Source organism: Aegilops tauschii, chromosome 5 (assembly GCF_002575655.3).
Source record: "Aegilops tauschii subsp. strangulata cultivar AL8/78 chromosome 5, Aet v6.0, whole genome shotgun sequence".
In the NCBI taxonomy this organism is placed as follows: domain Eukaryota; kingdom Viridiplantae; phylum Streptophyta; class Magnoliopsida; order Poales; family Poaceae; genus Aegilops; species Aegilops tauschii.
In genome coordinates this window covers 456,494,670-456,566,758 of record NC_053039.3, presented here as the reverse complement: position 1 = coordinate 456,566,758, position 72,089 = coordinate 456,494,670, and the positions used below count along the sequence as shown (strand labels likewise).

The 72,089-nt window shown below is 46.0% G+C and overlaps 2 protein-coding genes across 2 annotated transcripts; one reads left to right on the top strand and one right to left on the bottom strand.

Moving 5' to 3' along the window:
* The first annotated feature begins 18,630 nt into the window (after window positions 1-18,630).
* On the top strand, window positions 18,631-43,384 carry LOC109774607 (uncharacterized). The gene is made up of 2 exons (XM_073499309.1): window positions 18,631-18,800; window positions 42,480-43,384. The coding sequence occupies exons 1-2, from the start codon at window positions 18,631-18,633 to the stop codon at window positions 43,282-43,284; spliced, it is 975 nt and encodes a 324-aa protein (XP_073355410.1). The 3' UTR covers window positions 43,285-43,384.
* Window positions 43,385-60,588: 17,204 nt separating this feature from the next.
* Window positions 60,589-61,323, bottom strand: LOC109774604 (anaphase-promoting complex subunit 10-like). Its single transcript, XM_045228704.2, has 3 exons — window positions 61,198-61,323; window positions 61,022-61,082; window positions 60,589-60,918 (listed from the first exon to the last, which is right to left on the bottom strand). Exons 1-3 carry the CDS (start codon window positions 61,314-61,316, stop codon window positions 60,724-60,726), a joined length of 375 nt encoding a protein of 124 aa, XP_045084639.2. The 5' UTR covers window positions 61,317-61,323; the 3' UTR covers window positions 60,589-60,723.
* Between the last annotated feature and the right edge of the window lie 10,766 nt (window positions 61,324-72,089).

The following is a 72,089-nucleotide window of genomic DNA, read 5'->3' as shown; positions in this document are numbered from 1 at the left end:
AGGAGCGAGAGAGTGGGATTGTATCGGAATAAACAAGGGGTTTTTGCTTGCCTGGCACTTCTGCAGATATTATAGCTCTCCATCGGTGTCATCGAACTCATCGTCGGAAGAACGTCTACAGAGAGGGAACAAATACCGGCAACAGAGAAGGAAAACACAATCAATGCAATGCACAATATGATGCATGATCATGACATGTCAATATGCTATGTTTTGAGCTAATGCAACTAAAACCAGAAGGGTTTGGGTATTTTTGAACCAAAGGTTCAACCCCAAATTCAAATTACGATTTTAGCTAGTTCCTTATCATGTTTTGCACTAAACAGCAAGGTTAAGTTGATTAAACATGCATGAAACCAGTACAGATGGAAATATTGGATTTTTCTGATCATTTTTCATATATAACTTATTTCATTTTGAGCTACGGTTGAATTTCTATGATTTTTAGAAGTTTAAGACATTGTCTAAAATAAATAAATCATTTTTGATTTATTTAAAATCCCAGAAAATGTTTACTGCGTCAGCACTACGTCTTGCTGACCTCAGCAGGTTAACAGGAGCGGTCCAGGTCAAACCTGACCAGTGGGGTCCACTGGTCAGTGACCCAGTGCTGTTTAGTGTCACTGACAGGTGGGGTCGGGTCAACGTGTGACGTGCCCGGGTCAAACTGACCTGTGGGGCCACCGGGGTTAGTTTAATCTAAACAGAAATAAAACCTAGGTTAATATAGGGCGTGGGCCCCACATGTCAGTGAGCTAGGGGGTTAGTTAGGGCATCATTAGCGCTAATCACGCGGCCACGTCTGTGTCGCTGGACTTCAGCCGGCGTCTACCTCGAACCACGGTGGGGTCCGCTCGGAACTTTCCAGAGGCCACGGTTCGACGCGCCACAGGCACCAGAAGGAAGCCCATGCCCGCGCGCATCTGGGGAGACCAACGGAAGGGCGCGGGGTGGCCAGAGTTCGCCGGAAGCGAGCTCCTGGCGGCGGCCGGAGCTACGGGCGTGCTCGGGTTGGAGCTAGGGGGCATGTGGGGACTAGCTGGTGGTGGCTACGGGCTCCTGGAGCTACGTTGAACACGCTGGCGTGCTCGCCTACGAGCTTCAGCGGCTTTTGCCACGGTGGCGGCACGGCCGGCGGAGCTGAGCTCGCGGCTCCGGTGGAAACGGCGGCTACGAGGCACAATAATGCAGGGAGGAGAGGGGTTAGCGGCAGGAGCTCACGGGGGGGGGGGGGGGGTCGGTCGGTGCAGACAGCGGGGCCGGGGAGGTGTCGGAGCGAGCGGGGCACCGGAGGCGATCTCGGCGATCCGAGGAAGAAGAAGGCGTCGGGGGCGGCGCTTCGAGGCGTCCGGCGTCGCGTGAGTCGATAGAGAGGACGAGGCAGATGAGGCAGAGCTTCTGGACTCGGGCAGAGGGCGAGGATGTGGCTCTAGCCGCGGCAACAGCAAGCGGCGGCGACGGTGGCGTTGCGGGAAGAGAGGAGAGGAGGGGCAGGGGGTCCCGGGAGAGAGGGGAGAGGTGCAGGGGTCGAGGGGGAGTGCGTGGCACTCGGGGAGGTTTCCAGACCCTCGACGGCAAGCAGGAGCTGGCGAGGCGCATGCTCGCGAGCGGCAGCCACGCGCGCTGCATTCTTCTGGCACGAGGTTAGTGGTGACTGGCAGGCGCCAGTGGGCTGGGCCGGCTAGCTATAGTGCTGGGCCGGTTGGTGGTGCCAGGTAAGTTCTCTCTCCCTCTCTAATGTTTCTCTTCTTCTATTTTCTGTAACTTGTTTCTGATTTAGTAAAAATACTAAATCACTTTATAAAATCCTGAAAACTTTTGTGGCCACTATCTGATTTAAACCAGAGGCCCTCACCAAGTTTCGGAATATTTGGAGCTACCAAATATTTTATAGGAATTTATAGCTCCACTTCAAATACAATATGATTTAATTCAAAGACCATAAATGCCTTGGAAAAATGTGCATGACCTGTGGTAAAGGTTTTAACCTCTTTCCATAAATAATGAACATTTTTGAAGGGCATTTTGGATTCATTGAAAATATCTTTATTTTGATCCTAATTGCATTCCATTTGGTGCTAGGGTTTGTCATCCCCATTTCAAGTTCATTTGAGAATTTAAACATGATGCAAACACCATTAGCTAGTCTAGAGCATACCAGACTAGGGATGTGACAACTCACCCCCACTAAACAAGAATCTCGTCCCGAGATTCAAGACGTGAGGTAAGAAGACAGAGGGGACACAAAGCTAACACAATCTTCATGATCCAGGTTGCACTTCATAAGAACATTCATTCAATCATCCTCTTTGTCTCGACGTCTTGCTCTGAGAACTCCATCCAACATGACAATGAGAAGAAAGGAAAAACTCTAGAAGAATCGATCTTTTCGAATACCGAACAACTTAGGATCAACTCATGGAGGGAGACATTGAAACATCTCTCAAGCTGAGACATGACACACACATCCAGAGGGATGGAGTGTAACAGATGATGAAGGTTCACTAGGTAGACAACAATTTCACGCTTAAGAAGGTGGTGAACGATTGTCAACGTAGCGAGGAGTTGAGTTGTAATGATACCATAACGAGACATCTTAAGGAAGATGACTCGCAGAAATATTCCCTTAAGTGGAAAAAAGAATTACTTTCGATTCAGAGATCATTGAAACTCTTTATACCAGCCTAAGGCAAATCACAACAATCGTTTGGCGGAGTACGAAGGGATGGCATACCCGGACTAGAATGGATGATGTGGACTACCTTGTTGAAGACAACGCAAAGGATGATTTTTGCTTATCATCAGAAGTGGATGGGACCCATGGTAGGACCACTTCTGAAGATGATCCTGAACAAGAATTACTAAGAAGGTAACCCATAGTAAAATGCCACAAAGATGGGTGCAAGCTGGGAACAAAATGCAAATGTTGGGAATGTTCCAACCATCATATCTGCCTGAGATTCAGATCTGGTTGGTAACGGGATATTCCAGACAGCATATCTGGAAAAAGAAAGGTAGCAACACAAATCGACGAGATGGCGTTGCGAGATTCTCGGGTATGAACTACGATAGCAAGCTCCAAAACATGAGCTAGTTCTGCTACATACATGTGAACAAACTGTCCCAGACAAGCATGACCACATAGTAGTCTTACAATGAAACACTACCGAGTCCTAGTTGGGAACCATCATCAAGGATATCGAAGTCCTTGCATAAGTCATATGATTAGCTCTTATGAAGAAACTTCTTCTCCCTGAACAAATCAGCCAGTGGCTTGGTGTGCTAGGGAATACATATGGAATGGAGGTAATTGATCTACCAAACCACAGAATACTTCGCACATGCATGACTGACTTGGGACGATTCCAGGGGAAGCAAAACTAACTTTCTCAAATTCACGACGGCAACTTGCATCGAATGCACATGAATGAGAGGGAGTCACTTCTTTCATCCAACATATGCTTCACGAACGGGACATGAAGATAATGCTTATAAAAGTTTCCAACACTAGCTTAATGTTCAACATGATTCATGGACGAGACAAAATGCTGCTCATGGACTCAATAGCAACTCATCGGAATTTCCATATCACTGGACTCCCACCATTATGTGAACACGGTGATAGCATTGGCCGGACCAAAAGATGTAATGGTGTATGCTCGAGGGATCAACCACGAGTAAGACAACATTACGAACATCGTTGGTTCTTATTTGACTGGACGATAGCCCATACTCAAGTCAAAGTTTTGACAAGACAATAGATCCAACAACTTATCACGAGGACCAATCGATGGAGATATCATCTTTCTTCATCACACACACATACACACAAAAAGATATCCCTTAACATGAACTAAGTCAGACAAGCTTTTATCTTCCAACTCTCCAAGTTGTTGTTTTGGCTTAACCAACTACCTCAGGGGTATCCAACACAGATTCTTGGAGAAAGAGTGGTTTATTGGAAAACCAACTTGATCACAAACTCAACATATTGGTCAGGGACGACCTGGTGATACTTCCGTGAAGATATCCGGAAAATCACGAACCATCGATATGTCTCTAATCTCGAGAACAATCTTTCTTTTCAAGGCAAGACGACATGATCAGAAGAGCAAGGGATTCAATCCAAACTCAAAGATCGAAGAGTGCACCAAAAATAAGTACAAGGTAGCACGATCAATCTTAGAATAGGATTCGATAACCAACACGCTAAGAATGATATTAATGTCCATTAACCACCAAGCAACACGGTTGCTAGGAGTATTGATTTCACACATCATGGTTCACTTGTCGGCATTCCGGTTGCGATAACACGGAACCGAGGAATGAAAAATTATGGCAAGAAGTATCACTGCACCAAGAATTCATAAGATGGTGTGCACTTCCTATGACATTCTTGCCATAAAAAGGGTAATACTCCAGGGTAGAACAGAACAAAAGCTGGATTGGCATTTGATCTGCGGAATACAACTGCTTTGACCAAATCCTAGAAATGGATAAGTACTAGAGTTTGTTTCTCCTAGTCATTCCAGAATAGAATGGCTCGACGGACCATGAGAATAATAGGCATCGATGACACGAATGCACAACTAGTCCTGACTATCAATTGATAGACAAATGTTGGAATACAACTAAAGGGAGACAACTCAAAGGAACATAACACTTTCTGAGTTGTGGATGCATAGATTAGTATGTCGAGCAAAGCTCAACATTTCTTCCGGATAACCCATGCAGAACGGTAGAACTGGCAGATTCACAATGTAGAATGGAGTACTCATTAAGAGCACTCTGGTTGTGATCTTTTGGTTCAAAGAACTTCTGCCATAGGCAGTTCATGGTATTTGGAAGAAGGAAATACCACGGACCTCGAGGACTATCACAAAGGTTACTAATATCCTAAAGGAACAAGCAAACACTATCAACAGGAGGTGAGTGGAGTGAATCTCGGGTTCAAAACCCAGGAATAGAATACCTACTAACTAAATGGCATCACGGGATGCTTTCGAGAATGGCGGCCAGAATCATCAGACTGGGAACAAAAAGCATTGCTAGATTACCGGGTGATTATGTCGAGGCAGTAGAGTACCTCAACAGACTGTTTAGTGTGCATAATCTGGCCCAAAAGGGCATCAGGAACGGGAGGAAGGGATTTGCAAATGCATCAGACTGTTTAGAAACCTGGGATGACTCAGACAGCATAACGGCTGTAAATGCTCAAAATATTTGAGACATCCTGCAAAATAGTGGCATGACCACTCAACATCACAATATCAAGGTTCTGAGGCCAGCTATGAACATACGGAAGTAGTAGAAACTGAACTGAGACTTGAAACTATCAATTCTATAAGTCTATGGATTAGTAACACGTCATCCTGATAGATAGATGAGAAGGCCTAGTTCTTAATCCCCGTAGAAAAGAAAAGGTTGACTCAGATCAGAAGGGCATAAGGTATAGGAGTAAAAAGAGCCTTACGTTCCCTTCCACAATCAATTCCCCTATATAAGTAAAGCATTTCTAGACTCAACTTCGACCAGTTTGGCTTGGTAATCCTACAGGCAGTCAGGCTCTAATACCAAAGCTGTCAGGACGCCGATCCTAAGTCACACCGATCTAGCATGTAACACATCATATCACTTTGCGGCCTCACGCACGGTATTCCCACGGGTGCCACCTTACCTGGCCCGGGACCCTTTTGGCTCACGTATATGATAGTGTCGCTAGCATCCATATGACAGAGAACCCGGGCCAACATGACTAGTCGTGAACCCAAAGTGGCACTAACTTACAGGGACAAGCATACATGACCCAGCAACGAACGTGTCGGTCATCAGCGAGTGAATTCGGGCTGTAGCAACTGGGCTAGCAAGACTCCAGGAATCCGGGCCGTAGGAGGCTAACAGGACTCCGAAAGACACCGCGTGACATTTCCCCGAAGGGACAGACACAGGATCGAAGAAGGACACATGCCGGCCAGTCTAAGTGTTCCGAAGCAGTAGCAACTAGGCTAACAGGACTCCGGTAAATCGGGCTGTAGCAGACTACCATGGCTCAGTGGAAGCACTAGACTACATTTCCCCATAAGAGAGGCTACCAAGGATAGACAACTAGGTTGTCGGATCCCACACATACCAAGCATTTCAATCATACACACAATATGCCCGATATGTTTAAATACAACATGGCATCACAACAAAACTCTATGATAACCCACAAGTATAGGGGATCTATCGTACCTTTCGATAAGTAAGAGTGTTGAACCCAACAAGGAGCGAAAGGAAATGATAAGCGGTTTTCAGCAAGGTATTCTCTACAAGCACTGAAATTATCGGTAACAGATAGTTTTGTGATAAGGTAATTTGTAGCGGGTAACAAGTAACAAGTGTAAATAAAGTGCAGCAAGATGGCCCAATCCTTTTTGTAGCAAAGGACAAGCCTGGACAAACTCTTATATAGAGAAAAGCGCTCCCGAGGACACATGGGAATTATCGTCAAGCTAGTTTTCATCACGTTCATATGATTCGCGTCGGTACTTTGATAATTTGATATGTGGGTGGACCGGTGCTTGGGTGCTGTCCTTACTTGGACAAGCATCCCACTTATGATTAACTCCTATTGCAAGCATCCGCAACTACAAAAGAAGTATTAAGGTAAACCTAACCATAGCATGCAGCATATGGATCCAAATCAGCCCCTTACGAAGCAATGCATAAACTAGGGTTTAAGCTTCTGTCACTCTAGCAACCCATCATCTACTTATTACTTCCCAATGCCTTCGTCTAGGCCCAAATAATGGTGAAGTGTCATGTAGTCGACGTTCACATAACACCACTAGAGGAGAGACAACATACATCTCATCAAAATATCGAACGAATACCAAATTCACATGACTACTAATAGCAAGACTTCTCCCATGTCCTCAGGAACAAACATAACTACTCACAAAGCATATTCATGTTCATAATCAGAGGAGTATTAATATGCATATAGGATCTGAACATATGATCTTCCACCAAATAAACCAACTAGCATCAACTACAAGGAGTAATCAACACTACTAGCAACCCACAGGTACCAATCTGAGGCTTTGGGACAAAGATTGGATACAAGAGATGAACTAGGGTTTGAGAGGAAATGGTGCTGGTGAAGATGTTGATGGAGATTGGCCCCCTCCCGATGAGAGGAGCGTTGGTGATGATGATGGCAATGATTTCCCCCTCCTGGAGGGAAGTTTCCCCGGCAGAACAGTTCTGCCGGAGCCCTAGATTGGTTCCGCCAAGGTTCCGCCTCGTGGTGGCGGAGTTTCTTCCCGAAAGCTTGCTTATTATTTTTCCTCAGACGAAAGACTTCATATAGCAGAAGATGGGCACCGGAGGGCCACCAGGGGGCCCATGAGGCAGGGGGGGCGCCCAGGGGGTAGGGCGCACCTCCCACACCCTCGTGGCCAGGGTGTGGCCCCCCTCTAGTATTTTCTTCGTCCAGTATTTTTTATTAATTCCGAAAATGACTTCCGTGAAGTTTCAGGACTTTTGGAGCTGTGCAGAATAGGTCTCTAATATTGGCTCCTTTTCCAGCCCAGAATTCCAGCTGCCGACATTCTCCCTCTTCATGTAAACCTTGTAAAATAAGAGAGAATAGGCATAAGTATTGTGATATAATGTGTAATAACAGCCCATAATGCAATAAATATCAATATAAAAGCATGATGCAAAATGGACGTATCAACTCCCCCAAGCTTAGACGTCGCTTGTCCTCAAGCGGAAGCCGATAACGATAAATATGTCCACATGTTTAGAGGTAGAGGTGCCGATAAAATAAAATACGGACATGAGGGCATCATGATCAATCTTATAACAGCAACATATATATATATTTTCATATGATTTCTTATGCTCAAGTAATAATCTATTCACAATGTAAAATATGAATCAGAAACTTCATTGAGAACCAACAAACTATAATCTCAGTCATTGAAGCAATTGCAATTTATCATAACATCAGAAAGAGTCTATATAAGAGCTTTTCAGCAAGTCCACATACTCAACTATCATTTAGTCTTTCACAATTGCTAACACTCACGCGATACTTGTGGTTACGGAGTTTTAATCGGACACGAAGAAAGATAGGGGCTTATAGTTTCGCCTCCCAACCTTTTACCTCAAGGGTAATGTCAACAATAATAGTTCATGCTAACTTACATCCAATTAGATATATGTATCAGGATCTTTCCAACACGAGGTGCTTGCCAAAAGGATAAAATGTAAAAGGGAAAGGTGAAGATCACCACGACTCTTGCATAAGGGTAAGAGATAGAAGTAAAATATAGGCCCTTCGCAGAGGGAAGCAGAGGTTGTCATGTGCTTTCATGGTTGGATGCACGAAATCTTAATGCAAAAGAACGTCACTTTATATTGCCACTTGTGATATGGACCTTTATTATGCAGTCCGTCGCTTTTATTTCTTCCACATCACAAGATCGTATAAAGCTTATTTTCTCCACACTAATATATCATACATATTTCGAGAGCAATTTTTATTGCTTGCACCGATGACAACTTACTTGAAGGATCTTACTCAATCCATAGGTAGATATGGTGGACTCTTATGGCAAAACTGGGTTTAAGGGTATTGGAAGCACAAGTAGTATCTACTTGGTGCAAACAATTTGGCTAGCATGAGGGAGAAAGGCAAGCTCAACATGTTGGATGATCCATGACAATATACTTTATTTCAGATATAAGAAAACATAGCCCATTACGTTGTCTTCCTTGTCCAACATCAACTCTTTAGCATGTCATATTTTAATGAGTACTCACAATCATAAAAGATGTCTAAGATAGTATATTTATATGTGAAACCTCTCTTTCTTTATTACTTCCTAATAATTGCAATGATGACCAAAACTATGTTTGTCAACTCTCAACAACTTTTAATCATCATACTCTTTCTATGTGAAGTCATTACTCTCCATAAGATCAATATGATTTCTTTATTTCTTTTTATTCTTTCTCCTTTCTTTATTCCCTCAAGATCATCAAGCCCTTGACTCAACACTAATATTTATTATATAGCTCACGGACTCGATTACATAAAGGGATCATAAGGCAAAACTCAAAACTAGATCATACTAAAACTTTATTCTACTAGATCAAGATATTACTAAAAGGATCGAACTAAGAAAAACGGTAAAGATAGGAGTGTGATGGTGATACGATACCGGGGCACCTCTGCCAAGCTTGGCAGTTGCCAAGGGGAGTGCCCATACCAGATACTTAGTTTTCCTTTTTCGGAGGAGGTGATGATGGAGTTGTTGATGATGATAGTTGTGTCTTTAGCTTCTTCATACTGTAATTGAGAAGAGCAATTTCCTCTTTTAAATCATCGACCTCTGATTCCATCTTCAAGATCTTGTCACATAAATCTCCTTTGCTTTTCTGCCAAAAACGAGAAGGAATAGATCGGTTGTTAGATAGTTTAGCCCTCTTAGGGAGACTAAATTTCCTGAACTTCATGTGCATATCCCCAGGTTGAGGTAGAGGGACATCCTCCTCCTCCGAACTTGAATCATCGATCCTCATCAAATGAGCATCCTCCTCCTCATCCGTAGTTCGACCACAAGGAGATAGATCCCCATAGGTCTTTGGGTCAGCAATGAGGTGTGAGACATAGCTCTCTCCGTCGGAATCCTGAGATGACATCTTGCTCCAAATCTGCTATAGAAATAGCTCGAAACAAAAACAGAGGATATTTGCGTGATACGGTGGTCAAAACCTTCAAGAGATTATATAATGAATTTTTACCGACCAAAAGAAGTATGGTGCAAGAAAACGGAGTCCGGAGAGCACACGAGGTGCCCACGAGGCAGGGGGCGCGCCCAGGGGGGTAGGGCGCACCTCCCACCCTTGTGTCCTTCCCGGACTGCTTCTTATTTTCCTATTTTCTTAAATATTCCAAAACGGAGAAAAATTGCCATTAGAACTATTTTGGAGTCGGTTTACTTACCGTACCACATACCTATTCCTTTTCGGAGTCTGGAATGTTCTGGAAGGTGTCCCTTATGTATTCCTTCAGGGTTATGGTTGCAATAACATTAGTTTCAACATTTATAGGATTACCTGAGATATAATGTTTGATTCTTTGACCGTTCAGCACCTTCGGATTTGTGCCCTCGAAGTTGTTGATTTTTATGGCATCGGAACGTAGACCTCCTCGATAACGTAAGGACCTTCCCATTTAGAGAGAAGTTTTCCTGCAAAAAATCTTAAACGAGAGTTGTATAGCAACACATAATCACCTACATTAAACTCACGCTTTTGTATCCTTTTGTCATGCCATCTTTTGACTTTTTCTTTAAACAGTTTGGCATTCTCATAAGCCTGGGTTCTCCATTCATCAAGTGAGCTAATGTAAAATAGCCTCTTCTCACCGGTAAGTTTGAAATCATAGCTGAGCTCTTTAATGGCCCAATATGCTTTATGTTCTAATTCAAGAGGTAAGTGACATGCTTTTCCATAAACCATTTTATATGGAGACATACCCATAGGATTTTTATATGCGGTTCTATAGGCCCATAATGCATCATCGAGTTTCTTGGACCAATTCTTTCTAGATCTATTAACAGTATTTTGCAAAATTAATTTGAGCTCTCTGTTACTCAATTCTACTTGACCACTAGACTGTGGGTGATAAGGAGATGCAATTCTATAATTAACATCATACTTAGCAAGCATTTTACGAAAAGCACCATGAATAAAATGTGAACCACCATCAGTCATTAAATATCTAGGGACTCCAAACCTCAGAAAAATAACTTCTTTAAGCATCTTAATAGAGGTGTTATGATCAACACTACTAGTTGGAATAGCTTCTACCCACTTAGTAACGTCATCAACAGCAACTAAAATATGTGTATACCCATTAGAGGAAGGAAAATGTCCCATATAATCAAAGCCCCAAACATCAAATGGTTCAATAACGAGTGAATAATTCATAGGCATTTCCTGACGTCTACTAATATTACCAATCCTTTGGCATTCATCATAGGATAAGACAAACTTACGAGCATCCTTGAAGAGAGTAGGCCAATAAAAACCCGATTGCAATACCTTATGCACAGTTCTATCTCCAGCGTGGTGTCCTCCATAAGCTTCGGAGTGACACTTGCGTAGGATCTGTTCCTGTTCATGCTCAGGTACACAACGTCTAATAAGACCACCTACTCCTTCTTTATAAAGATGTGGGTCATCCCAAAAGTAATGTCTCAAATCATAGAAAAACTTTTTCTTTTGCTGGTATGTGAAACTAGGTGGTATAAATTTAGCAACAATGTAATTAGCATAATCAGCATACCATGGAGCAGTACAAGAAGCATTTATGACATTTAATTGTTCATCAGGAAAGCTATCATCAATAGGTAGTGGGTCATCAAGAACATTCTCTAACCTAGACAAGTTGTCTGCAACGGGGTTTTCAGCTCCCTTTCTATCAATAATATGCAAATCAAATTCTTGTAACAAGAGAACCCATCTAATAAGTCTAGGTTTAGCATATTTCTTTTCCATAAGATATTTAATATCAGCATGATCAGTGTGAATAATTACTTTAGAATCAACAATATAAGGTCTAAACTTATCACAAGCAAATAACTGCTAAAAATTCTTTTTCAGTAGTAGCATAATTTCTCTAGGCATTGTCTAGAGTTTTACTAGCATATTGAATAACATTTAATTTCTTATCAACTCTTTGTCCTAGAATAGCACCTACAGCATAATCACTAGCATCACACATAATTTCAAAGGGTAAATTCCAATCAGGTGGCTGAACGATAGGTGCGGAAATCAATGCTTTCTTAAGTATTTCAAATGCTTCTACACAATCATCATCAAAGACAAAAGGAATATCTTTTTGTAATAGATTAGTCAGAGGCCGAGAAATTTTTGAGAAGTCCTTAATGAACCTCCTATAAAAACTGGCATGACCAAGGAAACTTCTTATACCTTTGATGTCCTTGGGACACGACATCTTTTCAATAGCATCAACTTTAGCTTTATCCACTTCAATGCCTCTTTCAGAAATTTTATGCCCCAAGACAATACCTTCATTAACCATAAAGTGGCATTTCTCCAATTCAAGACAAGGTTAGTTTCTTCACATCTCTGCAAAACTCGATCAAGGTTGCTCAAGCAATCATCAAAAGAGGATCCATAAACGGAGAAATTGTCCATGAAAACCTCACAAATCTTTTCACAAAAATCAGAGAATATAGCCATCATGCATCTTTGAAAGGTAGCAGGTGCATTACATAAACCAAAAGGCATACGTCTATAAGCAAAAGTACCGAAAGGGCAAGTAAAAGTGGTCTTTGCTTGATCATCGGCTGACACAAGTATTTGAGAGAAACCAGAATAACCATCTAGAGAGCAAAAATGTGTGTGTTTGGATAATCTTTCTAGCATTTGATCAATGAATGGCAAGGGGTAATGATCTTTTTTAGTAGCTTTATTTAATTTACGGAAATCAATTACCATCCTATAACATGTAATAATTCTTTGCGGAATCAATTCATCTTTATCATTAGGAACGACGGTAATACCTCCTTTCTTAGGGACACAATGGACATGACTCACCCACTGACTATCAGCAACGGGATAAATTATACCTGCCTCAAGGAGCTTTAGTATTTCCTTTCTTACCACTTCTTTCATCTTAGGATTCAGCCATCGTTGGTGATCAATAACTGGTTTGGCGTCTTTCTCCAAATTTATTTTGTGTTGACATAAAGTGGGACTAACTCCCTTAAGATCATCAAGAGTATATCCAATAGCAGCACGGTGCTTCTTCAGAGTTTTCAATAATTTCTCTTCTTCATGCTCTGAAAGGTTAGCACTAATAATAACAGGATATATCTTCTTTTCATCAAGATAAGCATATTTAAGAGTATCAAGCAATGGTTTAAGCTCAAACACGGGATCACCCTTGGGTGGAGGAGGATCCCCTAGGATTTCAACAGGCAAGTTGTGTTTCAGAATAGGTCCATGTTTAAAGAATACTTCATCTATTTCCCTTCTTTCATTCATAAACATATCATTTTCATGGTCTAGCAAATATTGTTCTAAAGGATCATTAGGAGGCACAGCAATAGAAGCAAGACCAATAATTTCATCCTTACTAGGCAATTCCTCATCACGGGGTTGTCTACGGAATTTAGAAAAATTAAACTCATGAGACATATCATCCAAACCAATAGTAACAACATCCTTTTCGCAGTCTATCTTAGCATTAACAGTGTTCAAGAAGGGTCTACCAAATATAATGGGACAAAAACTATCTTGTGGGGAACCAAGAACAAGAAAATCAGCAGGATATTTAGCTTTCCCACACAAGACTTCAACATCTCTAACAATCTCAGTTGGTGAAATAGTATCTCTATTGGGAAGCTTAATGGTAACATCAATATCTTCTAACTCAGCAGGTGCAATATCATGCATAATTTCTTTATATAAAGAAATAGGTATTGCACTAGCACTAGCACCCATATCACATAAGCCATGATAACAATGATCTCCTATTTTAACAGAAATAATAGGCATGCCTACAATAGGTCTATGTTTATCTTTAGCACCAGGTTTAGCAATTCTAGCAGTTTCCTCACAGAAATAAATAACATGCCCATCAATATTATCAGCCAAGAGATCTTTAACAATAGCAATATTAGGTTCAACTTTAACTTTCTCATGGGGTGTATAAGTTCTAATATTACTTTTACAAACCACAGTTGAAGTTTTAGCATGATCCTTTATTCTAACAGGGAAAGGTGGTTTCTCAACATAAGCAGTAGGGACAATAGGATCATTATAAGTGATAGTCTTTTCTTCAACTTTAATAGGTTCAACTGCTTTTACTTCTATGGGAGGATGATATTTAAACCACTTCTCCTTAGGGAGATCAACATGAGCAGCAAAAGATTCACAAAAAGAAGCTACTATCTCAGAGTCAAGTCCATATTTAGTGCTAAATTTACGGAAAACATCGGTATCCGTAAATATTTAACACAATCAAACTTAGGTTGTATACCTGACTCCTTAACTTCGTCAAGATCCCAATCTTCAGAGTTGCGTTTAATTCTTTCCAATAAATCCCATCTAAATTCAATAGTCTTCATCATAAAGGAACCGGTACAAGAAGTATCGAGCATGGAGCGATTGTTGTCAGAAAGCCGAGCATAAAATTTTTGAATAATCATTTCTCTTGAGAGCTCATGATTGGGGCATGAATATAACATTGACTTAAGCCTCCCCCAAGCTTGAGCGATGCTTTCTCCTTCGCGAGGCCAAAAAATTTATATATAATTACGATCACGATGAATAAGATGCATAGGATAAAACTTCTGATGAAATTCCAATTTCAACCGCTTGTAGTCCCATGATCCCATATCATCACATAGCCTATACCATGTCAATGCATCTCCCTTCAAAGATAAAGGGAAGACCTTCTTCTTGATAACATCATCGGGCATACCTGCAAGCTTAGATAATCCACAAACTTCATCCACATAGATTAAGTGTAAATCGGGATACAAGGTTCCATCTCCTGCAAACGGATTAGCTAGCAGTTTCTCTATCATACCCGAAGGAATTTCAAAGTAAACATTTTCAATAGGTTCATTAGGTTGAGGAGCAACTATTTGCTCTATCGGTTGGGGTGAAGATACCCCGAACAAGCCCCTCAAAGGATTACTTTCCCTAGTAACAAGTGACAGTAAATTTCAGCACACTATATAAATTTTTCCTTACCAAATTCCACCTACCAAAGGCGCTTCACTCCCCGGCAACGGCGCCAGAAAAGAGTCTTGATGACCCACAAGTATAGGGGATCTATCTTAGTCCTTTTGATAAGTAAGAGTGTCGAACCCAACGAGGAGCAGAACAAAATGATAAGCGGTTTTCAGCAAGGTATTCTCTGCAAGCACTGAAATTATCGGTAACAGATAGTTTTGTGACAAGGTAATTTGTAGCAGGTAACAAGTAACAAGTGTAACTAAAGTGCAGCAAGATGGCCCAATCCTTTTTGTAGCAAAGGACAAGCCTGGACAAACTCTTATATAGAGAAAAGCGCTCTCGAGGACACATGGGAATTATCGTCAAGCTAGTTTTCATCACGTTCATATGATTCGCGTTCGGTAATTTGATAATTTGATATGTGGGTGGACCGGTGCTTGGGTGCTGTCCTTACTTGGACAAGCATCCCACTTATGATTAACTCCTATTGCAAGCATCCGCAACTACAAAAGAAGTATTAAGGTAAACCTAACCATAGCATGAAACATATGGATCCAAATCAGCCCCTTACGAAGCAACGCATAAACTAAGGTTTAAGCTTTTATCACTCTAGCAACCCATCATCTACTTATTACTTCCCAATGCCTTCCTCTAGGCCCAAATAATGGTGAAGTGTCATGTAGTCGACATTCACATAACACCACTAGAGGAGAGACAACATACATCTCATCAAAATATCGAACGAATACCAAACTCACATGACTACTAATAGCAAGACTTCTCCCATGTCCTCAGGAACAAACGTAACTACTCATAAAGCATATTCATGTTCATAATCAGAGGAGTATTAATATGCATATAGGATCTGAACATATGATCTTCCACCAAATAAACCAACTAGCATCAACTACAAGGAGTAATCAACACTACTAGCAACCCACAGGTACCAATCTGAGGCTTTGGGACAAAGATTGGATACAAGAGATGAACTAGGGTTTGAGAGGAGATGGTGTTGGTGAAGATGGTGATGGAGATTGGCCCCCTCCCGATGAGAGGAGCGTTGGTGATGACGATGGCGATGATTTCCCCCTCCCGGAGGGAAGTTTCCCCGGCAGAACAGCTCTGCCGGAGCCCTTGGTTGGTTCCGCCAAGGTTCCGCCTCGTGGCGGCGGAGTTTCTTCCCGAAAGCTTGCTTATTATTTTTCCTTGGACGAAAGACTTCATATAGCAGAAGATGGGCACCGGAGGGCCACCAGGGGGCCCATGAGGCAGGGGGCGCGCCCAGGGGGGTAGGGCCCGCCTCCCACCCTCGTGGCCAGGGTGTGGCCCCCTCTGGTATTTTCTTCATCCAGTATTTTTTATTAATTCCAAAAATGACTTCCGTGAAGTTTCAGGACTTTTGGAGCTATGGAGAATAGGTCTCTAATATTTGCCCCTTTTTCAGCCCAGAATTCCAGCTGCGGGCATTCTCCCTCTTCATGTAAACATTGTAAAATAAGAGAGAATAGGCATAAATGTTGTGACATAATGTGTAATAACAGCCCATAATGCAATAAATATCAATATAAAGCATGATGCAAAATGGACGTATCACTCTACGACTCAAGTATTTATTCATAAGACTCCGAAGAGTCAGATATGACAAACATGGGTCTCATGACCCAGCATTCAAGTCATACAAGCAATAGCACATGCGGAAGCTTATCTTGTCTGAGTACAGACCTACAAATGAAAAAGGCTGAGAAGCCTGACTAACTACCAGACCCTGCCGAGGGCACAAGATCGTAGCTGAGGTAACAAGCTAACGTCGAAGTCCACGCGGAACTACTAGCGAGACTAAAGTTTATCTGCAAAAACATAAATTAGGCAAACGTGAGTACAAATGTACCCAGCAAGACTTACATCAGAACTATCTACATATGCATCAGTATCAACAAAGGGGGATGTGGAGTTTAACTGCAGCAAGCCAGCTTTGACTCAGTGACTGTCCTATACTACGACTGCAAGTAACTCTTTGAGGTGGCGCACACGAGTCCACATATTCACCATATCAATACACCACTATGGATCTGCTCCCATCTCACTATGAGAATGCCATCCATAGCACTCACGCTTATCATGCGCATTTTAGAGTATCCACTTTCAGTTGTCTATGAACTGTATAGGCAACCCAGAAGTCCTTTACCACGGACACGGCTATTCGAATAGATCATTTATAACCCTGCAGGGGTGTACTTCTTCACACACGCTCTCGCCACTTACCACCATGTACACGTCGTGTATCTCGGCAACCTTCAACCGGAAGCCTGGCGAGGGAGTCGGCCACGACCTGACTAACCACACAAGTCTCTAGTCCAGGTTTATCGCCTATTCGGGTTCCATCCGCGAGGAGATCCGGACGGGGTTTCGCTCACAGCCCCAAACGATGTGTGCAGGGTTCCTGAGACACCAAACGGGCGCCCGGCACACCGGGCCACGGTGTATCTACCGCATCATAGCCCACCCCTAGGGTCAGCACTACGCACGGCCTCCAACACATATCCTACAAACACCAGAAACTAGTTGCAACTCCTGGACAGAGATCAAGGCGATTAATAAGTCGAGAGGGTCCATTGGTTTCGGGCCCAACGCATGGTAGTAGCTGTTCATGGATCATAAACACAGAACTCAGTTCCTGAGGACGGTTTCAATGAGACAACCCACCATGTACTCCTACATGGCCTCTCACCGCTACCTTTACCAAATCGTGTTCACACACTTAGCTCTCAACAGTAGAACATGTTCACATACCTCCAAGTCATCCCCGATGAATCAGACCTGACTCAACTCTAAGCAGTAGCAGGCATGGCAAGAAGCATGAATGAGTAGGCACATCAGGGCTCAAACAACTCCTACTCATGCTAGTGGGTTTCATCTATTTACTATGGCAATGACAGGTCATGCAGAGGAAAGGGGTTGAACTACCGCAGCATGTAACAGTTGAATCATTGTTGTCCTAATGCAGTAAAAGAGAGTAGGAGCGAGAGAGTGGGGTTGTATCGGAATGAACAAGGGGTTTTTTCTTGCCTGGCACTTCTGAAGATATTATAGCTCTTCATCGGTGTCATCGAACTCATCGTCGAAAGCACGTCTATCGAGAGGGAACAAATACCGGCAACAAAGAAGGAAAACACAGTCAATGCAATGCACAATATGATGCATGATCATGACATGTCAATATGCTGTGTTTTGAGCTAATGCAACTAAAACCAGAAGGGTTTGGGTCATTTTGAACCAAAGGTTCAACCCCAAATTCAAATTATGATTTTAGCTAGTGCCTTATCATGTTTTGCACTAAACAGCAAGGTTAAGTTTATAAAACATGCATGAAACCAGTACAGATGGAAATATTGAATTTTTCTGATCATTTTTCATATGTAACTTATTCCATTCTGAGCTACGGTTGGATTTCTATGATTTTTAGAAGTTTAAGACATTTTCTGAAATAAATAAATCATTTCTAATTTATTTAAAATCCCAGAAAATGTTTACTGCGTCAGCACTATGTCATGCTGACCTTAGCAGGTCAACAGGAGCGGTCCAGGTCAAACCTGACCAGTGGGGTCCACTGGACAGTGACCCAGTGTTGTTTAGTGTCACTGACAGGTGGGGTCGGGTCAACGTGTGACGTGCCCAGGTCAAACTGACCTGTGGGGCCAGTAGGGTTAGTTTAATCTAAACAGAAATAAAACCCAAGTTAATTAGGGCATGGGCCCCAGGTGTCAGTGAGCTAGGGGGGTTTGTTAGGGTGTCATTAGCGCTAATCACGCGGCCACGTCTGCGTCGCCGGAGTTCAGCCGGCGGCGACCTCGAACCATGGTGAGGTCCGCTCGGAACTCGCCAGAGGCCACGGTTCGACGTGCCAGGGGCACCAGAAGGAAGCCCGTGCCCGTGCGCATCTGGGGAGACCAACGGAAGGGCGCGGGGTGGCCGGAGTTCGCCGAAAGCGAGCTCCTGGCGGCGGCCGGAGCTATGGGCGTGCTCAGGTTGGAGCTAGGGCGCTTGTGGGGACGAGCTGGTGGTGGCTACGGGCTCCTGGAGCTGCGTTGAACACGCTGGCGTGCTCGCCTGCGAGCTTCAGCGGCTGTTGCCATGGTGGCGGCACGGCCGGCGGATCTGAGCTCGCGGCTCTGGTGGAAACGGCGGCTACGAGGCGCAATAATGCGGGGAGGAGAGGGGTTAGCGGCAGGAGCTCACGGGGGGGGGGGGGGGGTCGGTCGATGCAGACGGCGGGGCCGGGGAGGTGTCGGAGCGAGCGGGGCGGCGGAGGCAATCTCGGCGACCCGAGGAAGAAGAAGGCGTCGGGGGCGGCGCTTCGAGGCGTCCGGCGTCGCGTGAGTCGAAAGAGAGGACGAGGCGGAGCTTCTGGACTCGGGCAGAGGGCGAGGAGGTGGCTCTGGCCGCGGCAATAGCGAGCGGCGGCGACGGTGGCGTTGCGGGAAGAGAGCAGAGGAGGGGCAGGGGGTCCCGGGAGAGAGGGGAGAGGTGCAGGGGTCGAGGAGGAGTGTGTGGCACTCCGGGAGGCATCCAGACCCTCGGCGGCAAGCAGGAGCTGGCGAGGCGCGTGCTCGCGAGCGGCGGCCACGCGCGCTGCATCCTTTTGGCGCGAGGTTAGTGGTGCCTGACAGGCGCCAGTGGGCTGGGCCGGCTAGCTACAGTGCTGGGCCGGTTGGTGGCACCAGGTAAGTTCTCTCTCCCTCTCTAATATTTATCTTCTTCTATTTTTTGTAACATGTTTCTGATTTAGTAAAAATACTAAATCACTTTATAAAATCCTGAAAACTTTTTTGGCCACTATCTGATTTAAACCAGAGTCCCTCACCAAGTTTCAGAATATTTGGAGCTACAAAATATTTTATAGGAATTTATAGCTCCACTTCAAATACAATATGATTTAAAATGCCTTGGAAAAATGTGCATGACCTGTGGTAAAGGTTTTAACCTCTTTCCATAAATAATGAACATTTTTAAGGGCATTTTGGATTCATTGAAAATATTTTTATTTTGATCCTAATTGCATTCCATTTGGTGCTAGGGTTTGTCATCCCCATTTCAAGTTCATTTGAGAATTTAAACATGATGCAAACACCATTAGCTAGTCTAGAGCATACCAGACTAGGGATGTGACACACTGAAATAGGCAAAAAAACAGCAATTTGCACTGGGCCTTCGGTTAGTAGGTTAGTCCCAAAAATAATATAAAAGTGTATAATAAAGCCCATTAAACATCCAAAACAGATAATATAATAGCATGGAACAATCAAAAATTATAGATACGTTGGAGACGTATCAAGGACCTAGTGGAAAAGATGAACCAAATGAGGGAACCTGATGCCAAGCATTGGGTATTTTCTCTGCTGGATTCATTGCGACATCCAGACATTGTCTAGCTGCTCGTGACACTATGGGCTATATTTCATGCTAGGAGGAAGGCAGTATATGAAAACGAATTTCAAAGCCCCAACATCACACATTAGTTTGTTGAATGATTTCTTGGGGAGATTAATGCATGCAAGATTATGTGTGCCCAACAACCACGAGCACTAGATAGAGTGCAGTCTCTCGATGGATCCCTCCTCCTACGGGCAATGCAAAACTAATGGTAGATGGAGTTGTATCCAGATCGTCGAATGTGGGGTCGATTGATAACCCACAAGTATAGGGGATCAGTTGTAGCCTCTTTCGATAAGTAAGAGTGTCGAACCCAACGAGGAGCTAAAGGTAGAACAAATATTCCCTCAAGTTCTATCGACCACCGATGCAACTCTATGCATGCTTAACGTTCATTTTACCTAGAACAAGTATGAAACTAGAAGTACTTTGTAGGTGTTATAGCCTAGGTTTGCAAGATAATAAAGAGCACGTAAATAAAATCTAGGGGCTATTTAGATAAAGACACAACTAAGTTAGTTTTAGTAGAGAGCCTTTTGTCACAAGAAAGTTATTTTTCCCTAGGCAATCGATAAATAGACCAGTAATCATTATTGCAATTTTATATGAGGGAGAGGCATAAGCTAACATACTTTCTCTTCTTGGATCATATGCACTTATGATTGGAACTCTACCAAGCATCCGCAACTACTAAAGATCATTAAGGTAAAACCCAACCATAGCATTAAAGCATCAAGTATCTTTATTCCCATACGCCATAACCCACTTATCTATGTTTGTGTTTCTATCACTCACTCACGCAACGCCGAAAATAAGCAAACCATGAACATATTGCAAACCCTACAGCGGGGATCCCTCACGCTTGCACGTCAAGGAGAGCATCATAGGACAGCACCAATAATAAAACATGCAACTCAAACCAATCACGATCATCAATCAACCCATAGGACAAAACGGATCTACTCAAACATCATAGGATAGCCATACATCATTGGGAAATAATATATAACGTTGAGCACCATGTTCAAGTAGAGATTACAGTGGGGAGAAGAGGTGTTACACGTTGCATAGAGGGGGAGAGAGTTGGTGATGACGACGGTGAAGTTGTTGGTGTAGATCGTTGGCACAATGATGGCCCTGACGGCGTTCCGGCGCCACCAGGAGAGAGGGGGAGAGAGCCCCCTTCTCCTTCTTCTTCCTTGACCTTCCCCCTAGATGGGAGAAGGGTTTCCTGTCTGGTCCTTGGCTTCCATGGCGGCGGAGGGGCGGGAGCCCCTCCGAGATTGGATCTCTCTCTCTCTCTCTCTCTGTTTCCTTCTTCTTCTGTGTTCCCAAATTCTGCTCTTTCACCGTTTCTTAAATTCCCGGAGATCCGTAACTCCGATTGGGCTGAAATTTTAACACAATTTTTATCCGGATATTAGGTTTCTTGCGCCAGAAGAAGGGCACCAACCGCCTTACGGAGTGGCCACAAGGACCAGGGGCGCGCCCTACCCCTTGGGGCGCGCCTCCCGTCCTTGTGGGCCCCTCGGGCATCATCCCGCGTTGATTCTTTTTTCCAAAAATCACATATATTCCAAAAATAATGTCCATAAATTTTTATCCCATTTGGACTCTGTTTGATATGGATTTTCCGCGAAACAAAAAAATACAACAAACAGGAACTGGCACTGGATCAATATGTTAGTCCCAAAAATAGTATAAAAAGTTGCCAAAAGTATGTAAAAGTTGTAGAATATTGGCATGGAACAATAAAAAATTATAGATATGACGGAGACGTATTAGCATCCCCAAGCTTAATTCCTGCTCGTCCTCGAGTAGGTAAATGATAAAAAGATAATTTTTGATGTGGAATGCTACCTAGCATAATCTTGATCACATAATCTAATCATGGCATGAATATTAAGACACGAGTGATTCAAAGCAATAGTCTATCATTTGACATTAAGACAATAATACTTCAAGCATAGTAATAAAGCAATCATGTCTTCTCAAAATAACATGGCCAAATAAAGTTATCCCTACAAAATCATATAGTCTGGCTATGCTCCATCTTCATCACACAAAGTATTTCATCATGCACAACCCCGATGACAAGCCAAGCAATTGATTCATACTTCTAATGTTCTCAAGCATTTTCAACTTTCACGCAATACATGAGCGTGAGGCATGGATATAGCACTATAGGTGGAATAGAATATGATAGTGGAGGTTGTGTGGAGAAGACAAAAAGAAGAAAGTCTCACATCGAGGCGACTAATCAACGGGCTGTGGAGATGCCCATCAATTGATGTCAATGCGAGGAGTAGGGATTGACATGCAACATATGCACTAAGAGCTATAAGTGTATGAAAGCTCAAACTGAAAACTAAGTGGGTGTGCATCCAACTTGCTTGCTCATGAAGACCTCGGGCATTTGAGGAAGCCCATCATCAGAATATACAAGCCAAGTTCTATAATGAATATTCCCGCTAGTATATGAAAGTGATAACTCAAGAGACTCTCTATATGAAGAACATGGTGCTACTCTGAAGCACAAGTGTGGTAAAAGGATAGTAGCATTGCCCCTTCAATCTTTTTCTCTCATTTTTTTGTTTTTTTGGGCCCTCTTTTTTTTGGCCTCTTTTTTTGTCTGGAGTCTCATCCCTACTTGTGGGGGAATCATAGTCTCCATCATCCTTACCTCACTGGGGCAATGCTCTAATAATGATGGTCATCACACTTTTATTTACTTACAACTCAATATTACAACTCGATATCTAGAACAAAGTATGACTCTATATGAATGTCTGTGGCAGTGTACCAAGATGTGCAATGATCTAGCATAACAAAGATATCAAAAAACGGACAAGCCATGGAAATATCATGCTAGCTATCTTACGATCATGCAAAGCAATATGACAATGAACACTCAAGTCATGTATATGATGATGATTGAAGTTGCATGGCAATATATGTCGGAATGGCTATGGAAATGCCATGATAGATAGGTATCGTGGCTGTTTTGAGGAAGATATATGTAACATCCCAAATTTTCAATTTGGTATGTTATACATAGATCATCATTGCATATCATATTTTATTGCATTTTGACAAATCCTCGATAAATCCTAAGCAACTCAAGGACCCTCGGAGAGAGTTGGGGATTTTCTCAAATTTTCATATTTGATTTTCATCAAATAATAAGACGAGGATTTTTGGTTTTAATTATTTGTCTCTCCGAAAAATATTTCTTATTAAAATAAATGAGAGGAGAAAATATGACTTCTCCAAAACAATTGAAATATTGGAGGAAAAGTGTTAAATCATTTATTGGAATTTATTCGGATTTTATTTGCAATTTTAATTCATTAAAAAAAATATTGCATGTTTTCAAAAATTTATTTTGTGTCAAAACAATGTTCACCCTGTTCTAAATTTTCTAACTAGACGGGGAAAATTTGTTTTATCTTTTTTGGATTTTTATTTATTTTTCTATGAATTTTTCGGCGGAACGTTTAAAAAAAAAAGACCCGCGCCCGACTGGGCCGAGGCCCAGCCGAGCCAGGCCGGCCCGCCCGTCGTCTCCTCCCCACGCACGTCGCCCGCCGCCGCCGGAGTCCGGCTCGGACACGGGAGCCGCCGCCGCCTTTGCCCCCTCCCCCAAGCCACCTCCCCCCCCCTTATATACCCCCCCTCGCCTCCTCCCTCTCACCCCGCCGACGCACCTCGCCGCCCGCTGCAGCCCGCGCCGCCGCCGCCTTGCGCCGCCGCCGCTCGCCGAACCCCGCCGCCGGAGCCGCCCCCTCGCCGCCCCGAACACCCCCCGAGCCCCCGAGCCCCGCCGCCATCGCCGCCCCTCGCCGGAGCTAGCCGGAGCCCCGCCGGAGCCCTGCCCCGACGAGGTATACCTCGCCTCGTTTTGCTGGTTTTGTTAAAAAAACCGTTCGTTTAAAAAAAACCCTAGATCGGTTTTTTTTCGGTTTTGTTATTTCGTGAGCGTTCACCGACTCGTTCGTTTTAACGAACGCGTTCGTCGGATTTTCTCTGTTAACGAACGTCCGTTCTTTAACCGTTCGTCCGTTTTTCTTTTCGTCGGATTTTTCCGCGATTATCTCAGATCTCGATTTCTGATCGAATCTTCATTTCTGTTTAACTTTTCGCTCGTTTATCGGAATCAGGCGATTCAAGCGCCTAGAGTTTCGTCTCGAAATTCTCTTTCCGTTTAACCTACTCAAACAAGTTTTTACTACTGTAAAATTTGAGCTAGATCCAGATTAGTAAACGAAGCTTGTTTCTTTCACCGTTTGACTTTCGTTGCTTCGTTCGAGTTGATTCTTTTTGCAAACCGGAGTTCTTAAGTTGAACTTTCTGGTTGCATCTTTCATTCGAGTTTTACCTGTGCATTAGATGAGTACTGATTGTCTGCTTGTTTGTTTGCGATAGAGTATCCGGAGTGTGCCGCTTGTTACTTCGAATCGCTAGGTTTCGCGGATCATCAGCAAGGCAAGTAACACTTTGATCATGTACCTTCCATACCCAGTTTTATTGCATTAGTTCTATTCCTCAAACATTGCATGGTTAGGATCTAATTAAATTGTGGGTATTGGGAAGTAGTTGAGGTAGTACCTATTACCTGTTTTCTTATCAAACCCTTGGGAGTTACTTCTATGTTGCTATTGTATTGCCATGCTATGCTCGTAGACGTGGATTGGGTTTGAGTGATATTCATGACAGATGTGAGATTTTTAATAATGGTTTACCTAAGGTGGCAACTAAAACTCACATCTGGGTGGATTGAGGCACCTGGAGAATCCAGTGTTGTCTGTTTGTATAAGGACCGCCACCCAGGCTCAAAGGGATCATAAGATTATTCATGCTAGAAACTTCCGTGTGCAGCCACAAGCTATTATGGGCTCTAGCATAGTTGAGTAGGTTACATGATCTCTTGAAGAGGTGGGCTAGCAGATGTAGGGGAAAGTAGGTGTACCGGTCCACCCAGAGTAAAGAGTGATTGTTCCTGAAAGACTGTGTCTCGGTCATCCGTTTCTCAAACATCATGCAGTGCGAGAATCAAGCGGAGCCGATCGAGTCTTGTGGGGAAAAGTGTGCAAACCTCTGCAGAGTGTACAAACTAATCATGATTAGCCGTGTCCCCGGTTATGGACAACTTGAGTATCTAGTACCTGGATTATCATTTGAATCTCATCACCATGTTACTTTTAATTAATTTTGCTGGGTTAATGATGACACTTAATTGGGATTGAGTTGGAGGTACCTTCTCAATGTTTAACAACCACCATGATAGTTAAATAAAATTTATTCCTTTGCAGTAGGGAAAAATTGGCTTTTCGCAAAAACTTAACCGTAGAGCTTTCCACCAGCCTTATATGCATGTAGTATAGCATTATTATTGTTCATTACTCTCTATGTGTTACATTGCCAGCATATTCCATGTGCTGACCCGTTTTCGGGCTGCAACGTTTCATGTTGCAGACTTATCAGACGACGAGTAAGGTGCCTTAGGTCGTGGTCTTATACTCAGTGATGCCGCTGGAGTTGATGGACTCACTTATCTTCCAAGTCTTCCGCTGTTATCGTTTTTAGATGGCCTTAAGCCATATTTGTCATACTTAATCTCTTTGGAGATATTCGATGTAATAAGTGTGTGATTGCTACTCTGTTATAAATCCTCCATTTGTACTGTGCGTGTCAGCATTACTGATCCAGGGATGACACTGGTGCACAGCAGCACAGACCATTTGAGGTCTGGTCGCTACAAAGGTGGTATTAGAGCACACGCTGACTGTAGGACACGACCACTAAGCTTAAGCCCTAGAACACTTCTCTCTTCTCATTTCTGACCCCTCTCCTTTTTCTACTCTTTTAGGAATGGCGGATGCAAGGAGCAAGTTCATGCAACCAGATGAAGACACGCCTTTTGGTCGACACTTGAAGGAAGTCACTAAGTATTTAAACATAGGAATACCAAGCATCACCGGAACCTACAACGCCACATTACCCGAAGAGGAGAGCTGGAAGATTCAAGTTCACATTCCAGGAAGGACGTTTGTGCCAGTTACTGAACCCATAAGATTGGTTTTCGAAGCACCAACCTGGAGTTTAGGGAAGAGCATGGCCGCTCACATCGCTATGGGACGCATTGGAGAAGTCTACCACCAGGAGCTTAAGGATACTATTTATCAGATTTGTGGACGCCGAGACGCGCAATGGGAGATGATCAGAACCAAGAAGGATGGATCAATCGCAGCTTTCATCCAGGAGCAAAACCAACATATTCGTCGCCAGGAGAACCAGATGTGCATGGACAAGGAAGAACTGAAGAAGGCATTGACGAAGATCAAGGAGCTGGAGGAAGAACTCAAGGCTACACGCGAGGATTATATGGAGGAAATCATCGCACTAGTAGGGAAGAATGACGACCTGGAGAAGAAGATTGGAGTATTCATGGGAAATCCAGTGCCAAAGGCAAAGGATGACGAATGCACTCTTTCGGATAACTACATCATCATCGACGACACCGACTCGGAACCAAATGAAGATGACTTTGTTGACGAAGCTGGAGCAGACATCATGGAGTCTTCAACGGATCAGAATTTCTAGTAGACCACCATATCAGTAGTAGTTTTCCCCCATTTAATAGTATAGTTCAAGCACTTTGTAACGCTAGTTAGATCGACTGTTATGCCTTGTTTGAATTGATTGAGTGATATTGATTGTATTTGTCTCATGAGCATATGGGTAGTGTTTTCCCTCTAGACCTCATTCTATTCTTAACTCTCATCTTTTCTAAACCTATCAGATGCCTCCGAGACGCGACCCCGGATTTGTTTTCCCACCGGAGATCACCCAGTTGATTCAGCAACAGAATGCCCTGATGCAAGTGTTAGTGCAGAACCAAGGCAACAACAACAACAACCCACCGCCGCCACCACCTGTTGATCACTTAGCCCGTTTCTTAAGGCTAAACCCGCCGGTGTTCTCCAGTAGCACCGAGCCGATTGTTGCAGATGATTGGCTCCGCAAAGTTGGAAGGGAGTTGACCACTGCAGGATGCACAGATGCGGAAAGAGTGCGTTTTGCCGCACATCAGCTTGATGGACCCGCAGCATCATGGTGGGAGAATTATACAGCCACGCACCCCATTGACACTGTCACATGGGATCAGTTTCAGCAAGCTTTCCGTACAGCACATGTTTCAGCAGGAGCTATGGCTATGAAGAAGCGTGAGTTTCGCAACCTACGCCAAGGAGGACGCACCGTAGGCCAGTATGTGGAGGATTTCAGTAAGTTAGCACGTTATGCACCAGATGACGTTGCTACAGATCCAGCCAAGCAGGAGAAGTTTTTGGAAGGACTGACTGATGAAATGAGTATGCAGTTGATGGTAGCAACCTTCAACAACTACCAGGAGCTGGTAGATAGAGCTCTCATGATTGAAGGGAAGCAACAGCAGATTGAAAACTGTAAGAGGAAGTATGGACAAGGGAAGTACAATTCTGGAGCTCAGCAGAAGCCACGATTTGCCCCGAAACCGGGAGGACAGTTTCAGCATACCCATGGAGGAGGTAGTTCGCACAACCACAATGGCTCCAAGAATGGTAATGGGAATGGAGGAAGCAACGGACAGAACCGTACCAACCCATCTACCCCAGCCAAGAGGGATCTAAGTCACATTACTTGCTTCAAGTGCCAGAAGACTGGACACTATGCAACTGATTGTCCTGAAGCCCAAAATGGAAATGGCAATGGAAGCTCTGGGAAGAAGCCGAACCCGTTCAACAAAGGACATGTGAACCACGTGAGCGTGGAGGAGGTTGAAGCTCAGCCTGATGCAGTAATAGGTAAGTTTTTGGTTAAGTCATTTACTGCAACCGTTCTTTTCGATACTGGTGCATCGCATTCATACATATCAAGGGGATTTGTGAATAAGTTTAAGCTGTCCACCCAAGTTCTCAAAACCCCTATGTTAGTAACCTCGCCAGGAGCAGAGTATATGGCAAGCCAAGGATGTTTTCAGATACCATTGGCCATTGGTAGGCATGTTTTCCCCTCAGACCTCATAGTTTTGGAGTCGCAAGGTTTGGATGTGATTTTGGGAATGGATTGGCTGTCGTTGTATGGAGGAAACATCGATTGTGCCAGCAAGACGATTTTGCTTACCACCCCAGAAGGAAAAAGGATCAAGTATGTATCCCGGCATATGCCGAAGAGGACTCAAGTGAATTCCTTATCAGGAGTTGTACAGGAGGAAGTACGAGTGGTGAAGGATTATCCGGATGTATTTCCAGAAGAGTTGCCAGGCATGCCACCAGATAGAGACATTGAGTTCTTGATTGAACTTTTGCCAGGCACAGGGCCAATATCTAAGAGACCGTACAGGATGCCCGCAAAAGATTTGGAGGAAATTAAGAAGCAGATCAAGGAGTTACTGGAAAAAGGCTATATTCGCCCAAGTTCGTCACCTTGGGGATCACCAGTACTTCAAGTGGAGAAGAAAGATGGATCGCTGAGGATGGTTGTTGATTACCGTGGACTGAATGAAGTGACCATCAAAAACAAGTACCCACTGCCGATGATCAATGATTTGTTTGACCGCCTACAAGGAGCTAAAGTATTTTATAAGATCGATCTACGATCAGGATACCATCAGTTAAAGATTCGAGAGCAGGATATACCTAAGACGGCTTTTACCACCAGATATGGATTGTATGAGTATACCGTTATGTCATTTGGTCTGACTAACGCACCTGCCTATTTTATGAACCTGATGAACAAAGTATTTATGGAGTTTTTGGATAAGTTTGTCGTGGTGTTCATTGACGACATTCTAGTCTTTTCCAAGAATGAGGAAGAGCATGAGGAGCATTTACGATTGGTACTTGAGAAGCTCAGAGAACATCAATTATATGCCAAGTTCAGCAAATGTGAATTTTGGCTGAAGGAAGTTGGATTCCTTGGACATGTTATTTCGGGAGAAGGAATAGCAGTAGACCCTGCCAAGGTTGACACAGTGGCAAGTTGGGAACCACCCACGACAGTTGGAGAAATCCGGAGTTTTCTTGGACTTGCAGGATACTACCGGAGATTCATCGAGAATTTCTCGAAGATTGCTAAGCCCATGACTGAGCTATTGAAGAAAGACACCAAATTCAATTGGACTGAGGAATGTGAAGCTAGTTTCCAAGAGTTGAAGAAACGATTGGTTACATCACCAGTGTTGATTCTACCAGATCAACGCAAGGACTATGAAGTTTATTGCGACGCTTCTCGTCGAGGACTTGGAGCAGTACTTATGCAGGAAGGAAGAGTTGTGTCATATGCTTCACGACAACTTAAACCCCATGAGAAGAATTATGCTACGCATGATTTGGAATTAGCAGCCGTGGTGCATGCATTGAAGACATGGAGACATTTTCTCATCGGAAACCATTGTGAGGTGTACACGGATCACAAGAGTTTGAAGTATATTTTCACGCAGAAGGAGTTAAATCTCAGACAGAGGAGATGGTTGGAGCTCATTAAAGATTATGATATGAGATTGCAGTATCACCCAGGAAAGGCTAACGTAGTAGCAGACGCGTTGAGCCGCAAGAGTCATGTTAACACCCTCCTGACAGGAGAGTTACCTCAGGAGTTAGCCGAGGACCTTCGCGAGCTATGTTTGGAGATAGTCCCAAGAGGCTCTTTAGCGACATTGGAGATTCAGTCTACCTTGATGGAAAGGCTCAGAGAAGCTCAGAAGACAGACAAGGAGATTGAAGAGATAAAGGAGAAGATGAGCAAAGGAAAAGCCAAGGGATTTCGTGAGGATGAGCACGATACCTTATGGTTTGAGGACCGCGTATATGTGCCAAATGATCCGGAGATCAGGAAGTTGATTTTGCAAGAAGCCCATGATTCACCGTATTCGATACACCCAGGGAATACCAAGATGTATTGGGATCTGAAGAATACTTTCTGGTGGACCGGAATGAAGAAGGATATTGCAGAATACGTAGCAGTTTGTGATGTGTGTCAGAGAGTGAAGGCAGAGCATCAGAAACCAGCAGGATTGCTACAACCATTGTCGATACCCGAATGGAAGTGGGATAAAATAGGCATGGATTTTATCACAGGATTACCCAGGACTCGCTCAGGCTATGACTCTATATGGGTTGTAGTCGACCGTTTGACGAAAGTGGCTCATTTTATTCCAGTGAAGACCACTTACACCAGTGCTAAGTTGGCAAAGATATACATGACCAGGATCGTATGTTTGCATGGAGTTCCAAGGACCATTGTATCAGACAGAGGAACCCAATTTACCTCGAAGTTTTGGAAGCAGTTGCATGAAACATTGGGAACCAGGCTAGAATTTAGTACAGCTTTTCACCCACAGACCGATGGACAGACCGAGAGAGTCAACCAGATTTTGGAGGACATGTTGAGAGCTTGTGCACTAGATTATGGATCTAGTTGGGATGACAATTTGCCTTATGCAGAGTTTTCATATAACAACAGTTATCAAACCAGTTTGAAGATGGCCCCTTTCGAAGCTTTGTACGGAAGGAGGTGTAGAACACCGTTGTTATGGGACGAAGTTGGAGACCGTCAGTTGTTTGGACCAGACCTGATTAAGGAGTCTGAACAGAAAGTGAGGTTGATTCGCAATAGGCTCAAGGTAGCCCAGTCCAGGCAGAAGAGTTATGCTGATTCTAAACGAAAGGAGACAGTTCACGAAGTCGGAGACCGAGTTTATCTTCGAGTATCACCACTTCGAGGAGTGAAGCGCTTTGGAGTTAAGGGAAAGTTGGCGCCCCGTTTTATCGGACCATACAGAGTTGTGGAACGTATGGGAGAGGTTGCCTACAAGCTGGAATTGCCCGAAGGATTGTCTGGAGTTCATGATGTATTTCACGTCTCCCAGTTGAAGAAGTGCCACGCAGAGATGGCTGAGATACCACTGAGAGATACTGTGCCACTGGAAGCAATTCAGCTGGAAAGTGATTTGACCTATGAGGAGAAACCAGTTAAGATTCTTGAGTATGCCAGCCGAGTTACCCGCAGTAAGGTTATCAAGTTTTGCAAAGTCCAGTGGAGTCACCACACGAAAGATGAAGCCACCTGGGAGCGAGAGGAAGATCTACGGAAGGACCACTCCCACCTATTTTCTAGCCAACCCGAATCTCGAGGGCGAGATTCATCTTAAGGGGGGTAGGTTTGTAACATCCCAAATTTTCAATTTGGTATGTTATACATAGATCATCATTGCATATCATATTTTATTGCATTTTGACAACTCCTCGATAAATCCTAAGCAACTCAAGGACCCTCGGAGAGAGTTGGGGATTTTCTCAAATTTTCATATTTGATTTTCATCAAATAATAAGACGAGGATTTTTGGTTTTAATTATTTGTCTCTCCGAAAAATATTTCTTATTAAAATAAATGAGAGGAGAAAATATGACTTCTCCAAAACAATTGAAATATTGGAGGAAAAGTGTTAAAATCATTTATTGGAATTTATTCGGATTTTATTTGCAATTTTAATTGCATTAAAAAAAATATTGCATGTTTTCAAAAATTTATTTTGTGTCAAAAAAATGTTCACCCTGTTCTAAATTTTCTAACTAGACGGGGAAAATTTGTTTTATCTTTTTTGGATTTTTATTTATTTTTCTACGAATTTTTCGGCGGAACGTTTTAAAAAAAACCCGCGCCCGACTGGGCCGAGGCCCAGCCGAGCCAGGCCGGCCCGCCCGTCGTCTCCTCCCCACGCACGTCGCCCGCCGCCATTGGAGTCCGGCTCGGACACGGGAGCCGCCGCCGCCTTTGCCCCCTCCCCCAAGCCACCTCCCCCCTTATATACCCCCCTGGCCTCCTCCCTCTCACCCCGCCGCCGCACCCCGCCGCCCGCTGCAGCCCGCGCCGCCGCCGCCTTGCGCCGCCGCCGCTCGCCGAACCCCGCCGCCGGAGCCGCCCCCTCGCCGCCCCGAACACCCCCCCGAGCCCCGCCACCCTCGCCGCCCCTCGCCGGAGCTAGCCGGAGCCCCGCCGGAGCCCTGCCCCGACGAGGTATACCTCGCCTCGTTTTGCCGATTTTGTTAAAAAAAACGTTCGTTTAAAAAAAACCTAGATCGGTTTTTTTCGGTTTTGTTATTTCGTGAACGTTCACCGACTCGTTCGTTTTAACGAACGTGTTCGTCGGATTTTCTCTGTTAACGAACGTCCGTTCTTTAACCGTTCGTCCGTTTTTCTTTTCGTCGGATTTTTCCGCGATTATCTCAGATCTCGATTTCTGATCGAATCTTCGTTTATGTTTAACTTTTCGCTCGTTTATCGGAATCAGGCGATTCAAGCGCCTAGAGTTCCGTCTCAAAATTCTCTTTCCGTTTAACCTACTCAAACAAGTTTTTGCTACTGTAAAATTTGACCTAGATCCAGATTAGTAAACGAAGCTTGTTTCTTTCACCGTTTGACTTTCGTTGCTTCGTTCGAGTTGATTCTTTTTGCAAACCGGAGTTCTTAAGTTGAACTTTCTGGTTGGATCTTTCATTCGAGTTTTACCTGTGCATTAGATGAGTACTGATTGTCTGCTTGTTTGTTTGCGATAGAGTATCCGGAGTGTGCCGCTTGTTACTTCGAATCGCTAGGTTTCGCGGATCATCAGCAAGGCAAGTAACACTTTGATCATGTACCTTCCATACCCAGTTTTATTGCATTAGTTCTATTCCTCAAACATTGCATGGTTAGGATCTAATTAAATTGTGGGTATTGGGAAGTAGTTGAGGTAGTACCTATTACCTGTTTTCTTATCAAACCCTTGGGAGTTACTTCTACGTTGCTATTGTATTGCCATGCTATGCTCGTAGACGTGGATTGGGTTTGAGTGATATTCATGACAGATGTGAGATTTTTAATAATGGTTTACCTAAGGTGGCAACTAAAACTCACATCTGGGTGGATTGAGGCACCTGGAGAATCCAGTGTTGTCTGTTTGTATAAGGACCGCCACCCAGGCTCAAAGGGATCATAAGATTATTCATGCTAGAAACTTCCGTGTGCAGCCACAAGCTATTATGGGCTCTAGCATAGTTGAGTAGGTTACATGATCTCTTGAAGAGGTGGGCTAGCAGATGTAGGGGAAAGTAGGTGTACCGGTCCACCCAGAGTAAAGAGTGATTGTTCCTGAAAGACTGTGTCTCGGTCATCCGTTTCTCAAACATCATGCAGTGCGAGAATCAAGCGGAGCCGATCGAGTCTTGTGGGGAAAAGTGCGCAAACCTCTGCAGAGTGTACAAACTAATCATGATTAGCCATGTCCCCGGTTATGGACAACTTGAGTATCTAGTACCTGGATTATCATTTGAATCTCATCACCATGTTACTTTTAATTAATTTTGCTGGGTTAATGATGACACTTAATTGGGATTGAGTTGGAGGTACCTTCTCAATGTTTAACAACCACCATGATAGTTAAATAAAATTTATTCCTTTGCAGTAGGGAAAAATTGGCTTTTCGCAAAAACTTAACCATAGAGCTTTCCACCAGCCTTATATGCATGTAGTATAGCATTATTATTGTTCATTACTCTCTATGTGTTACATTGCCAGCATACTCCATGTGCTGACCCATTTTCGGGCTGCAACGTTTCATGTTGCAGACTTTTCAGACAACGAGTAAGGTGCCTTAGGTCGTGGTCTTATACTCAGTGATGCCGCTGGAGTTGATGGACTCACTTATCTTCCAAGTCTTCCGTTGTTATCGTTTTTAGATGGCCTTAAGCCATATTTGTCATACTTAATCTCTTTGGAGATATTCGATGTAATAAGTGTGTGATTGCTACTCTGTTATAAATCCTCCATTTGTACTGTGCGTGTCAGCATTACTGATCCAGGGATGACACTGGTGCACAGCAGCACAGACCATTTGAGGTCTGGTCGCTACAATATAAGGAGGCTTGTGTGTGATAGAGCGTATTGTATCACGGGGTTTGGATGCACCGGCGAAGTTTGCACCAACTCTCGAGGTGAGAAAGGGCAATGCACAGTACCGAAGAGGCTAGCAATGATGGAAGGGTGAGAGTGTGTATAATCCATGGACTCAACATTAGTCATAAAGAACTCACATACTTATTGCAAAAATTTATTAGCTATCGAAACAAAGCATTAGGCGCATGCTCCTAGGGGGATAGATTGGTAGGAAAATACCATCGCTCGTCCCCGACCGCCACTCATAAGGAAGACAATCAATAAATAAATCATGCTCCGACTTCGTTACATAACGGTTCACCATACGTGCATGCTACGGGAATCACAAACTTCAACACAAGTATTTCTACAATCCACAATTACCCACTAGCATGACTCTAATATCACCATATTTATATCGCAAAACTATTGCAAGGAATCAAACATATCATATTCAGTGATCTACAAGTTTTATGTAGGATTTTATGAATAACCATGTGAATGACCAATTCCTTTCAACTCTCTAAATAGATATAAGTGAACCATGAGAGTTTAATTCTTTCTACAAAAGATATGCCCATGCTCTAACAAATATAAGTGAAGCATAATACGTCTCCGTCGTATCTATAATTTTTTATTGTTCCATGCCAATATTCTACAACTTTCATATACTTTTGGCAACTTTTTATACTATTTTTGGGAGTAACATACTGATCCAGTGCCTAGTGCCAGTTCCTGTTTGTTGCATGTTTTTTGTTTCGCAGAAAATCCATATCAGACGGAGTCCAAACGGGATAAAAACTTATGGAGATTATTTTTGAATATATGTGATTTTTAGGAAAAAGAATCAACACGAGACGATGCCCGAGGGGCCCACAAGGATGGAGGGCGCGCCCCTGGTCCTTGTGGCCACTCCTTAAGGCGGTTGGTGCCCTTCTTTCGCCGCAAGAAAGCTAATATCCGGATAAAATTCGTGTTAAAATTTCAGCCCAATCGGAGTTAAGGATCTCCGGGAATTTAAGAAACGGTGAAAGGCCAGAATCTGGGAGCGCAGAAACAGAAGGAAACAGAGAGAGAGAGATCCAATCTCGGAGGGGCTCCCGCCCCTCCGCCGCCATGGAGGCCATGGACCAGAGAGGAAACCCTTCTCCCATCTAGGGGAAGGTCAAGGAAGAAGAAGAAGGAGGGGGATCTCTTCCCCTCTCTCCCGGTGGCGCCGGAACACCGCCGGGGCAATCATCATGCCGGTGATTGAGGGAGTCCTGGACTAAGGGGTCCTCGGGCGTCCGGCCTGTTGAACATGGGCTGGACTAATGGGCTGTGAAGATACAAGACCAAAGACTCTCTCCCGTGTCCGGATAGAACTCTCCTTGGCATGGATGGCAAGCTTGGCGACCACATATGAAGATTCCTTTCTCTCTAACCGACTTTGTACAACCCTAGTCCCCTCCAGTGTCTATATAAACCGGAGGGCTTAGTCCAGAAACAGATACAGTCATATAGGCTAGACTTCTAGGGTTTTAGCCATTACGATCTCGTGGTAGATCAACTCTTGTAATACTCATATTCATCAAGATAAATCAAGCAGGAAGTAGGGTATTACCTCCATAGGGAGGGCCCGAACCTGGGTAAACATTGTATCCCCCGTCTCCTGTTACCATCGACCTTAGACACACAGTTCGGGACCCCCTACCCGAGATCCGCCGGTTTTTACACCGACATTGGTGCTTTCATTGAGAGTTCCACTGTGCCGTCCCCAAAAGGTTCAATGGCCTCTTCAAACATCAACAATGATGCTGTCCAAGGGGAAACCTTCCTCCCCGGACAGATCTTCGTGTTCGGCGGCTTCGCACTGCGGGCCAACTCGCTTGGCCATCTGGAGCAGATCGACGGCTACGCCCCTGGCCATCAGGTCAGATTTGGGAGCTTGAACTACGTCGCGGACATCCGCGGAGACTTGATCTTTGACGGATTCGAGACCACGTCTGCCGCTCCCTATCCCTACGATGAACATGATTTAAATCTGTCGTTGGACCATACTCAGGAAATTGCACCTGTAACCGCTCCGGCCTTAGATCCGGAGCAGACCGCGCCATCCGAGGACGGGAAGCTCAACCCCGCCACGGAAGCTGCAGACCCCGTGGCATTGGAGCAGCACACAGCCCTAACTTCGGGTGATATCGATGTCTCCGGAACCTCGAACTCGTTTCCGGCCATAAGTTCCAAACCATGTGTGACCGCGCATGTCAAGCTGGATCAGTCATCGATCGTCGAATTTAGCACCGCAGACATCTTCTGGCACTCGCCTCTAGGCGACGTGCTGAACTCATTAAAAAATCTGTCCTTAGCGGGGGACTCACAGCCGAACTATGTCCGGTTCGTACTGGAGGCTGATGATGGGGAATTTCGCTTCCCACCCGCTACCCACTACATACCCACTGTCGAGGACTTAACCGACATGCTCGATTACGGCTCCAAAGACATCAACGGTATGGACGACGATGCAGAGGAGGAGCATGTCCAAAACCCGCCGTTTACCGGACGCTGGACGGCCACTTCTTCGTACGGCGTATACATGGTGGATACACCCAAAGAGAATAGCGGTGAGGACAAGGAAAAGCCAGTCGAGGACGAGCCTCCCAAGACACAACCAAAGCGCCGGCGTCAGTGGCGCCGCTCTAAATCCCGCCGCAGCAAGGACAACAACACCGACACAGGAGATGATCACACTCCGGACGTTGCCGAAGACAGAGAAGATCCCGACGAACAAACGGCCGAACAGGACGATCGGGAAGATGGGCAAGTTAGCCCTGACGAACAGGCCATAGACGACAACTCGGAGGGCATCACTTATCTTCCACCCTCCGAGGATGAGGTGAGCCTTGGCAACGAGGATTTCATCGTGCCTGAGGAACCTCTCGAGCAAGAACGCTTTAGCGTCAGCTAATAGCCACTGCAAGAAGCCTGAAAAAGAAGCAGCAACAGCTTCAAGCTGATCAAGATTTGCTCAACGATAGATGGACTGATGTCCTGGCAGCCGAAGAATACAGCCTTAAGCGCCCAGCCAAAAGTTACCCGAAGCGCAAACTATTACCTCAGTTCGATGACGAGGCACCGGAGCCCGTACCATCATCGCGCAATGCGGCTGACCGACCACCACGCGGTCGGGATAAAGCGGCAACTCAAGCCGAACACCAGACCGCCTTACCTCGCCGTAAAGGCAGGGACAAAACAGCTCGGGGTTACACATATGACCTTCGGCAAGACCTGGATAGTAGAGCAGGACACACAAGGTCGATCTATGGATCGCGAGGACATGCCTTGACACGCGACGACGGCTACCTATTCGGACGTGACAAACCTAGTCACGCCCGGGCCGAAAACCATAGACGGACTCCATCGGAGCTACGTCGCGATGCGGCCCGATATAGAGGCGCCGCACACCCTCTCTGCTTCACTGACGAAGTAATGGATCATGAATTCCCAGAAGGGTTTAAACCCGTAAACATCGAATCATACGATGGAACAACCGATCCTGCGGTATGGATCGAGGATTTTATTCTCCACATCCATATGGCCCGCGGAGATGATCTTCACGCCATCAAATACCTCCCACTAAAACTCAAAGGGCCAGCTCGGCACTGGTTAAACAGTCTGCCTGAAAATTCTATTGGCAGCTGGGAGGACTTGGAAGAAGCCTTCCTTGACAACTTCCAAGGTACATATGTCCGGCCACTAGACGCCGATGACTTAAGTCACATAGTTCAACAGCCTAGAGAGTCAGCCAGGAAATTCTGGACTAGGTTCCTAACTAAAAAGAACCAGATCATCGACTGTCCGGACGCCGAAGCCCTAGCGGCCTTTAAACATAGCATCCGTGACGAATGGCTCACCCGCCACCTCGGCCAGGAAAAGCCGAAGTCCATGGTAGCCCTCACGACACTCATGACCCGCTTTTGTGCGGGTGAGGATAGCTGGTTGGCTCGTAGCAAAAACACAGAAAGCGAAACGGGCACCCCCGAGGTCAAAAATAGCGACGGCAAGCTCCGACGCAGCAGACACAAACGCCGAAGCAATGGTGACAACACCGATGACACGACAGTAACACCGGATTCAGTGGTTCCAAGTCCGGTCAGCGGAAGAAGCCATATAAAAGAAACAATCAGGGACCATCCAGCCTGGACCGCATACTCGATCGTCCGTGCCAGATCCATGTCACCCCAGACAAACCAGCCAATCATACCAACAGAGGTTGTTGGGTTTTTAAACAGGCCGGCAAGTTAAATGCCGAGAACAAAGAAAAGGGATCGCAAAGCAAGGACGATGACGAGGAGCCCCGGCAACCGAACACAGGGGGACAAAAGAAGCCCCCCCAGGTCAAAACAGTGAACATGATATATGCTACACACATCCCCAAGAGGGAGCGCAAGCGCACGCTCAGGGACGTCTATGCGATAGAGCCAGTCGCCCCAAAATTTAATCCATGGTCGTCATGCCCGATCACATTTGATCGACGGGGTCATTCGACCAGTATCCGTCATGGCGATTCAGCCGCATTGGTCCTTGACCCAATAATTAACGGATTCCACCTGACGCGAGTCCTTATGGACAGCGGCAGTAGCCTGAACCTGCTCTATCAAGATACAGTGCGCAAAATGGGCATTAACCCATCACGGATTAAGCCCACAAAGACTACCTTTAAAGGAGTCATACCAGGGGTAGAGGCCCATTGTACGGGCTCAACTACGCTAGAGGTTGTCTTTGGATCTCCGGACAACTTCCGAAGCGAAGAGCTAATCTTCGATATCGTCCCTTTTTGCAGCGGCTACCACGCACTGCTCGGACGAAGCGCATTCGCTCGATTCAATGCGGTCCCTCATTATGCTTACCTCAAGCTCAAGATGCCCAGACCACGCGGCGTCATAACAGTTAATGGAAATACGGAACGCTCCCTCCGTACCGAGGAGCACACCGCTGCCTTAGCAGCAGAAGTACAAAGCGGCCTTTTCAAGCAAGGCCTTAATTCGGCGGCCGAGCCCCCGGACACTATCAAGAGGGTCCGGACTACTCTTCAGCAGGACAGCCCGGCTCGTCAAGAGCTCGACTAGCAATTTGGCCTCCGTCCCAGTCCCAATGAAGTGGCGGCATTTGCACCGCGCGTACATAACTACGCACTCAAAATACCATGGGGACAGGCAGAGGCATAACTAACTTGTGATCCACAATACGGCTTGACCGCTCCCGGACACATATACTTTCACTTTTTCTTTTCTGCTTTTCAGGTTTCTTTTCCAGAGGCCTTCCCTGACGACTTGATCGCATGTCATTTCAAAGGACAAATACACCAAGCCGACAGTCAGCTTGGACGTAGAGGGGAATTTCTAAGTGGTTTCTTAAACAACCACTCTACCTGTCTCCAGGGGCCCACGCGCAGCTCTCCCTTGGTCGTGGCATGTCAAATAGCCCGTTGCTTATCGCACTACTTGTATCAATGCGCTTTGACGTATTAATCAAATCATAATGGAAACAGTTTGCGGCCCAAATTTTAGGGCCCCTGCTTATTGCTTTTGCTCCTTTTGTATTTTCCTTTTTTACTATTAATAAGCTTATCAGATAGCACCCGTACACTGTGGTACGTTTCAATTTACCAGGGGCTTCATAGCGCCCCACACCATGGCAACAAAGTCCGAATACTTTTTACAGTATGGTTCGGCACCCCGAATTTAGCACTATATGCATTGGCTCCGAATCATGTCTTTGGTCAATAGTTGGGTTGCCCGGCTCCTGTGCTTGCTACCTTACGTTCCGCTATATCGGCTAAGGTAGTAAAGGGAGCACTACTACGATTGTGCCCTGGTTTACCCGAAGGAGCACCTCAGTAGAGAAAGCCGAAAACGGACTGCCATGATGCGGCGAGAGCCGGCCAGCTCTTCGGAGGTTTCAAATCGTTAGAGATATTTTCCACATGACGTGAAAGATCGATACCTACCCGATTATGCGCTTATAGCATTCTAGTTCGGATACTAGGGGCTGCGCCCACATTTTTATTGTCAAACTCCTATGGCTAAGTGAGAGTGCTAAAGCCGCATAGTCCAATTGCCTGGTTCGTTGCGCTAAACACCTCCTTCAAGGACCAAACAATTGGATCAAGAGTTTTTAGATTCCATCCCGAACACCCCCGTACTACCTACGTGGGGGCAGAAGCCGATGACTGGCCAACTCTCAGATTTCATACAAAACGGCCACACAGGAGGTAATTTTTTTTTAAACATAACAAAAATTATATTACATAACAACTTTGTTTCATCATACATGGCAGAGACAACATGAATGTATTCATTCAAAGATAATGTCTTTCGCACATTGCTTTGCTACAATGCGAGACCCCTCCAGGATGTCTTCAAAATATCGCTCTGGTGTGCGGTGCTCCTTGCCCTCAAGCGGCCCTTCGGTCACGAGCTTGACGGCGTCCATGTTCGCCCACCAGACCTTGACACGAGCGAAGGCCATGCGCGCGCCCTCGATGCAGACCGACCGCTTGATGACGTCCAGCCGAGGACAGGCGTTCACTAGCCGCTTCACGAGTCTGAAGTAACTGCCGGGTATAGCTTCGGCAGGCCACAGCCGGATTATTAAATCCTTCATGGCCAGTTTGGCCACCCTATGCAGCTCGACCAGCTACTTTAGCTGATCGGTGAAGGGCACTGGATGTTCCGGCGCAAGGTATTGCGACCAGAACAGCTTCTCCGTTGAGCTCCCTTCTTCGGCTCGGAAGAACTCCGCAGCGTCTGACACACTGCGCGGCAAATCCGTAAACGCCCCTGAAGAACTGCGAATCCGGGTTAGTAAGACATACTGCTTCTTCACATACTTTCTTTGCATACTAAACGCCTTACCCGCCGCGATCTTCCTGGCCTCCTGGATCTCCTGGAGGGCGCCCTGGGCCTCAACCCGGGCTTCTTCCGCGCTTTGGCGGGCCTTGGCGAGTTCGGCCTCTTGAGCCGAAACATCGCACTCCAAGGCCTCGCATTTCTTCACAACATCCTAGAGCTCTTGCTGGACCTCGTTGACCCTGGCCTTGAGCTTCTTACGGGCGGATTGCTCCTTGGCAGCTTTCTCCTCAGCTTCGGCCAGGGCCTTTTTAAGGGCCTCGACCTCGGTCGTCGCTCCTAGACATATCATAACGCTATGGTCAATACACATCATTTATTCTTTCCGAATATATAGCGAGTCATCAAATACCTTGCTGGTCCGCTAGCTGCTTCCTCGCTTGGCCGAGCTCCTCCTCGGCCCGCTCCAGTCTCTGCTTTAGTCTGGAGACTTCGGCAGCATGTGAGGTCGCGGCCAGCAACGACGCCTGCTCATTCATACAAGACACATTTAGTTAGTTTCCTGCAAAAACGACCCTCTGTCCGGTTTTGCTTTCTGAACATCGGACAGTTTCTCAGGGGCTATTGCCTATATGGGGATTTTCTCCTTTGCGTCGCTTACCTCAAAACCTGTCAGCAGGCCGCTGCAGGCTTCGGTCAGTCCGCTCTTGACGTACTGAACCCTCTCAATCACCGTACCCATAAGGATACGGTGTTCTTTCACAATGGAAGCGCCTCGCAGCGCTTTCAGAAAATTGTCCGGTGCCCCTGGTTGAACAGAGGTCACCGGTGGGATAGCGACACCTCCGTCTTTCAAAGGAGACTGCACGCCGGACTCCGGAACCGTGTAGGTCTCCGGAACCGTATCCGGACGGGGGCCGAACTGAGTACGGCCCCATCGCCAGTCTCCATGGGGGACTGCTCCCCCATGTGTCCGGCGGCCGAGGTTTCGCCCTCTGGCGCCACCCTGACAGCCTCCTGAGACACTCCCTAGCTTGGGAAAGTCCTTCGCGACATCACCTCGGTGTCGCCCTTGGCCGTGGGAGAGTAAGCGATCGGCGGTGACGCGCTGGCCATCGCCCTTGAATCCAACGAACCTCTTGATGAGGATCGCTGAGAGCTGTCATGGGCCGGACTGCAATTGCACAATTAACCATGTTAATACAACACTACTAGGGAAAAGTTTATACACAGACGCTTACTAGTAGCGCGGGTTTATACCCCTCGCTACTGCTACTTACTAGTAGCGCGGGTTTTAACCCCTCGCTACTACTAAGTTGATAGTAGTAGCGCGGGTTTTTACCCCTCGCTACTACTAAGTTGATAGTAGTAGCGCGAATTTTTAACCCTCGCTACTACTAAGTGGTCTCTGCCGTGCCCCCCCGGGACATGCCATAGTAGTAGCGAGGGTTATAAACCTGTGCTACTACTTTGTGAATAGCTGTAGCGCAGGTCAGATGCCCACGCTACTAGTATATTCCCACACCACCCACCCCCGATCCACCCCACCAACCGTCCCACTCCACCCACCACTGTTTGTCTAAAAAAACACCCAACCCTCGATCCAGATCCCCTCCTCTCTTCTCCCGATTCACCCCTCGTCTCCCTCCCATCCCACGCCGCCGCCCACCACCCCGGCGACCTCCCCACCGGCGATCCCCAGCCTCTCCCTCTCCTTCTCCCCTGCATCCGTCGCCCGCACCATCCCTCCCAGTCCCAGATCAACCCGCGCCAAGAATTAGAATCCGGCCCTGCCGTGCCGGACGGCGACGATGCCGACCATCTCAACACGCCCCGCCCAAAAAACCGCGACGGCGGGAGGCACCATGTGCTGGTTATTCCCGCTCCCGCCGGCAATGGCCTGCACCTGCAGGTGGAAGGAGGAGGAGGGGGCGAGGAACTGCAGCAAACCGCCATGTTCTGCTCTCTTCCTAAAGACGCTACTGCAGGTGCAGATGCTGCTGCTGATGCCACGGATGCCACTGCTGTGGGTTCTGCTACCCTGCCTGCTCCTGCCGCCACGGTGACGGTGGCTGCTCCCTCCGGCGGAGTCGTCCCTTGCAAAAGTTGCAATGCTGCTCATGCTCAGGCGTGGTGGGAGAAGACCTTCTTGTTCCCGCGTCAAGATGGTAATGGGAACGGGAATGGCACACAGCTCCTCCTCGCCTTCCGCTTCGTCTTCGTCGCCGGCAAACTGCAGAGACCCATCAGACCTGAATTTGGCGGCGTCCACAGCCCCTACCCCTGTTTTAGATAAACTCTGCTTTCTGCAACTGTATTCCAGAGAGCCTCACCTGACAGAACAGAGTAAACTAACTGTTAGTAATGGATCAGCAAATTAAGTGGCGGTTACTCCTGTTCTGTGTCTATGTACACATATGCTTGCTTGCTTATCTGTGAAGTACTCATGCATGAAGTCTGGTCATTACCCTGGCTGCGTACAGTAGCAGTAAACATTGTTAGCTTAATCCAAACTTATTAGTCTACAAATCTACATCGGTGTAGTAGTCTAGGAAAACTAGCTTGAGTCGATTTGCTTTTCTTGTGTTACTAGTGTCCGGCCAGAATTAGTAAGGTGTGATCAACGTGGCCGTATAATTAGATTAGGAAAAATACTAACTTGAGTCCGACTAGGACTTGTCCTAGCTATCTAGCTGCGTTGGTAGGAGTATAATACCAGGATTGGGAATTTGTAGTCCAAGTCGGTTAATAGGTGAGTCTGATTTGACTAGAACCTGTATCCACTGGTGGTGGCTGCGTCCATATATATACACCAGCTGGGTTCATTCAATGGAGTAACCTACACTAGCTCATTCACTACTAGTTAGATCAATGGAGTAACATGTTATTTCCTTTGCATTTTTTACTGTAAAAAGTCATGGCTCACCTATTAACCGGCGGCCGTAGAAGGACTAATCACCTAACTGAAACACTAATAATCAGAAGATAGATTAAACTTCGTTTAATGGATATACAACATATTGAATTATTTTCTATTTGGTCTAATTGATATAATCATGTCTAATAGAGTTCACAATCTTTACTTTGAAGATCTGTAGCTAGACGTTAGAACTGTTGACATGCAAATAATTAACTAACTGCATGTCGTACTTGAATTATAGGTTTTTTGTTTTCGTCACTCCTTTGTTATATGGAAGAAGACTTCATGGTTAGCATTATTTATTATAACACATTCATATAAGATTTTCTTGCCACTGTAAGTAGGAAGTTAATTTTTTTGGTCTGTTTTTTTCTGCGAGGATTTTGGTCTGTTTTTCTAATAGTACTAGGAAATTGCCCGTGCGTTGCAACGGGGCACATTCTAGTAGTTAAATACCAATCATGTCTAACATATATCGTTAGGATTCTCATGCACATAAGGTGGAATTATTGATTTCTTTTTTCCTGGCAAGTCACTTTTGTGTGGTTCAGTATCAATGATGACTTACATATATCATTATATCATTAGGTAATTGCCCGTGCATTGTAACGGGGCATAAATATTCTAATAGTTTAGTACAATCATGGCAAATATATACCTTTACAACCCTTACGCACATCTTGCCGAATCATGTCTTGTTCATAAACATTTCGTCTGAAAGCAAATATAAAATGTAATGCATCCATCAATCCCATTTTTATATGGACAAAATATGAGCGGGCCATGAAACCCCAAGATTGAGTTCTACTCCCTCTATAACAAGATATTTTTTCACACTACGATAATGTCAAAAATGTCTTATATTACGTCACAGAGGGAATAGTTGCTTGTGTTTTTCTAACACCGGCACATACATCCTCGTATTGCCGTCTACCTCGCTTGCACACCATATTTTTTCTAAACTTGGTAGATCTATAAATGGTCTCACATATCTTGGGAGATGAAGTGTACTGTATGTCTAATTTGCAAATGGAACGACTGTGGTGCAGGTGACTGCATATTAAATTTCTTATTTACAAAAAATAATCAAAGATGCGTGGAATGATGACTCTAAATACAGAGTAGTACAACATGATGTTATGTGGTCAATGCAATGATATCACGAATCCATTAGTAGTAAGGACTCAGGAGTAAATTATGAGTTAACTTCTACGAAGTGGGCTCCTTTATCCATGTTCGTTTTTCTCCCTTGAGCTAGCACATCGAAGTAAGGTGAGCCTCTACTGAATATAAAGAGAACAACAACATCCTCTGGTTTTCACTTCTAGTGCACCTAGACTGCTAACCAGCTTGTACTTCTTTCCCATCTAATAAAGTTCGGCCAACGGCCCTTGGAGAAACAACTATGTTATACTCTTAACTGCAACATGTAGAGTCATTTCATTGAACATCTCTTAGTCGTTTAGATAGACGGAGGAACAAGAAATAAAAATCATATCATAGGAAAGAAGATTACCTTGCTTGCCCCTGGCAGTCCCGTACGAAATCCCATCAACAGTGCCCATGGCATATGATCACAATTTACAAGTTATACATATCAACATACTGGAATGTGTGGCAATTCTGAACATTAGTGCATGCCTTGAATCATTGAATGTCTTGAGCTTGTACTCCTTAACCGTTTCACCACCTGAATCTGTGCTCCCCCCTTATAATTTCTCATGTGCAACATCAGCATGATCTGAGAAGATAAGGACTGTCCACTACTGCAGGATGTTCTTATCTGAATCTCTAATTGGAGTCACATGCTCTCGTTGTCCTGTCTTGCTCTTGCAACAGTAGCTGCTGCTGCTGCCTTTTTATTGGTGATCTCTCTGCTTTGTTTGTTGCTAATGCACGTATGCGAATGCAAGGAGCTCACCTCAGCGGGTGCTACGGACATGGCGGGCGGTCGTGGCGCAGCATGTTGAGAAGGACGGCCTTGAGGTGCGGTACACCGGCGAGCCCGTCCCGGCTGCCGTCCGGTCCCCCGCGTCTATAGATGAAACGTGCCCACAAGGATCGGCCATATGGATAAGAAAGATATATGTGAATCACGATTTTAGAAAATCCAAATCGGGAGTGCATGTGCAGGGCCGTTGATGGGGGAGTGCGAGCGGCCTAGAGATTTTTCCCTTCTTTTCCGCGGATCTCAACAATTTCTTCCTGCATGTCACGCGCGGTCTCCGCGATTATCTTCCATACATGTATGTGATTGCCTCCTTCTGATTTGTTTACCGATTGGTTGAAAGAAGAAAGGAAATTGATGACCTTCATTAAGTTTATTGCATTACCATAGAGGATATTCATTACCATATATATACTGATCGCGTTTGTATTACCAAACAAAAGATTGGTTACCATACATGAATTATCTGGTTGCCAAAAAAAATAGAGTGAGTCTGTCCAGCCAGATGTGAATAAAACCGGCAAATAGGAACCAGCAGAAAGAAAACCGGTGAAGGGAAGAAAGAAAACCGATGGTGGGGTGGGGGTCGTACGAGAGAAGGATGGACGAAGGGTGGGCGACGTAAGAGGGGAGAGGGAACGTTACGTTCTTTTTAGGTAGTAGAGATATATGATCTTTCAGTCACAGTTCCAGTATTTTAGAACTAAAGCTCCCCCCTAATTAAAATGCAGAAACGTGTTTTTGACAAGGTCACTGTCTTAGAAACACTAGAAAATATCTGTCTTTTAACTTCGTTTAACTAAAGCTTCCCCCTAATATTTCTTACTGCAGCTTTAAGCTTCACTGTCATCTAACTTTGTCTAGTTAATTTTTGTTATCTGTCTTTGAACCTATAAAATGGGTGATATGTACACTTGTCGTTAACTACATGTGTTTCCTGAACATGTCTAAAGTGTTTATAAGAAATACAGTTATGAGCTCGGGCAATCGTAGGATGACTAGACACATACTACATATGATTTGAGATGTATATGTATGCAGTTTCACCCTTTGCTAAAAAATGTCCTATACAATGTAGACTTTGTGAAGCCACATGAGCTAGGGGTTGCACCGCAGGAGCATAGCGTGTACAAGTACTGAACATTGAAGATTGCATTGCAGCTCATCAGTATGCCTTCCTTGCAATCTTTGAAGCCAATTAAATTCGGAAGTGTTATTTTTTCTGTACAAGTTTGTATGTGTCAAGTACTTGCTAATTAATGTTTTGAGGGGTGCTCATATACTTACTCGGCAACATGGAAAGTTTTCACATTTGTTCTAGGTGTCTCTATGGGTTAGCGACTTAGCATACATGTTGTAATAAGGTTTCACATTTGCTTCTCTGACAAGGTCTGTTTTTATTCATAGGTAGAAGATAGCGACAGAGTGCTGCAGGATAATGAGATATTGAAGCGGCAGACTGAATCCATGACACTGAAGTGCAATTGCGGCAGATTATCTCTATCTTTTCTTTTCATTTTTCTTATTATTGAGTGAGAACGGAATGAGGAACTGTGTGATAGTACATACAACAACTGTAGTAAAAAGAAACTTATGTTTGCAACTATTAATGACATAGATACTTGCATGTTCTTTGAAGTGGTCATTTGTGAGTAGCAATGCATAATGAGGTTTTTTGGCTGATTTATTTGCTTCGGTTTCCGGTTAACCATGAAATAGGAGCCCAGCAATGCTCACTATTGTGTTTACTGGGAACTGTATGCATAAAATGGAATTGGTGGATTTTATTTTTTTTAAATATAAATTAGTTAGTAGTGGCGTGGGAAAAAACTGCGCGCTACTAGTATTTAGGATACTAGTAGCGCTGATAGTATGGACACGCTACTACTATTTCGTTAGTAGTGGCGCGGGTACGAAATAGCAGTAGCGTGGGAGTTAGTAGTAGTGCGGGTTTAACCCACGCTACTACTAACTATTAGCTGTAGCGCGATACTAGTAGCGCAGGTACTCGCGCTGCTAATAGCCATTTTACCCGCGCTGCTAGTAGCCTTTTTCCTAGTAGTGCAATAAGGAGGAAAAGCCGGGTACACGGGCGAGTACGAGTCTGTCAGTACTTACGATGCGGCCAGGGGCTTGCTCCGCGGGCGTCGCTCCGGACTGCTGTCGATGTCCCACGCGGTTTTATCCGCGAGGGAGCCTTTCCCCTTCTTGGGCGCCTCCGCCTCTAGATTTGTGGAGGCCGCCCTCTTCTTCCTTCCCCCATCAGGGGGAGGGTTGCTTTCCTCCTCCTCCTCATTGTCATCTTCGGCGGCAGAGGAGTGAGTCTTGTCTTCGGACATCACGTCCGAAGTGCCTTTGCGGCGGGGGCCACCCCGGCCCCCCTTGGCCTTCTTCTCCGGCGGCTGCTAGGGCACCGGGACCAGCATCTTCGCCAGAAGCGGGATGACTGGTTCTTCGGGCAGTGGAGCCGAACTGTGAATTCGCTCCGCTTTCTCCGTCCATTCCTGAAAGGATAAATTAGCAAAGTTTAGTTACCCTCCTTGGACAAGCAGGTAGAGAGTATGCCTTGAGATGTGAAGGACTTACGGCGCTAGCGGCGTGGGCAAGATCGTGCCCACGATCCGAGTCTATGGCCGGCGGCTTCTTGTCGCCCTTGAAGAGCAGCTTCCAGGCGTCTTCGTCAGTGGTGCCGAAGAGCCTCACCAAGGTCTGGTGCTTCTCCGGATCAAATTCCCATAGAGGGGAAGTTCGGCTTTGGCAGGGGAGGATCTGGCGAACTAGCATAACCTGGATCACGTCGACGAGCTTGATGTTTTTGTCCACCATGCTTTGGATGCGCGTTTACAGTGCCATCAGCTCGTCCGACGAAGACCAATTTGGGCCCTTCTCCATCCAGGAGGTCAGTCGCATTGGAGCCCCGGACTTGAATTCGGGAGCCGCGGCCCAGGTGGCGTCGCGGGGCTATGTGATATAGAACCACAACTTCTGCCACTCCTTGACAGTCTCCACAAACGTGCCTTTGGGCCATGTGACATTGGGCATCTTGCTAACCATGGCTCCTCCGCACTCCGCGTGTTGGCCATCCACCACCTTCGGCTTCACGTTGAAGATCTTAAGCCACAGACCGAAGTGGGGCTGGACGCGGAGGAAAGCCTCGCACACGACAATGAATGCCGAGATGTTGAGGAAAGAGTTCGGGGCTAGATCATGGAAATCTAGCCCATAATAGAACATAAGTCCGCGGACGAAAGGGTGGAGTGGAAACCCTAGTCCGCGGACGAAATGAGGGAGGAACACCACCCTCTCGTTGGGTTTTGGTGTGGGGACGACTTGTCCCTTGGCCGGAAGCCGGTCGGCGATCTCCTTCGCCAGATACCCGGCCTCCCGAAGCTCGGCGATGTCCTTCCCCGTGACAGAGGAGGCCATTCACTTGCCTTGCCCTCCAGAGCCGGACATGGTTGAGAGCCTGCTCGGGTTGGAAGAGACGAGAACTTGGGCGCTGGAGCTCGAGAATGGAAGGGCAAAGAAGGCGTGGGTGAAGAAGAAGAATCCTTATCCCTTTATAAAGGCGGTGAATATCGAACGCCTCCCCACTCGCCTTAAAACTCGCCTATTCCCAAGGGCTGTGTAAACGGCACTGTTGGGTTACCCACGCCCGTATTGATAAGAATCCCGCAATAAGGGGACACGGTCTCTGCTTTGACAAGACGTGCCAATGGAAACCACATCTCAAAACGCGGAACGGCAGACGAAAACGGTTCGAAATAATGACCGAGCAGGCGTGATGTCATCTTGCGAAAAGTTGTCAGCGGATGGGACTCGTGAAATATTATACTCTCTACGGCTGTGTGTGTGGTACTTGTGTTGCAGATCCGGACACGTTCGTTGCGTCCGAAGACTATCTTGGAGTATTCGGAAAGGAGAACCCGCCCTGTAATGCCGAAGACAATCTGCGCACCGGACGCCTCATCATTGAAGCCTGGTCCAGGGGCTACTGAGGGAGTCCTGGACTAAGGGGTCCTCGGGCGTCCGGCCTGTTGAACATGGGCCGGACTAATGGGCTGTGAAGATACAAGACCAAAGACTATCTTCCGTGTCCGGATAGGACACTCCTTGGCGTGGAAGGCAAGCTTAGCGACCACATATGAAGATTCCTTTCTCTGTAACCAACTTTGTACAACCCTAGTCCCCTCCGGTGTCTATATAAACCGGAGGGCTTAGTCCGGAAATGGATACAGTCATATAGGCTAGACTTCTAGGGTTTAGCCTCTACGATCTCATGGTAGATCAACTCTTGTAATACTCATATCATCAAGATCAATCAAGCAGGAGGTAGGGTATTACCTCCATCGAGAGGGCCCGAACCTGGGTAAACATCATGTCCCCCGCCTCCTGTTACCATCCGCCTTAGACGCACAGTTCGGGACCCCCTACCCGAGATCCGCCGGTTTTGACACCGACAGCGATCTACAACAACTTCGCCGCCGTCACCACCAACTCTCTCCCCCTCTATGCAGCGGTGTAACACCTCTTCTCCCTGCTGTAATCTTTAGTTAAACATGGCGCTCCATGCTATATATTATTTCCCAATGACGTATGGCTATCCTATGATGTTTGAGTAGATCCATTTTGTCCTATGGGTTAATTGATGACCGTGATTGGTTTGAGTTGCATGTTTTATTATTGGTACTGTCCTATGGTGCTCTCCGTGTCGCGCAAGCGTGAGGGATCCCCGCTATAGGGTTTGCAATATGTTCATGGTTTGCTTATTGTGTGCGTTGCGTGAGTGATAGAAACACAAACACGGATAAGTGGGTTATGACGTATGGGAATAAAGAGGACTTGATACTTTAATGCTATGGTTGGGTTTTACCTTAATGATCTTTAGTAGTTGCGGATGCTTGCTAGAGTTCCAGTCATAAGTGCATATGATCCGAGGAGAGAAAGTATGTTAGCTTATGCCTCTCCCTCATATAAAATTGCAATAATGATTACCGGTCTAGTTATTGATTGCCTAGGGACAAATAACTTTCTTGTGACAAAAAGCTCTCTACTAAAACTAACTTAGTTGTTTCTTTATCTAAACAGCTCCTAGTTTTTATTTACGTGCTCTTTATTATCTTGCAAATCTTTCCTATCACACCTACAAAGTAATTCTAGTTTCATACTTGTTCTAGGTAAAGCGAACGTCAAGTGTGCGTAGAGTTGTATCGGTGGTCGATAGAACTTGAGGGAATATTTGTTCTACTTTTGCTCCTCGTTGGGTTCGACACTCTTACTTATCGAAAGAGCCTACAACTGATCCCCTATAGTTGTGGGTTATCAAGACCTCTTTTCTGGCGCCGTTGCCGGGGAGCAATAGCGTGGGGTGAATATTCTCGTGCGTGCTTATTTGCTTTATCACTAAGTAGTTTTTATTTTCTGTTCTAAGTTGTTTTCTATCCTTAGTTATGGGTAGGAAACGAAAAATACCAAAAAAATTAGTTGTACCTACTAAACCAATGGTTGAAGAACCACCCAAAATCTATCAACTACCGGAGCTTTCTACTTGCATCATCATAGGATAGCCATACATCATTGGGAAATAATATATAGCGTTGAGCACCATGTTCAAGTAGAGATTACAGCGTGGAGAAGAGGTGTTACACCGCTGCATAGAGGGGGGGGAGAGTTGGTGATGACGGCGGTGAAGTTGTTGGTGTAGATCGTTGGCACGATGATGGCCCCAGCAGCGTTCCGGCGCCACCGGGAGAGAGTGGGAGAGAGCCCCCCTTCTCCTTCTTCTTCCTTGACCTTCCCCCTAGATGGGAGAAGGGTTTCCCCTCTGGTCCTTGGCTTCCATGGCGGCGGAGGGGCGGGAGCCCCTCCGAGATTGGATCTCTCTCTCTCTCTCTCTCTCTCTCTCTCTCTCTCTCTATCTATCTATATGTGTGTGTGTGTGTGTGTGTTTCCTTCTATTTCCATGTTCCTAGATTCTGCCCTTTCACTGTTTCTTAAATTCCCGAAGATCCGTATCTCCGATTGGGCTGAAATTTTAACACAACTTTTATCCGAATATTAGCTTTCTTGCGCCAGAAGAAGGGCACCAACCGCCGTACGGAGTGGCCACAAGGATGAGGGGCGCGCCTCCAGTCCTTGTGGGCCCCTCGGGCATCATCTCGCGTTGACTCTTTTTCCCAAAAATCACATATATTCCGAAAATAGTGTCCGTAAGTTTTTATCCCGTTTGGATCCGTTTGATATCGATTTTCTACGAAAGAAAAAACATGCAACAAACAGGAACTGGTACTGTGTACTGGATCAATATGATAGTCCCAAAAATAGTATAAAAAGTTGCCAAAAGCATGTAAAAGTTGCAAAATTTTGGCATGGAACAATCAAAAATTATAAATACGACGGAGTGTATCATCGATTAACGCTTATGGAGAGATATCAACGGACTTTACCAGGGTGCTTCGGTGTTGGTGTTTGCAGGTTCAACCGACCCTGCCAACTTTGAGGGTGTTGGTCTATCATGAATTTATGGATATTGCGACAGTCTCATGCAAACTCGAATAGTCATCGCCTCGGACTACAAAGGAGTCATCAAGAACATTGAAGATGACTTTACTGGAACTGGGAAGCATGGGCATATCATTCCTGAGATTGAAATGATGCCACCCGAACTTCAAGCTTGCTCTTTTGTCATTGAAGGAGAGTGTCGAACGTTGAGGCCCATAGCCTTACTAAACACGCGCTAGGTTTATCTGTAACGCGCCATCTGTGACTCCACCCCACGAGCCCCGATCTAAATTGTATCCCCCAAAACATTATTAATCAATAAAGTGCAGCGTGTTTTAGCCTAAAAAAATCATCTAGAACTGATGTACATCCTCATTTGTCAAAAAAGGAAAGATATGTATCGCTCATTGCGAGCACTAAGTTAGTCTTCTTGGGCCGGCCCATTGGCAAATGAAAGTAGAGGGAGTGGTCCTCGATTTTGGGAAGCCTCTTTGCCCCAGTTTTAAACCTTCCAAGGAATGTTCTGCCAAATTTTTTGTTTACCCGCTCCCCCCCACCCCCCCCCCCCCAAAATTTTTGTCCACCATTTATGGTTTTTCTTTTGGCTTCTTCTTCTTTCTTCCTTCCTTTCTTTTTTGTTTATTTTATATTTACTTTTACTTTTTTAATTCATGAATATTTTCTGAAACGATAATAATGATTTAAAAACATTTTTAAATTCTTGAATTTTTTTGAATTCATATATATTTTAAATTCATAAACATTTTTGTCAAATTCACGAGTGTTTATTAAATTCGAGAATTCTTTTGAAATGCGTGAGTTTTTTTAATCCATGAACACTTCTAAACTTTTTATATATTTGTTAGTTCATTTTTCTTCCAATTTGCGAATACTTTTTAAATTCACAAACTTTATTTAAAATTCACAAACATTTTTAAAATTTATGTTTTTTTGAAATTCATTAATAGTTAGAAAACACAAAAAAGTTGAAATTTTTGTTGACTAAGAAACCTGAAAGACCGGTTGAACAAGAAACAAAAGAAACTTGGTGTTTTATATTGCACCGTGCTGCTGCAGTGGTTGCGTGCATTTAACTAGACCGTCTCGAGCGCACTAGACTTGAAGGAAGAAAATGACGGCTAGTTGGACCGGCTCCAGTGTACTGTAGGTTAACCAGGGAAAAATATCACAAGTAATTGGCCTGGCACGATAATTTTTAAATTTCTTGGACTTTTTTGAATTCATATATATTTAAAAACACACTTTCTTTTTTTCCCCTTCCGCGAGTGCCTCTCGGAAACGGGAAAAAAATGCATTTTGTTTTTTTCCTTCCGCGAGAGGCACGGGTTTGCTTTCGCGAGAAGCACGGTTTTGCTTCCGCGAGATACGGTCGTGCCTCTCGAAAAGGAAAAGAAACACATTTTTTTTTCTTCCGCGAGAGACACCATTTTGCTTCTGCGAGAAACAAAAAAAAACGCATTTTCTATTTTCTTTCCCTTCCGCGAGAGGCACGGATTTACTTCTCATGGGGGCATGAATTTTCTTCCGTGAGAGGCACAGTCGTGCCTTTTTCAGAAAAGGAAAAATAGGTCCTCCTAGTTCGGTTTTCCCGTCTAATTTTTTTTCTAAAAAAAGTTCGTCAGAACATATTAACATGGAATCAAGTTTTGAAGATCTTGACACGAGGAATACAACGATGAAAACGGTTTAAGATTTGCATGCACGGTTTAAGACATAAAAATATTTTGAATAAACGGATTTACAAAAAAGGGAAAACTCTCAGGTTGCAATAAGTGGCGCACGTGTAGTCCGCACACTTCTCGCAACCTGCGGAGGTGGGAGTGACCTCTGCAAAGAGTGCTCTTTAATTAGTTTCTTAGACATTCTCCTTAATTAGTGACTTCGGAGGAAGTCAAGGCGAACTCATATTGGGCCGACCTTTCGCGCCACTGGCCACAGGCCATATTATTTTTTGTTATGTTTTTTGTTTTCATTTTTTATTTCTTTTACTTTATTTATATTTCCAGATATTGTATATTACAAAAGCACTGTACAAAAAACATTTGAAAAATCTTGACCAAACATTTGGAAATGTGAAAGGCGTACAGAGAAAATGTTAATCACGTATAAGAAAAAGTATGAAAAAAATTGATCATGTATTCAAAAAATGTTAATTAATCATTTGAAAAAATAATGAACAAGTATTGAAAAATGTCAATCAAGCATTTGAAAAATGTTAAATGTGTTTAAAAAATATTGACCATGTATTAGAAACCTGATAAAACAAATTGGTCATTTATATAAAATGTTAATCAAGTATGAAACAATGTTGAAAAAGACTTTCAAAAATGTTAATCAAGCATTTGGAAAATGTTAAATGTGTATAGAAAACATGGTGACGATGTATTAAAAGCGATGAATTTTTTGATCATGTATATAAAAATGTTAATCAAGCATTTGAAAAAATGTTGAACAAGTATTTGAAAATGTTAATCAAGCATTTGAAAAATGATAAGTGTGTATAAACAAATCTTAATCAAGCATTTAAATTTTTTATATGTTTATAGAAAAAATGTTGACCATGTATTTGAACATGTTGATCTTGTATTTGAATTTTTTTAATCAAGCATTTGAAAAATGGTTGAATGTGTATAAAGAAAATGTTAACCAAGTATTAAAAAATGTTGATGTTGTATTTGAAATTTTTTTAATGTGTATTAGATATATACAAAAAATGTGTATAAAAAAATGAAAACCAAGAGAAAAAACCCGATGAAAAACAAGATATAAACAAAAAAGGAAGAAAATAGAATGAAAAAAAAAGCCAACAAAAACTGAAAAGAAACATAGAAAACCAAAGAAAAACAAAGAAAAATAGAGAAAAAACCCAATGAAAGCGGAGGAAGAAATAAAGAAAACTGATGTAAAACAAAAACAAAAAAAAACCAGTGGAGGAAACTAGCTATTTTACCTCAAGTATGTCACGCCCTACTTGGAGTATTTCTTATTAAGTATGTGCCAATGGGCCGGCCCAGTTGCTATGCAAGATTGAGAAGTCCTTCAGCGAGAGATCCTTCCAACTCGCTTAATGCGAGATATAGTCGTCATGGTGCCAACACGAGGTTATTTTGGTGGGATTTTCTCTTTTGATAAGATGGGTACTATCAAACCGAAATATCTTTTGAACCAAGCATCCAATTTACGAGTTGTTTTTACTGAGTTCATCGTTGATACTTTGAAACTAGATTCTACTCCCTCCGTCTCATAATATAAGAGCGTTTTTTATACTAGTGTAGTGTCAAAAACGCTCGTATATTATGGGACGGAGGGAGTATGTTGGTAGGTTTCGATAAACGTGATATACTTTCCATCTATACCCGCAAAAAAATATACTTTCCATCTAAGATATGTGTACTTCCTCATTTTTTTTTTGGTGTGTGCACGTGCTATCTTTGTGTACACGTGCCTTTCACTTGTTTTTGTTTTGCTGGCAAAAGAAAGCAATAATAAGTGAAGTGTGCAACTCTCACCTTAGTGTGCATATTTACTCATAAATAAGTGTGTGTTCATTTTAAAATTAGTGTGTATTTCCCATGTTTTTGCATGTGCCTTTTTTAGTGTTTGCAGATGCGTACTACTTCCTTTATTTTAAGGGTGTGTTTAGGGCACATCTAAGTGAGTGAGTCAAGCATAAAGAGGAAAAGAAAAAAGAACAAAATATTCACACGAATCTTAACGTAAGATCAATGACATAAGATTTAGATGTGCAATACTTATGGCACATCTAGATGTGCTGTAGCAAAGCTGTTATTTTAAACCAGAGACACTTATTTTCGGAGAAAGAGAGTATTTGTACACATTGATGAGTATTATTCTACCTATACACTGATGTGTGCCTACGTGCTAAAGTTAGTCATCTAATCAGTCAAACTATATCACGTAAAATCATGCTGCATGCATGCTTCCATCAATCAAACTAACGGCATCGCCTGCTGGAAGTACATTGATTAGCATATCACTGGGCGGGTCCAGGAATATTAAACCCGATGGATTCCAAGCTCCAAGGACAGATATATTCGTCCTGGGAGAAAAGCCAACAGTTCCACGTACTCACTCACTAGTTAGACTAGCTAATAATCGAGCTGACACATGACATGCATAGACGCTTTTCCCCGGCCGTTGCAAGCAAGAGCCAAGGGGTACTTCCTCTACGTAGCTAGGCGCCAGACGCTGGCGGCCAACGGCAACGACAACAAGCCCCATGTGGCTGGTCATGCCCGACGCCGGCCGGTGTCGACGATGCGCATCCCCGGCCGCTCGCCTCCCTGCTCGGCTGCTCCACCACCCACCGGTAGGGGTACGGCGGCCACTGTGAGCGCGCGCGGCGGGGACGCCGTGGCATAAGGGAAATGCAGGGTCGATCTGTAGACTCAGCTGCACAGTTGCGTGGGTGCAACGGATGAGATCTGGTAGAGATCCGATTCGGACGACTGGCCGATCAATGATTCCCCGGAAAAGGCCGGCCGTTTGTTCCTTTTGTCCCCGTGCTTTTAACGAAGAATCGGATCACTCCTAGTCCTACAACTGCATCCCTCCATCGCTTTCTCTTCGCCTTTTGCATCCAAGGTCCGTCGTCGCAGATCTCTTTTACTTTTGCATGCATACAAGGCTGCACGGACAGGCGAAGACATTGTGCATGCATGCACGCATGATGTACGTACGTGTATATCGTCGTCTCCATACGTATAGTTACTGTAGTAGTAGTAGCAAAACCAGGACTCGACTGTTGATGTTGACGTATAAATGTATTGGCTATCCGGAAAAAAAGAGACTAGTTTCTTCTATCAGATCGGTCTTTTGATTGCATTGGCTAAATCATGCATTTTTACATGTTATGGGAGCCAACACATGAGGGGAAGTGTTGACGTATGAATTATTGCCTAGTCATCGATTTTTTAGTTGCATTGTCTATACAGTTGACACTGCGTACGTAGTACGTGCTTCCACCGGACAAAATGCACCGGGGCAAATTAAGGAGCGTCGTCAATCATTTCATTAAACGGCACAAATACGCGGGCACTATCTCTGTATGCTAGTATAGCATTGCGAGCTATATCTCTCTTTTCGCAAGATTCCATGGCCGGACGCGGACAGAAACAGTACGTCAGAGGATTCAGGAAGGAGAGGAGAGGAGAACACGCGGCGAAGCCGACGACAGGGTCGGTTCAAAACCTAGCAACAGGTCGACGGACGGCGACGCCTCCTGCCGTACCGTACACCACGCCACTGTATGTTGTGTGGTAAAAAATATCGCCCGTCGCCTTGTCGTCTGGTTTGCCATGGAGAGGTTTCTGTTGCCGACGAGAGAAGAAAGAGATTTATTCCGCTAGCTGGTTCTTTTTTTTCCTTCTTTTTCCTTCCGCACACTTCTCCCATTTTATAAGAAAATAAATTGAGATGAAGTAGATTGTTACACTACTAGAAAAAGCCTACTAATGGCGCACCAGTTTTACCTACTAATGGCACACTACTGGTGGGCCACTAGTACCACGCCATTAGTATTTTTTACTAATGGCGCACCACAGGTGTGCCATTAGTATACCAGATACTAATGGCGCACCATGTGGTGCGCCATTAGTATACCATTCGGTGCTCCACTGGTATTCCCTTCAGGTGCGCCACTAATAACCTTATAGGTGCGCCACTAGTAATAAAGGAAGATGCGCCACTAATAAGGGCTTAAATGCGCCACTAGTAATGTATTTGGAAAACAAAAAAAAATCTAAATTTACAGAAAACAACCTATAAGGAAAAATAATTTAAAAACAAAAAATAAAATAGAACCATAATTTTTATTATAGTAAGAATATTACAATGTCTTTACAAGTTTCCAATAAAAGGAAAATTGCAAGGAAATAAAAGAAAATCCTAAAACTATTCTTCTAGTAATCTTTTCTTCTTTTTCTTCACTTTATCCCTGAAAAATGTAACAAAATAAACAGAAAGACAAACAAACTATTTATAACATGTCAATACTGTCATTTTTTATGCAGAACTAGATATGAGCATATATTTCCAGAATTACATGGTGTGAATATTGTATGAGTAAGATTATAATGGAAATGAATTTTGAGTATATACTCCTATTTATACTGCCTTGTGAATCTTTAGTTTGCACATCACACTACTGAATTATGATGGTGTAAAGTTTATAGAAACTAATGAACAAGTTCATAAGTATCAGCTTTATAAGAACTGTCCCCATTATTCACCCGTTGTTACTTGCATGCCCTGTGTTAGTCCTCAATGTCATGAAGATTTACCTCAGGAGGCCAGCACTAACCCAACTGATATATCAGTTACTCACTTGCACTCAAGTAACTGTAAGTATGTTAAATATGCAGCAAAGGAGGATTTTTCACACCCCGAGACTTTAGCCTGTTGCTTATGTAGCTATGGAAAGGATGGAAAGAAAAGAAGCAAGCAATTTGCTATCTGTTAGTATCATGTTTCTTTTCAGAAAATGACTGCAGAAATTAAGTTTCAAGATAGGATAGTAGCAAGCATACTCAACCGCAGCACCAGATCTGGGAATTTTACCTTGCAACGGTCGCATAACTTCACGCTGTCAAATGTTAGCTTGTTTATCTTTATGGTTTTCCACAGATCCTCTGCGTACGGGTGGCATCCATCCACTAAAATACTGTCAAAGCAAACCATGTCTGTAAGAAGGTAAAATACTAAGGAACCTGCTCTCATAATTCATAGTACATAAACCGCCAGCAAAGAGGTTGTTCCGAAAGTACAGTGTGCTGCTTACTTTGGTCTGGAGTAACACCACAGCTCAATCTCTGGTGCAGGCTATGCATTACTCCACTCACACGATTCAAATTAGGGTCATCAGTACATTATTGTCATACAGTATGTGATTTGCTTGTAAACATCCAAGTCCTCTACGTCAACTCTGACTGCGGTCAGGTATCGATCAGCACTTTATGTGATTCGCATGTCAGCATCTATTAGCTAGGCAATCTGACTACGGGTCAATCAACAAATAAACCAGGGTATCAACGGTACACTCTTCCTGTCCGATTTTTCTTTTGCTTGCATTTGGCCTTTTGTCTTACGCATGCAAACACTAGAAATGATTTACTACTACTATATATAGTCGTATTACAGAATGCTAATAGATGGCTGGGTGGCTGCATGTACAGTATCCAACTTACGGTCGTGGCCATACTGAATTAACTAGTTAAATCAGGTTAGCCAGCAGATAATGTATGTGATTTGCACGTAAACATCTACAGTACTAGTTTTTATATTCAAACTCTAACTCGGTAGTAAGCATTGGATGCCATTACTAACACTACACTGTTCCTGTCGAATATTTACTCGACTCACACAATTCATGAATTCAATTTGGAGCATAAATGTATGAATGAATGTTTCTCTGCACAAATATAGCAAGAAAGAGAATTATGACACTGTCTGCAAAGGCAGTAAAAATAAGCAGTTCGATCCAAACAATATCATTCTTAAATTAGTTCTGAATTCCTCACATTTTTGTAGTGGGCAAATTATATGTCAAACTGAAAGCTAGTGGGTTATTATAAGACTGAAATGAATTAGCTGCAGCGTCAGATATTCTTGCACTTTGATATAGTATCTAAGTTTATCAAAATCTAAGGAAAATTCAGCTACTAGCAAAACAACAATAGTAACATAGTAAACCATGAAATTTATGCAAGCAGTGGCCTGCACAGGCAGTGTGCTGAAAACTAGTGCCATCCAACATGTTGAAATGGAATTTAATTATTACGGGAGTTGTAAACATAGATGCATAGTATGCCATCAGATGGTAAGGTGAGCTACATTCTGAAGTTTCAATGCTAGAGGAAGGAAAACAAAGGCATCACAGGGTTTAAGTTACAAAATCCATACCGGGGATCAGTGCCAGATAATGATATATGAACCCATCCTACTGGCTTCAAAAGGTCCACCATTTTAATTTCCTGGAAGCATGGTAAATATAGTGGCCCATTATTTCAGATCAAAGACAATATTATCACTGTAAATTTGAATTTTCAAGGATGGGTTCAGTGTTCACTGGACAAGCAGGCGCAATGCAGAGGAATTGCAGGAAAGAGACCAAGTTTCCCAATCAATATTTCAATAAGGTAATCCTATGATACGTCACAATATGATGTTGACAATAAGGTAGTGTAATCCATAACTATAACAATGAGAACATGCAGCAGCCCCCAGGTCTAGAAACCCGAATGCACAGACCAGGCCACCAGTTTGGTACAAGATGAAGACCAGGGGTAGAAATCAGAACTGAAAGGGCCAGACATCAAATGCCATCCTCAAGCAACAACATTTGCTAAGTCCTCTGACCATCGAGCACAGATCAGAAGCCCCTGAACATTGTTGAAACGACGATGTATCGCGGTGGAGGGAGTTACCACCTTGAGATTGTGGAAGCCGTCGCCGGCCCGGATGGAGATCTTGCTGGGCGTGTAGCTCTCGTCCAGCTTCAAATCCACGTACAGCACAACAAGCTGAAGCCCCCAATCCAGCAACAGATTAATTCAGAAGAGAAAAAGGATCAAACGCCATTTAGACAAAAATGTAACGGAAGCAGCAGCTACTCATGGTGCTCACCTGCAGCTGCACCTTCTTCTGGAACTGGATGTTGACCAGGTGCGGCTGCGCGCCGTCCGACCTGACAAAAATAAAATCCACCACCGACGGCGGCTCGGCTCAGCCCGTGATTCCGCGAGACAGAAAGAGGAGAGATTTCGACGGGGGGAGACGACGAGGACGGGTAGGGCGCTGACTGCCAGTAGGTGTCGAGGCTGTCGTCGCGGAGGGAGGCGACGCCGTTGCGGGGCTTGCAGGAGCTGACGCTCCAGGCCTCTCGATGTGGTGTGAGTGGTTGGGAGTAGGAGGGTATCATCTTCTCGATGCGGATGTTGCCTTCGGAGTTGGCGAAGAGCACGGCGAGTATCATCTTCCTTCTCCCTCCTCTCCGGCCGATCTACTTACCACCTCGGCGCGCGATCCCCTCCGATCTCTCTCTCTCTCTCTCTCTCTCTCTCTCTGCCGCGTGCGCGTGCGCGTGGGGTGTGGTGTGAGGGAGGGGGAAGGGGGCTCGCCGTGGTCTGGAGGGAGAGGAAGAGGCGGGCGGCCGGGGCTTCCCGATCTAGATCGAAGTGGAGGGAGGTGGGTGGGTGTGTCACGAGGAAGGGGAGGGGAGAGAACGTGACTAAAGGGAGGGGATAAGGGGTGATAGCAATGGCGCACTGGTAGGGGTGCGCCATACGTATAGATAGCAATGGCACATCTTTTACCGGTGCGCCATTACTAGTTAAAACTAGTAATGGCGCACGGTGGAAAAGTGCGCCATTAGTAGTTTTGCAAAAAAAGGAATAAAAAATATAATAGAAAAAACAACATTAGTGGCGCACTTTCCAGCAGGTGCGCCATTACTAGTTACAACTAGTAATGGCGCACTGTGTCTGGATGCGCCATTAGTATGTTTGGACAGGCGCACTAGTTAAAAAAAAATTGATACTAATGGCGCACCCTGGGCCAGGTGCGCCATTAGTAGTTTCAACTCTAATGGCGTATCAGAAGGTGGTGCGCCATTAGTATATACTAATGGCGCACCGCTTGTCTGGTGCGCCATTAGTGTCAATCCCATCTATAGCCCTTTTTCTAGTAGTGTTATGTTTTTTATGAGCAATAGAGTTTTATTCGGACAAAAGCATTCCTAGGACAACCAGCCAATAACTTAGTCACTAGGAATCTGAGAGTTTCATCAAGTCTGTTGAACGTGACATATCTTGTATTACTATTCCTATCTTCTCTAGCCTTGTATAGCTGACTTCTAGAAATATGGTAGGATTAATTTTCTTGTCACGCAAGACATCCTGTGTATATATTGTAACCTACTCCATGGAATACAATAAGTTGCATCCTATACCTTTCTACATGGTATCAGTTTACCCTACGATCCTCATTGCTTCCGCCCTGCGTCGCCGCCGCCGCCGCATCTCCCTGTAGCCGCCGCCGCCGCGCCATCTCAACCCTAGGCCACAGCGCGTCTCCCGCAGCCGCCGCCACCACAACTCACCCAACCCGCCGCCGCCGCTTCTCTCCCATAGCAGCCGCCGCACCCCTCCCAAAACCCTAAACCTGTTGCTGCCTCTCCTCGCAGCCGCCACCCTCCCTTCCCCTCCCAAAGCCTACACCCGCCGCTGCCTCTCCTCGCAGCCGCCACCCTCCCTTCCCCTCCCACGCAGCCGCTGCCTTCCGCCGCTGCCATCTTCTCCCTCCACCACCTTCCAAAACCCTAACCGCACCACCCTCCTCCTCCACCATGTCTCGCTCCAAGGCCGACCCCTCTGACTCCGGCTCCTTTGCCAGTGCCATGTTCACCTCAGATCGTCTCAACGAGCTCCACATCAACGATCATGTGCCCGTCATCCTCGACCTCGACTCGCCGTCCTAGAACGCATGGCGCATCTACTTCGCGCTTTTGTTCCGCTCCTACCGTCTCATCGAGCACGTTGATGGGAGCGTCGACTTTCGCGACATGAAGGACGACGACGAGTGGCTTGCCGTGGACGCCTGCATCGTCAAGTGGCTCTTCCTCACCATCTCTCCAGGCCTCTTCAACATGGTGAACTCCCGTGACCACTCGGCGTATGCCATGTGGACACGGCTGTGCGATCTCTTCCTCGACAATCAGCTCCAACGCCGTGTCTTCCTCCAAGGTGAATTCTTCACTATGCAGCAAAACGATCTTTCGATCGATGAGTACTGCATGCGGCGAAGGTTCTCGCCGACGAGCTGTGCGAAGTCGGCATGAACATCGACGACTCCGTCCTCCTCACCAACCTCCTTCGGGGCCTCCACCCCGACCTCGGCCAGTCCGCCGCCAACCTCTCCCTCGTCACGCCGACATACGTGAAGGCCGTCACGTACCTTCGTATGGAGGAGAAGCGCCTCCGCCACTCCGCCCAGCAGGCCACCCACGCCGCTCTTCACGTTGGCGTCGCCGCTGGCCACGGTGCTTCCCCAACTCAGCCGGGGCCGCGCGCGTCTGCTCCTGCCCCGCCACCCGCGCCCGCGCCCTCCGGCGGCCACAAGCAGAAGGGTCGCGGGGGCCGGGGCCGCAACTCCAACATGACGTTGCGCCCTCCCGCACCTACCGCGGCTGCTCCTCCTCCGCCTTGGCTCTCGGGGTATAACCCAAGGACGGGTGTCGTGCATGCCTACTCTATGCCTGTTCCCCGCCCACCGGCTCCTGGTATTCTCGGACCACGGCTGACTCCTCCTCAAGCGCTGCTGACCGAGCCGGTTCCCGCCGCGTACGGCACCGCTGCGGCCTATGGTGGCCCATCGGCCTACGGTGGTCCCTCGGTGTACGGCGGCCCTCTGGGCTATGGTGCATATGGCGGCGCTCCCCCGGTCTACGACCCAGCGCTCCTCTCCGCTCTCCATGCTGCCCCCTCGCTGAGCACCTACAACGGAGGTGGCGATTGGTACATGGACACCGGCGCTGCTGCTCACATGGCCTCTAACCCCGGTATCTTATCTCGTGCCTCCCCCTATGCCTTCTCCTCACGCATCATGGTTGGTGATGGGAGCTCTCTTCCCATCACTCATCATGGTTCATCCTCCCTTCCGTTACCCTCTTCTTCTTTAACTCTCAATAATGTGCTCGTTTCACCATCTTTAATTGAAAACCTCTGTTCTGTTCGCACTCTTACTCGTGAAAATCCTGTCACTGTTAAGTTTGACGCTCTCAGTTTTTCTGAGGATGCTCGCTCCCGGAGGGTTCTGCACTGATGTGACTCTCCCGATAATCTCTACCCATGCGGTGCTTCTACACGCGGCGGCCCGGTTGCACTTCATGCCGATGTTTCGCTTTGGCATGCTCGTCTCGGTCATCCCGGCGCCGACGCTCTCCATAAAATTTTGAGCACTTTTCCCTTTTCATGTAATAAATCAGCGACTCACACTTGTCATGCTTGCCGCATAGGAAAACACGTTCGTCTACCGTTTTCTTCATCTTCATCAATTGCTACTTTTCCCTTTGATGTTATTCATTGTGATGTTTGGACATCTCCAGTGCCTAGCAATTCGGGTTTATCATATTATCTTGTGATTTTAGATGATTTTTCTCACTTCACTTGGACTTTTCCGTTACGCCGAAAATCCCACGTCGCCTCCACTCTCCACTCATTCTATGCCTACGTCAACACCCACTTTCATTGCACCATTGCTCATCTTCAAACTGATAACGGAAAAGAATTTGATAACCTCGCCATTCGACATCTTCTTTCCACTCATGGCACCACATTTCGCTTAACCTGTCCATACACATCACAACAAAACGGACGTGTCGAACGTGTTCTCCGCACCCTCAATGAGAGTGTCCGTGCTTTGCTCTTTCATGCACACATGCCGCCTCGCTTTTGGCCCGATGCTCTCGCCACCGCCACTCTCCTTCTCAACATCCGGCCTTGCAAACCACGCTGGAACTACACCCCTCATCATCTTCTGTTTGGGTCTCCTCCATCCTATGCCGATCTTCACGTCTTTGGTTGTTTGTGTTATCCCAATATCACCGCTACAGCGCCACACAAACTTGCACCATGCTCTCTCGCTTGTCTCTTTCTTGGCTATCAACCCAACACCAAAGGCTTTCACTACTTCGACCCCGTCTCTCGTCATGTGCTCGTCTCGCGGCATGTTTACTTTGATGAAGGTGTTTTTCCTTTTCAGCAGGTTTCGCCGACGGCAGCCCCGTCCTCGGACGCTCCCACCCGGCGGCCTCGGGGAGCCCTTGTGCTTCCCTCGCCGCTCCCGCCTCCTCCTTCGGCGGGCTCTTCGGGTCTCTCGGCGGGGCCGCTCTCGCCAGCTCAGGAGGAGCCGGCCTCGCCTCGGCAGGCGTCCGCACCAGCATCTGCTGGCCTCGCCTCGTCGGCTGGGTCATCGGCCGTGATCCTCTCATGCAAGTTGCGGCCTCGCCCGCCGCGACGTCCTCCCCGCCACCCGCGGCCTCGCCCGCGGCCCTGTCGCCGTCGGCGTTGTTGCCACCCGCGGCCTCGCCCGCGGCTCCGTCGCCGTCGCTAGTGCTGCCACCCGCGGCCTCGCCCGCGGTTTCGTCGCCGTCACCCGCGGCCTTCTCATCGCCTTCATCGTCCGCAGCTTCGGCTGCGATCACGCCATCGTCATCGGCGGTCTCGTTTCCGGCCTCGACCGCCGCCTCATCACCCGCGGCTGTCACCGCGGCCTCGCCTTCACCCGAGGCTGCGGCTCCTCCTCGACGTCGGGCTCGGCCCCCGCCTCCGCCGCCTCATCACTCTATGGTGACACGCGCCAAGGACGGGATCCGGCAACCGAACCCTCATTATCATAACCTCAGTGTCACGGTCATCTCTCCCGTACCGCGCTCGGTGCGCTCTGTGTTGAATGATCCGCATTGGCTCGCAGCCATGCGCTCTGAGTATGATGCCCTTGTCGCCAACCGGACTTGGACGTTGGTCCCTCGTCCCCCTGGAGCTAACATCATCACCGGCAAGTGGGTATTTCGGCATAAGTTTCTTCCGGATGGCTCTTTGGACAGGTACAAGGCCCAGTGGGGTTGTTCGCGGCTTTGCACAACGTGTCGGCGTTGATTTCTCGGAGACCTTCTCTTCGGTTGTCAAACCCGCCACGATTCGTGTTGTTCTTCAGCTCGCAACATCTCGTCATTGGCCTGTTCATCAGCTTGACATCAACAACGCCTTTCTTTATGGTCATCTCCAGGAGCGTGTTCTCTGTCAGCAGCCTACCGTTTTTGTTGATCCCACTCGGCCTGATGATGTCTGCTTGCTCTCACGGTCGCTATATGGTCTGAAACAGGCGCCTCGTGCTTGGTATCAATGCATTGCAGCATTCCTCACTGTTCTTGGGTTTCGCAGCACCACCTCGGACACGTCGCTATTTGTGCTTCATCGAGCCGATCATGTCGCCATGCTTCTCTTGTATGTTGACGATATTGTCATCACCGCCTCTCGCGCGGATCTACTTCGTGACATCATCGGTCGTCTTGGTTCTGAGTTTCGGCTGAAGGACTTGGGCGCATTGCACTTCTTCCTCGGCATTAATGTGCGACGTGATGCCTCCGGATTCTTTCTTCATCAAGGACAGTATGCTCTTGATCTCCTGGATCGTGCTGGTATGACCGACTGCAAGCCTGCTGCCACTCCTGCCGAGGCCAAGCCGAAGCTTTCTGCCACTGCAGGGCAACCTGCCACTGATGCCGCTCTCTACCGTAGTATTGTTGGTGCTCTTCAGTACCTCACGCTCACCAGACCCGACATTCAGTTTGCGGTGCAGCAAGTTTGCTTGCATATGCACTCGCCCCGTGATGTTCACTGGTCTCTGGTCAAGCGCATTCTTCGGTATATTCGTGGCACACCGACCTTCAGGCTTCGTCTACGCGCCTCCGCCTCCACCGAGCTGCTTGCTTACACTGATGCAGGTTGGGCCGGTTGTCCTGACACTCGACGCTCCACGTCCGGATATTGTGTCTTCTTCGGTGATTCTCTCATCTCTTGGTCCTCCAAGCGGCAGCCCACTGTCTCCCGCTCGAGTGCTAAGGTCGAGTACCGTGCCGTCGCCAATGTTGTTGCCGAGACATGTTGGCTCCGTCAGTTACTTGGTGAACTTCGGGTTCCAATCCCGAAAGCTACGGTGGTTTTTTGTGATAATGTTTCGGTCACCTATCTCGCGGCCAACCCAGTGCAGCATAAGCACACCAAGCATATTGAACTTGATGTTCACTTCGTCCGCGAGAAGGTACTGTTGGGTCAGCTTCGGGTTCTTCATGTACCGACCAGCCAGCAGTTTGCCGACATTATGACCAAGGGGCTTCCAACCACTGCATTCCAGGAGTTTCGTTCCAGTCTTTGCATCGCCGACGCCGACGGTTCGACTGTGGGGGGGGGGGTGTTGAACGTGACATATCTTGTATTACTATTCCTATCTTCTCTAGCCTTGTATAGCTGACTTCTAGAGATATGGTAGGATTAGTTTCCTTGTCACGCAAGACATCCTGTGTATATATTGTAACCTACTCCATGGAATACAATGAGTTGCATCCTATTCCTTTCTACAAAGCCAACTCTCGGTCACGTTCAATGTGCAAGTATGCTTGGCACAAAGATGCGCCAGAAGGTTTGCTGACCTGTTTACATGCTGAATTTCAATTAAAGAAAAAACACTAACTAGCTCTTCAATTTCAACTAAGATAGAAGCCATAATTGAACGAGAATTGTGGCGACTGTTCCAGAGTGTCACCAACTCCAGACAATCCACCTTCATTATCATATGCGAGAATCCTCGAGGTTTGTGGCTTGTCTTTCTCCATTTCTTGCGCACAGGAAAAATCTAGATTATGACCAGAGATGCATCCTTTAGAAACCTTCTCTTTTCAAGCGGGAGTAACTTAGATTAGTGTCATGCATATGACACTAATTTATGTTACTATCTTCATCAAACCTACTTTGCAGACGACAGATTCTAGCCTAACTTTGTGTGACGCCCCCGATTTGACCGTACACTAATCATGCACGCAAATGTGTACGATCACGATCAGGGACTCACGGGAAGATATCACAACACAACTCTACAACATAAATAAGTCATACAAGCATCATAATACAAGCCAGGGGCCTTGAGGGCTCGAATACAAGTGCTCGATCATAGACGGGTCAGCGAAAGCAACAATATCTGAGTACAGACATAAGTTAAACAAGTTTGCCTTAAGAAGGCTAGCACAAAGTAGCAACGATCGAAAAGGCAAGGCCTCCTGCCTGGGACCTCCTAACTACTCCTGGTCGTCGTCAGCGGCCTGCACGTAGTAGTAGGCACCTCCAGTGTCGTAGGTGTCGTCGTCGACGGTGGCGTCTGGCTCCTGAATTCCAGCATCTGGTTGCGACAATCCGGTATAGAAAGGGGAAAAGAGGGAGAAAAGCAACCGTGAGTACTCATCCAAAGTACTCGCAAGCAAGGAGCTACACTACATATGCATGGGTATATGTGTAAAGGGCCATATCAGTGGACTGAACTGCAGAATGCCAGAATATGAGGGGGATAGCTAGTGCTGTCGAAGACTACGCTTCTGGACATCTCCATCTTGCAGCATATAGAAGAGAGTAGATTGAAGTCCTCCAAGTAGCATCGCATAGCATAATCCTACCCGGCGATCCCCTCCTCGTCGCCCTGTTAGAGAGCGATCACCGGGTTATATCTGGCACTTGGAAGGGTGTGTTTTATCAAGTATCCAGTTCTAGTTGTCATAAGGTCAAGGTACAACTCCGGGTCGTCCTTTTACCGAGGGACACGGCTATTCGAATAGATAAACTTCCCTGCAGGGGTGCACCACATAACCCAACACGCTCGATCCCATTTGGCCGGACACACTTTTCTGGGTCATGCCCGGCCTCGTAAGATCAACACGTCGCAGCCCCACCTAGGCTCAACAGAGAGGTCAGCACGCCGGTCTAACCCTATGCGCGCAGGGGTCTGGGCCCATCGCCCTATGCACACCTGCACGTTGCGTACGCGGCCGGAAGCAGACCTAGCCTAGTGGCGTTCCAGTCCAATCCGGCGCGCGCCACTCAGTCGCTGACGTCAAAAGAGCTTCGGCTGATACCACGACGTCGGGATACCCATAACTACTCCCACGTAGATGGTTAGTGCGTATAGACCAAATGGCCAGACTCAGATCAAATACCAAGATCTCGTTAAGCGTGTTAAGTATCCGCGAACGCCGACCAGGGCCAGGCCCACCTCTCACCTAGGCGGTCTCAACCTGCCCTGTCGCTCCGCCACAAAGATCCACTTGCGGGTACTCCTACGAGCCGACCCGACTTTAGTCATCACATGTGTCATGTATATAGTATATAAGTACATGCCCGTGTTCACCGCCCAGGTGATCACGGCCCGATAGTATAGCACAGCAGACGGACAAGAATGTAGGGCCACTGATGGAAATCTAGCATCCTAGACTAAGCAGTAGGATAGCAGGTAAGGGGAACAACTGTAGCAACAATGACAGGCTATGCAACAGAATAGGATTCATCGAAAGCAGTAACATGCTTCACTACTCTAATGCAAGTAGTAGAGAGTAGAGTAGGCGATATCTGGTGATCAAGGGGGGGGGGGCTTGCCTGGTTGCTCTGGCAAGTAGGAGGGGTCGTCGACTCCGTAGTCGAACTGGGCAGCAGCAGTGTCGGTCTCGTAGTCTACCGGAGAGAAGAGGGGGAAGAACAGTAAATACAATGCAAACATAAGCATGACGATGCGTGACATGTCAATGAGCGGTGCTAGGGGTGTCCTAACGCGGCAGTAGGTGGTACCGGTGAAGGGGGGGAACATCCGGGAGGTATTCCCGATGTTTCGCGTTTTCGGACAAACGGACCGGAGGGGGAAAGTTGCTAGTTCGATAGGTTAGGGAGGTGTGGTGGATGAACGGACTGCGTATTCGGATTCGTCTCGTCGTTCTGAGCAACTTTCATATAGAAAACATTTTCATCCGAGTTACGGTTTAAAAGATATGAATTTTCAAAGTTTATTTGAATTTCTGGAATTATTTAATTAACAGAAAAAGGGATATGACGTCAGCATGACGTAGGAGTGACGTCAGCGGTCAACAGTCCGGGTTGACTGGTCAAACTGACAAGGGGGACCCACCTGTCATAGACAGTGGGTTAACAGAGGATTAAACTAATTAGTTTTTAGTTAATTAACTACTGGGCCCACCTGTCAGTGAGAGATTATTTAAACTAATAAATTTTATTTATAAAACATTTTCTTTTCTTTTCTTTTTTTAATTATTGCGGCGGGGCCCGCATGTCAGTGACTGGGCCTGCCCAGTCAGCAGTTGACTGGGTCAACCCAGTCAACTGGGGCCCGTGGGGGCCACTGGCAGTGACCCAGGGGGTGGCCCCAGGTGTGCCACGTCGGCGGCCGGCGCCGGAGCAACGCCGGCGACCAGACGCACGGCGGCGCGGCTCAGGAGGGGTACGGGTTTCGCGTACAGGGGGTCTCCGGAGGCGTGGCTGGGCGCGTTCGACGCGGCTCGACGTCGCGCGTCCAATGGCGGTGGTCGGAGGGGCTGGAACGGCCGGAGTCGACCGCTACGAGCTCGCCGGCGGCGAGGTGCTACGGGTGCTCGACGGAAACGCGGTTACGGCGGGCAAACGAGCAAGCGTATGGGCGGGGGGGCATCTACGTACGGCGGGGAGTGCAACGGGCTTGGCCCCGTGACCATTTGGTCACCGGAGACCCGCCGGCGGCGAGCTCCGCGGCGCGGCGTTCGGGCGCGCGTGGGGGAGCAGCTACGGAGCGCGGGCGAGCTAGCGGAGAGGGGGAGGAGGTAGAGGAGCTCACAGTGGAGCCGTAGGGAGTGGCAGCGAGCTCGGGGAGGGCGCGGGGTAGCCGGAGTCGGCGACGATCGACGGCGGACGTGCGGGGAAGACGAGCTCGGGGAGGCCGATGCAGTGGCGCTCGGCTCGTTCCCGATGGCGCAGTCGGCGTAGTCGACGGCGGGGAGTCGCTCGGGCACGTCGTCGGGGCGATCTGGGCACGGTGGCCGCGGGAACTACGGTGAACGGCGGCGAGCGCTCTCGGGCAGAGGGGAACGGAGGGGAGAGGGAGGGGGATCTGGCGGGGGAGGAGGCGCAGAGGCCGAGGGAGAGCGGGGGCGAGTGGGAGAGAGGCCCGAGGAGGCGGGGGAGCTGGCGCCCTTATCCTCCCCGTCGCCGGCGAGGGGGTGCGGCGGGGACGGCCACTGTTCCGTCCCCGGTCGGGGGAACAGGAAGGGGACGCGGGAGGGAGGTGGGCTGGGCCGGGGCGCGGGGCGCGGGTGGCGGCCCAGCTTGGGCCGGGGGGGGGGGGGGGGGGTTTGGGCCGCGGGTCCAGTGGGGGGGGAGGCCTGCTCTTTTTTTTCTTTTCACTGTTTTGTTTTCTGTTTTCTCTTATTTGTTTATTTCCTTTTTTGTTTTATTTCATTTTAAAAGTATTTGGACATTTTATAAAAATGTGATTTCTCCACCATAATTACCAGTGTATTATTTAGAACCCACTGAACATTTTTGTTTGAATTTTTGAAAACTTTTATTTTCCACTTTTAAATTTAATTGAAGTTTGAACTAGGAGTTTGACAAGGGTGTGGTTCAAATGTGATCTAGCCCTGTTTAGCAATATGATTAGCTTAATCACAGGGGGTTACTGTAGCATGATTCTCAGGGTGTTACAAATCTCCTCCACTACAAGAAATCTCGTCCCGAGATTTAGGAGGTAGAAGGAAACAGTGCGGGGTATTCTTCGCGCAGACGATCCTCTCGTTCCCAAGTGGCCTCATCTTCAGAATGGTGCGACCACTGGACTTTGAGAAACTTGATCGCCTTCTGACGTGTGCGGCGTTCAGCTTGGTCGAGAATGCGGACCGGATGCTCCTTATAGGAGAGGTCTTGCTGCAATTCGAGCACTTCGTGATCCACCGCTCGGATTGGATCCTTGAAGCAACGGCGGAGCTGTGACACATGGAACACATCGTGAACCTGAGAAAGGTTCGGCGGTAGTTCCAGTTGGTATGCCACTTTTCCACGCCTTTCGAGAATAGTGAATGGGCCAATATAGCGAGGAGCTAGTTTGCCCTTGATCC

What these genes read in the sequence shown, in the direction of transcription:
- LOC109774607 (XM_073499309.1), top strand. Translation starts at nt 18,631, where the DNA reads ATGGTGAGGTCCGCTCGGAACTCGCCAGAGGCCACGGTTCGACGTGCC. An exon ending in GGAGCTATGGGCGTGCTCAG is followed by an intron (nt 18,801 to 42,479) that starts GTTGGAGCTAGG and finishes GCTGTAGCGCAG; the next exon opens with GTCAGATGCCCACGCTACTA.
- LOC109774604 (XM_045228704.2), bottom strand. Translation starts at nt 61,316, where the DNA reads ATGATACCCTCCTACTCCCAACCACTCACACCACATCGAGAGGCCTGG. An exon ending in AGCCTCGACACCTACTGGCA is followed by an intron (nt 61,083 to 61,197) that starts GTCAGCGCCCTA and finishes TATTTTTGTCAG; the next exon opens with GTCGGACGGCGCGCAGCCGC. An exon ending in AGAAGAAGGTGCAGCTGCAG is followed by an intron (nt 60,919 to 61,021) that starts GTGAGCACCATG and finishes TGGGGGCTTCAG; the next exon opens with CTTGTTGTGCTGTACGTGGA.